The following is a 72,089-nucleotide window of genomic DNA, read 5'->3' as shown; positions in this document are numbered from 1 at the left end:
TATTCGTGGGTCCTACATTTTCCTATTTTGGATAGTGATAATTGGGTAAGTGGGTCAGGTTTGGTCCACGAACCACTTGTTCGACCCGTACGCTCCGGGGGAAAAAAAGAAGGTAATTGGCATAACTATAGAAGCCGGATATTGGGCAAAAAAATAAGGGGAAAATCACATAACAAATAATATATAAGTTATTTCTTATTAATAATATAGTTTTGATTTAAAGGAGATAGCCATGACAAATAGTTATTGAATTACGATTTTGAATTGAAAATGGGTTGATTTTAATATTCATGAATAGCTAGGTGATGTATATTAGTAATATATATGATGCAGAACTCATCAACAGACATATATAGTTGACACGATTTTTTATTTAGATATTTTAATTAATATTTATATCATTTAAACACCCAAAGTAACATCCAATTATTTCTTTTTGATATTTTCCGCTAATTTTCACCTCAAGTAGAAGCGTGGAGAACCTAAAAATATTTTATTTTTTTGTTCTTTTTATTTCCTCCTCCTCCTTTTTTATTCTTCTTTATACTTTTTCTCTTTCTTCCCGCTTAAAATTATGTAATTAACAATTCTTCCACCATTAGTATTTTGTTCGCTGGAAAAATAGAGATCATCACCATTTTCTGAGAATATGTAATTTTTTTTATATAAAATCAAAATTATAAAATGAATTTTAAGTTGTTAAAAAATCATTCGAAAAAAAAGGAAGGGGATATCACCCGCCCCTATTATTTTTCTTCTTCATTCTTTTTTACTATTCATCTCTCCACCGCACACCACCAATCAGTCTATACTATCATCATCGTCGTTGATGGCATTACAATTCTAATAATTATTGTTTCGGATCTGAAAATCACTATCATCTCCTCCTCCTTTTTATTTAATAAGTATTTTTATTTATTTATTGTTGAAAAAAAATATTATTCTATTCTATTTTCTAATAATTTATTTTAAAATTATTATTTTGCACACAAATACTTGTCCTCTTTCAATTAGTCATCATTCCATGTCACTCGCAAGTATAAGACACACACTTTCTAATTTTAGTTGACTATTAAAAAAGTATTTAATAATATAGATTTTAAGTTGTATATAGGTACAAGGATTAGTTAAGATGTCTAAGTAAAAAATTGTGTCAATTTTAAGTGTCTATGGATGAATTACGCCTACGCAATATAATATACATGTGCGTAGTGACGTTTTTCAAATTTGGATTTTTGAATTTAAAACAAACTCAAATTACCTTCGTTTTTTCTTAAATTGTCTATATAACTTTGTAAGAGTTTTTAACCAATTTCAACTACTCTCTACTTCATTCTTGGCACTCTCGAATGCCTTCGAATGAAGTAGTAGTTCATGAAAAAAAAAATCTTTGACTAAAGAACTTCTATTAAAAATAAATTTTTAATAATGGGGGATAGTGATACGGACAATTTGGCATACTCATTTTTCAATTAATCATAGAATTGGATGAAATCTCTTTAGGTCGTGGATCAATTCGATCACGCCCCGGGGTACCCTAGACGTGGCCGACATTAGAAGATCATTGTTGGTCTTCAAGCGAACCACTTAGTCCAATCACACATTCATTCAATCACAATCTATCAGTAGAAGACTCAACTCATTAAGAATACTACTCATAAATAAGGACAAATGTCAACTATCTATCCAATTAACAACTAGTAAGAACGAAACTAGTCAAAATGATACGAATCAACATCATCAACAACCTAGTCTATGAAGTCTTTATCAACAATCTAAGTGGTGCCAACGACAAGTTTATGACTACCACAAATCAAATAAAGAAAAGCTAACTTAAAGATGGAAAGATAAGTGCGGTATCCTCGAAAACAGTGAGGACTCACAAACTAGCTGAAAGCGAATAGATCCTCAACGATGCGCCTGTTGATGATTTCTAATACCTGTCTCTGCATCATGAAATAATGCAAGCCCAAATGGACGTCAGTACATAAAAGTACGAGTATGTAAAATAGCAGAAGGAAACATACATCAGGGTAGAATCAAATCAACTCAGAATCTCAAATCGGAAGGGTGAACAACTCAATCAAGATGTCCTAAGTCTAAACAAGAATAAGATTTAGACAAAGACCAATCATACACAATCCATTCCAATCCAATCCAAATTAAGTACTATCAAGACCTATATGGGGGTTTCTGTTATCCGACAATCATCACTTATGAGCCAGTACAGTACAACAAGTCGACGTTGTTTCCACATCCGTCCATTACCTTGCCAGGGTAAGAACAAATCAACAATCATGGATCCATAACCAATCAAGTCCTATCATGTCAGGATAATAATTTAGGAAACATACGAATCTAATGGTCCAATCCTCTCATACATTTGGCGACGTAGTTATTGGGTTCGAGTTATTACTTACTCTTACCCAATTCGGTGCTTGATACTCCTCCCAAGACTCAATACTCATAAGACAATCAATCCAAATCAAATCAAATAAATAAGTCTTTTTGGACTTTTTTCAACTCATTCGTTCTATCAAATCAGTCCTTTCAACCAATCAATTTCCTAATCATTTAGTTAAGAGAGATTTTAGACAATCATTTATGACAATATTCAAGACTATCAACTCGTCAACACTATCAATACTATTATCATGCTCACATTCCAATCACAATCATGCATTCACAGTTCAAGGGTCTAGACTAAATCCTTAATCATATTCATCCAATCATTAGTCAAATTATCATGAGAGTTTATGACGTAAATAGTCAAAATCATTTGTTCAAGAACAACTTTATAGAAAATATCAATTACGCAATATTATATGAAAATATGATAAGTTTATGGAAAATTCTCAAGAAACACAATCATGAGAACTCAATTCATTCACAAATCGACCTATCACAATCATGGGGCACATTAAAAAATAATATTCATGCTTTAGTTTGCCTTATATACCTAGTTAGAAGATCGGACAATCAATCTTGCAAGATATTGCTTCAATCTTTTGAACTCTAGTCTCTTCTCTACTCCTTCACCCTAACTCTTAAGTTAATTTAGCGTAAAAGACTTAGAAATACGTTTAGAAACTCTTTTAAGGTCGAAAATGACCTATATCAGTCGTGGGGTAAGCATAGGAGGGATGAAAAAAAGACCGAAATGCTCCTCCTTAAGAATAAAAATAGGTAGAAAGTTGGCCTATGGGGGACCAGGTACACGATGTAGACTGGTTCCTTATAGTGCAATTTTTTTTTAAAAAAAATTTTGATCGAATTCTAACCCCATAGAAAATAACTAGGACAAATTTAAGTCCAAGTCTGCAGCAGGTCAGCCACGCGGACGTGTCGCCCACTTCTCTATTTTTATCGCTTCACTCCGAAAATTTATCTTTTGATCCGGTTGGCCTAAAATTCAACCAAGACCATTTTTCCACACAATTTCTCACCCTAATCAATATTCCATCCTCGGATTGACCAAAAAAGTTAAGAAAAATGCATTGTGCGAGCATTCTTTAGTCTAGGAGTATTTTGATAATTTTATCCAGTGTAACATTATCTCCCACTTGAAATCATTAGTCCTCGAATAAAGAGCCATTAGAAATGGACTCAAGTCATGAATAACAATAGAGACTCAATCAAATCGACTAATTAATCTAATCAAATAATCTAGACAATCAATTATTCAAACTCATGATTAGACAAATCAGTTCAAGTCAAGAGTAGAGATATTACCTTCATCATTCTCATCATTAGGCACGAATAGATGCAGGTATTTAGCTTTCATATCATCCTCAGCTTCCCACGTGGCTTCTTCAATAAATTGATTTCTCCATAGAACTTTGACTAAGGCAAGATCTTTGGTTCTCAATTTGTAAACCTGATGATCAAGAATTTGAACCAAAATTTTTTCATAGGACAGACTATCTTTAACTCCAATACTATCAATGGGGACTACCAATGACGAGTCTCCCAAATACTTTTTCAACATCAAGATGTGAAATACCGGATGAATAACAGCTAACTCAGAAGGTAACTCCAACTCATAAGTGATACTTCCAATCCTCCTCACAATTTGGTGTGGACCAATGTATTAGGAACTAAGATTTTCCTTCTTCCCTAACCTCATGACACCCTTCATGGGTGACACTTTCAGGTACACCCAATCATTCACCTCAAATTCTAAGTCTCTTCTTCTCACATCAGTATATGATTTCTGGCGGCTTTGGGTTGTCTTCAGCCTCTCTCGAATAAACTTCACCTTCTCCATAGCTTGGTGAACAAGATCAAGCCCAATCAACTCACTTTCACCATTCAAATCATCCAATTGGTGATCTACATCTCCTCTCATACAAAGCTTCATAGGGATAAGATCAATCCCAATCAACTCACTTTCACCATTCAAATCATCCAATTGGTGATCTACATCTCCTCTCATATAAAGCTTCATAAGGAGCCATCTGAATACTTGCATGATAGCTGTTGTTGTATGCAAACTTAGTGAGAGGTATATGTTTATCCCAATTACCTTCGAAGTCAAGTACACATGCCCTCAACATATCCTTTAATGTCTGAATGGTGCGCTCTGCCTGGCCATCTGCTTGGGATGAAAGGTTGTACTAAAATTCACTTTTGAACCCAGTCCTTTCTGAAAAGATCTCCAAAATTGAGAGGTGAATTAGGCTCCTCTATCTGAGATAATAGAAAAGGGAACCCCATGCAATCTGACAATCTCCAGGATGTACAATCTTACGTAGACCTCTTCGATGTCAGTAGTCTTAACTGCCAAGAAGTGGGCTAATTTAGTCATTCTATCCACAATTACCCAAATTGAATCATGCTGTTTATGGGACCTCAACAAACCTATAATGAAATCCATATTGATCATCTCCCACTTCCACTCTGGAATATGTATATTCTGAGCTAACCCATATGACCTTTAATGCTTAACTTTAACCTGTTGATAATTTGGGCACTTGGAAACAACTCATCAATATCTCTCTTCATTCCACTCCACCAATAAACTTTTGTCAAGTTCTAGTACATCTTTGTAGAACCAGAATGAATAGAGTATCTAGAACTATGAGCTTCGACCATAATCTTTTCTCAGAAATCATCAATATTCGGAACACACAATCTATCATAGTACCTCAACAGACTATCTCCCCTTTTGGGGAAAACCATCACCTCCTTTTTATGGACAACTTCCTATAACTGAAGAAGGACAGGATCTTGATCTTGCCTCTCTTTCACTTTTTCCACAAGGGATGACGCAGACCCATTTTGAACATTAACTCCTCTTTTATTATTCTTCTCAAGTTAAGCTCCCAACCGAGCTATTCTATGCACTTTTTTAGCCAATGCTTTCTTTCCCTCCTCTTTATGGGCAGTGCTACCCATAGACAACCTGCTAAGAGCATCCCCACCAATATTAGCTTTACCTGGGTAGTTGTCATGACTCATTCCCGTAGGCCGCGACTGAGGTCCAACCAGGACCCCCGTGTATATAACTATCAACTATAACAACAAATATAAGACTCATACATTGGGACCCTAATGGGTCATACATTTTCACATACATGTAGCCGCTTTCATTTGTCTCCTGAGGAGTTACATTACTCAAAATATGAAAGAGCGTGCAAAACGACAAGGCTTTCATAGCGTAATAATGTTACAACACGCCGTATAGGCACAACTGGAACAACTTACAAATGACCCACATATATATGTCTACATACCTCTAAGAACAGCAACCATATCACATGGCGAAACAGGGCCCCCGTTGTACACCTAAATAAGCAAATATATACATCTAATACTAAGTACCAAGAACTCAGCTCCAGTACAATGGAGCTTCTTCCAAACTGGTTGAGCAGAATCCTAACCTGGTGGACTCCCAAAACCTATATTTGTACCTGTGGACATGAACACAGCCCCTCAAAGAAAGGGGGGTCAGTATGAATTATGTACTGAGTATGTAAAGTACAAAACATCATAAGGAAATTACAGTTACCATAGGGGTGCAGGGGACAAGTATAAAATTTAACAAAGTACTATACCTGCACCTTACAAAATAAAGTCATGTATATCATTATCATATACCGTATCCAGCCCGCTTGGGGAACTCGGTGTTACAAATACATCATTTTATCTTCGTAGACATATGCATAATATTAATGTTGTGGAACATACAGCCCGATCCATATATATAACAGGTTAGTGCCGAGAAGCGTTCGGCCAGATCCATATATATAACAGGTTAGTATCGAGGAACGTATGACCCGATCTATATACATATAATATTTTAGTGCCGAGGAACGTACGGCCCGATCCCTATACATATAATACGTTAGTACCGAAGAACATACGACCCGATCCCTATATATATAATACGTTAGTACCGAGGAACGTTCGGCCTGATCCCTATATAATATAATAATGCATATACATGTACGTAAACCTTGGTAATATATCAGACATCTCCCGAATATCATCATAAGATATGTCAAAGAGCCTCTAGGTATAAGAGCCTACACATCCAATTATCGTTCAGTATGTAGAAGGCTCGAGGGTCATAGTTCAACTACTTCAAGGCCCTTATCATTTAAAAGTGAGTACAAGTCATGAGTTATACCCGGAACCTATAAATGGAATCACCTCTAACTCATATCATATATCACTTCATATACCTTAAATTGTTTCAAAAGAAGGAAGGGATAGGTTTCACATGTACTACTTTTCATCATGTAGAAGACTTACAAGTCCATAACTCAACTATCGCAGGAGTTCTAATATCAAGAAGTGAATAAGATTGACTAACCATACTCGGGGTTCTATGAATGGAATTATCCCCATATTACATACACAATCCACTTAAGACTAAGACATGCCAAAAGAAGGGAAAGATAAGTTTTACATACTTATGCCAAAAACATGCTGAAAGAAGGAAACGTTAGCTTTACATACCTCTTATGGATTCTTCTTAATCGTGATTGTCTCGTCGTCCTCTGAATCTATTTAACACGAAATTAATATTGATATTAATAAATTTCAAACCTCCATCCCCTTAATCCAAAACTAATCATCCGTAGAAATTATTTCCTTATTTACTCTTCTTGACTAGTCTATTAGTTAGTTACGGAGTTAACGAAAATCGGGTAGCACCTCCCCTATAACTTGCCCTATCAACAATTCCATTTTACCCTCAAAACTTAGCAGACACAACAACCACAACAACCAGCAGCTATACAACACAGAAATACCACAATACGATGCAATATAAGTTCCAAACAATTCACCCAAAACTACAATACCAAAAGAGGGTTTTTAATCTTTATTTCGTAAAATATTTAGCTATACGAAACGGAGGGTCGTGTGGCTGCAACCAGAAGAACCCACACCCTATTTAGACCATACTCCATCCCTGCAACATACCACCACACACCTGCAGCCGCACACCACAAGCACAACACCTTGCTTCGACTATAATTTAACTATAGCGACTCTAATTTAGTTTGTTTCAATCGTCAAGCATCCTTATGAAATATTTATACTTTAAGCCATAACAAGGAATATAAACACTCCATAACCATCCCATAACCTCCAAATTTAAAGGAAAGACCTTACCTTACCCGAAATTGGCCAAAGCTTGCCAAAATTCTTCTCGGAAGTTCTCTAGTTGCGACTGAAATGTCGTGGTTGTTTGCTATCCATTTGGTGCTGATATAAACCATAAATTTACATCATTAACACCCTCATAAAATGTATAAACCCTTACCAAAATATGGGAGAAGAGAACCAAGCCATACCTTGCTAAAACTTACTAAAACTTATCTCGGAAGTTCTCTTAACATGCTGGAAATTAGCGGACTATTTGTATCTCTTCCTTGCTACCCCAAAATAAAATTTTTACGTTATTAAACACCTCTATATCACCGTAGGATACCCTAAATAATTAATTCACATAACGAAATTAGGAACCTTACCTTTTCTCTCTTGGTCGTTGCTCCTTTCTCTCTAGGTTTAGGGTTCCCTTTTCTTTGTTCTTGGCTAAAGTATTTTTGGATATGAAATGACTTTAAGAGTCATAAAATATGTATATATGGGCTGCCTTGGAGGTGACACATGGCATCCTCTAGGGGTGACACATGGCAGCCCCTAGGGTGCCACCTCAGCCCATGCGGAGATTCACACGCTACCATGTAGCAGTGGGGTCCACCCCCAGTAGGCAGGTGAGTCACCTCCTTTCTTGAGATACTTCCATGTGGCACTTCCTCTTGCTGCCACATGGCACTCTCTTATTCCTGTCATGTGTCTTCCTCTTCTCTCCCTCGTGGGTTCGTAATCTCGTCTTACCTTAAGAACCCGTATAATCCCAGCTACACAAGCTTAGTATATACTCAAGTAGCTTAAGTATGTAAAACTTCTAAGTTAATAGCTTATGTAGGTGAGTCGATTCCTACGACTCATTACTTGGCCTCCAACTCCTTCCGACTTCTCATGACCCTATTTCCAACCTTCCCTACTATGGGGTATCACATTCTCCCTTCCTTAGAGTTATTTGATAGAGTAGTAGATTATCCGTCTCACATGATAACTTTTAAGAATCTTAAGATACATTCCGGACTCTAGAGTGTGGGGTGCAACAGTGTAGAGAATGCTTATATCATAATTCTTGAGCAACTCTAGCCATCTCCTCTACCTCAGGTTGAGCTCTCTCCGATTGAAGACATATTGTAGGCTCTTGTGATCATTGAACATTTCAACATGTACTCCATAAAGATAGTGACACCAAATTTTAAGTTGGGTAATTACTCTTATATTTCTTGAGCTGACTAGAAGCATAAGCTGTCACTTTTCCTCTCTACATCAAGACACAACCCAAACCGACTCTAGATGCATCACAATAAATTAAAAAACCCTCTTTTCCATCAAGCAAAGTCATGACAAGTGCGGTGGTCAATTTGATTTTTAATTTCTAGAAACTCTCCTCACAAGCATCGGACCATTATAACTTAGCCTTTTTTGGGGTTAGCTTAGTCAATGGAGATTATATGGACGAGAATCCCTCTACAAATCTTTGGTAATAGCCGGCCAAACCCAAGAAGCCTCTTATATCCCTTGGGGATGTGGGTCTGGGCTAATTCTTCACTTTCTCAATCTTCTGGGTATCAACTCGAATACCATCTCTAGATATAATGTGGCTTAGAAAAGCCACTGATACAAGCCAAAATTCACATTTTGAGAACTTTGCATAGAACTCCTTATCTTTCAAAGTCTGGAGGACAACTCTAAGGTGATAGACATGCTCTTCCTTATTCTTGGAGTAGACCAGAATATCATCAATAAAGACAACCACAAACATATCAAGATATAGCTCGAACACCCAATTCATGAGATCCATAAGGGTTGCAGGTGCATTAGTTAACCTAAAGGACATGACCAAGAACTCAAAATAGCCTACCGGGTCCAAAAGGTTGCTTTCAGAATATCACTTTCTCTCACTTTCAGCGTATGGTAACCCGATCTAAGGTTTATCTTTAAAAAATAGGAGGCACCCTAAAGCTGGTCAAATAAATTATCTATCTTGGGGAGAGGATACTTGTTGTTTACTGTGACCTTATTCAGTTGTCTATAGTCAATGCACATTCTAAGGGATCCATTTTTCTTTCGCACGAATAAGACAGGAGCGCTCCAAGGTGAGACACTCGGCCTAATGAAGCCCTTATCTAACAAATCTTTCAATTGCTCTTTTAATTCTTTCAACTCAGTAGGAGCCATTCTATATGCGGAATAGAGATAGGTTGCGTATTAGGAAGGACATCAATCCCAAAGTCAATCTCTCTAATAGGAGGGATTCCAGGCAGATCCTCAAGAAATATTTTAGAAAACTCATTAACAATCGGAACTGACTTAAGAGATTGAGACTCAACACTATTATCTTTCACTCACATGATATAATAAATACACATTTTCGATATTAACATCCTTGCCCTAAGGTAGGAAATAAATTTACCCTTAGGCACAACAGGACTACCCTTCTATTCTAAGATAGACTTATTCGGGAATTTGGACTTAACAATCCGAGTCCTATAATCAACAGAGGCATAACAGGCATAAAGAAGTCCATGCTAACAATTACATCAAAATCAACCATATCCAACTCAATTAAGTCAACCATAGTATCCCTATGATAGATTAACATTGTACAATCTCTATAGACCCTCTCAGCTAAGATAGACTCACCAAAAGGAGTAGATACACTGAAAGGCTCAAGAAGACACAGAAATACTATCAAATCTACTAGACACATAAGGAGATACAAAGGATAAGGTGGCACTCGGATCCATCAAAACATAACAATCAAGAGTAAAGACACGAATCATAGCCATTACAACGTCTTGGGAGTTCTCTTAATCCTAGCGACTACTCATGGCATAGAGACGATTTGTACCTCTGATCATACCTAAAGTAGTACCCCTCTGATTACCTCTAGCCGGGGGTACTGTGGTAAAGGACTGGGCTCTATTGCCTCAGGTCGGACAATCTCTCTGAAAGTGACTCACTTGTCCACATTTATAACAATCATTTTTCCCCTCTCTACACTTTCCCAAGTGGAGCTTACCACACTTGTTACAATGCGGTTTTTCCTTCGAACCTTGAGCCACACTAGCCTACAATTGAGAACCCTGGACTTGGGAATTCTGGTGACCATTACCAGCTGATCATACCTATTATATGGTGCAGGTGCACTTGCCGTTGATGGAGTATAGTTGGAAGACCTCTTTTGAAAGAAGGACTTGTTGCCCTTACTCTGCCTTTGTTCATTCTCATGCCCAGCTGACTTTGCTATCTTGCTCAAGTACTCTTCCTTATCTTTCCTCTTATCATCCTCTACTTGATGAGCATACACCAATAACTTGGAAATATTCATGTTAGAAATCAGCAGTGATGCTTTGCACTCCTTCTTCACATGTTTGCCCAAGGCGGAGACAAACTTCTTCATCTTTGATCTCATATCAGGGATCATCTCTAGAGAATATCGGGATAATTGGATGAACTTCAAATTATACTCTTTCATTGTCAAAGCCTCTTATTTCAAATTTACGAACTCTTCCACGTTCACTTTTCTTAATTTTCTAGGAAAGAAGTGATTAGGGAAGGCTCCCTCGAACTTATCCCAAATGGCAGGCTCAGCATCCTCGCCCCTACCTTCTTCTCACTGATTGTACCAGAAATTAGCAATATCCTTGAGCTGATAGAAAACCAACTCTATCCCTTCAATCTCAGTAGCATACATAGCTTTCAGTATCTTCCACATCTCATCAATGAAATTCTGGGGGGTCCTCCTCAACCTTGGAACCCATGAAGATAGGTGGGTTCATCCTCAAGAAGTCTTGAATTCTCATCAAAGCTGATGGCTCTTGAGAGCTAGAGCTGGGAGCCAGTGAACTTTGGTTACCCCTCTAGCCAACTATCAATTGGGTGAGCATAGTGATGGCACCTCTAAACTCAGCTTCTGAAATAGGAGTTGGTTGAGTAGTAGGATTTTGCGGTGCCTCAGTAGACCTTGTGGGTCGACTCCTAGTACTCACTATAGATGGTGGGGGTATCTCATATTGTGGAACCTCAGTATTAGCGGCGTTCCTCTGACTGGCGGTGCATTTAGAAGGCATTATCTACAAACATATAACATATGAATTAGGAAGGAACTTTCATAGAGTTAAACTCTATCACACGAACTCAGAATATGAAGCAGTAAAATAATTTCTAACATCGTATAGCCTCCTGATTATAAGTGTGGTGCATGATACACCCATAAGCAAGACTCTACTAGAAACGGCTTCATAGACTCTCTACGACTCTTGAACACTGGGCTTTGATACCAAGTTTATCACGCCTTGGGGGTACCCTAGATGTGGATGACACTCAAAGACCATTGTTGGTCCTCAAGCGAACTACTTAGTCCAATCACATATTCATTCAATCATAGTCTATCAGGAAAGACTCAACTCATTAAGAATATTACTCATAAATAAGGCAAAAGGTCAACCATCTATCCAATCAACAACTAGTAAGAATGAAAATAATCAAAATTATACGAATCAATATCATCAACAATCTAGTCTATGAAGCCTCTATCAATAATATAAGTGGTGATAATGACAGGTTCATGGTTACCACAAATCAAATAAAGAAAAGCTAACTCAAAGTGGAAAAGATAACTGCGGCATCCTCCGGAAACAGGGAGGATTCACCAACTAGCTGAAAGTGAATAAATCTTCAATGATGCACCTATTAATGATCTCTAGTACTTGTCTCTGCACATGAAATGATGCAGTCCCAAATAGACGTCAGTACATGAATGTACGAGTATGTAAAAGAGCAGACGAAAATATGCATCAAGGTAGAATTAAATTAACTCAGAATCTCAAATCGGAAGGGTGAACAACTCAATCAAGATGTCCTAAGTCTAAACAAGAATAAGATTTAGACAAAGACCAAACACACACAATCCATTCCAATCCAATCTAATCCAAATCAAAGTACTATCAAGATCTATATGTAGTTTCTCTTATCCGACATCCATCACTTATGAGCCAGTGACAGTACAACAAGCCGACGTTGTTGCCATATCCGTCCATTACTTTGTCAGGATAAGAACGAATTAACAATTATGGATCCATAACCAATCAAGTCCTATCATGTCAGGACAATAATTTAGAAAACATAAGATTTTAACGTTTCAATCCTCTCCTACGTTTGGCGACTTAGTTATCGGGTTCGAGTTATTACTTACTCTTACCCAATTCGGTGCTCGATACTCCTCCCAAGACTCAATGCTCATAAGACAATATTTGTGTTGCTCACTATTTTATGCCCAAAATATAGCATATGAGATGTCTATTTGTTCATGTTTCATGATTATTATAGAATTAGGAAATCCTCTATTTACTATTCATTGAATAATAATTTTTTTTTGAGTTTTTTTTTGGATTGATTACGAATATGATCTCAGATTTATTTTCGGATGAGTGTCCTACGTCTTTTTCATACGAGTTCAAGGTTATTTTTGGAAGTTTGAAATTACTTTTTGAATCATTTAATATTATTTTTGACCATTTTTCTCATGGGTCTCAGCTAGCTACACTATGACAATGGAAATATACAAATTGTGATCCAATAGGAGACGTGCATCATATACATTATTTTTATTTGATATGTATTGAGTATGATATAAAAAAATGCTATGTGATTATGAAAATGCATCTATTGTTCTTGTCTTAATCTGGCTAAATTATGAGATGTTCAAACTACCTTATTTACATATTGTTGTTGACATTAGTTGCTAGTCTGTGTATGTGTAGTGAAAAGAGTACTAATTATGACAAGTAACGAGTAAAATAGTTAGGACCGATTTCAACACTACTTTGAATCGAGTTAGTCGACGATGTTGTTGGGTACATGTGAATCGTACTCATGCTTGTTTATTTTATGTACTTATTGTGAAGATCATGAACCTTGTTCTTTAGGCTGGTAATTGATTGTTGTCTATTGCTTTCCACCAAGATCTCCGAGGTAGTTGTGCTCTTGATTGATCCCCAGCCCTCTTGTGTCTCTTTCATTTTTTTCGTTTATGTCATTTTTTTACTCTTTCGAATATTGTTTTGAAACTCCAACAAGTAATGAACTTTCTTAATGGTAGTAATCAATATGTATATGTTCTTAGGGGAGGAATATTATTTGGAGCCATGAGTTGATTCAAAGATATATGAAAAATATGTATTACATAGACATATGATTAAAATTGATATGAAAAAAATTTATGATTTTGTAGAATGACAGTTCTTGGAACAAGTGATTAGTTATCGAAATTTTTCTGTTAAGTTTGTAAGTGGATCATGATCGGTGTGACCACTGTTTCTTATTTTGTAAACATTAATGGTTATCCTACCCCCCACCCCCTCCTACTACAAAGAAATTAATATAAAGGAAACCTACATCCCTCTTTTTTTTAATCTTACAATGAAGTATTTCTCATGAACTTTAAGAAGCTCAAACGGATCTCTGATTTCAATTTTCATCTTAAATGTCATTCTTGAGATCAATTAACTTTCATTATTTTTTTCATGTAATGTTATTCTTGACATTTTTCGGCCAACTTTCATGAAATTAAAATCACAATATTAATAACAATAACAATAATATATTTAATTTAATCTCACAAGTGGAATTTGAAAAGAATAGTGTACATATTCTTATCCTGCCTTGTGAAAGATGGAGAAGTTATTTTCGATAGATACTCGACTCAAGTAAAATATATAAAAAATCATGAATATAAAGTAAATTGCCTATATCCAAAATTCAAACCATGAGATTCGATATGTCAACATTAGACGACACATTTGATACTCTTAACTATGAATAAATGCTAGTTCTTAAATAATGATATGTGTCGTTAATGATTTTTCCATTGTTATAGACAGAAAATTTAACAACAAGAAAAAAGAAGTAAAATAAAGTTAAGGCTAAATTACACCACTGACGAGAGACCTAATGGACCGTCACATGTTCGACGGGTAGTCAAATCTAGCATCAGAGGCAATTAGAAGTATCGTCAAAAAGAGATATCTAACGGTCCACCTGATGGACCGTCACACTCGCGACAAACCGTCAAGCAGACTATTACTAAGGGCCTTCGCACTAAGTTACTGATATTAGCTGACGGTGAAGATGATGGACCTTCACACCTGTGACGGACTCGCACATGTTTTAGAGGGCTAACTTCTTAAATTTCAAATTTTCTGGGATTATAAATAGTATTTGCTAGGGTTTATTTTATTATTTTTGTTTTAGTGAAGAACAGTGCAAGTTTGAACGAAGTTTTTTTTCCTGAGTTTACTTGATTTTTGAAATCAAAATTTGTGTGATTGTCTTAACTTTTGTAAGTAAGTTCTTATTTAATGAATGCAATCGCATACTGTCACGACCCAACCCATCGAATTGTGCCAGCACCTACTCTAACACCTAAATAGGAGAATCATTTATCCCCTAAATGGAATTAACATGCAGAAGTTAAATAAAATACAATAATAAGCCAACAGAGTTATAAAAACAAAATAAAATACAATAATAAGCCAACAGAGTTATAAAAACAAAATAAAATACAATAATAAGCCAACAGAGTTATAAAAACACTTATATTAATTTACAAATTCAAATCTTATACAAAAATCATCTAACACATCAAAGATATTAGTCTAATACAGGTACAAGAGCTTTTACAGAGGCAGAGTATAAATAAAATAATGACATAACTCCAACCATAAGGAAGGGAAGGTAGAATCTGTTGGAGAATCACATTCATCTTCACCTAGGAAACGTCACTGACCCTACAACCAGACTATGCCAAGTGGCATAGCAAGAGTAGTATCAGTATAAACAATACATACTGATAGATATCATTAGTCAACCTGATACCCACCGCATAATATATAGGAAACAACAGAAAGAAACATAAACAATAAGGATGTTACACCACCGACAACTATTAAGTCACAAATATCTCCTCTCTCAAACCCTTGTGGTATGTCCCTCACCTATTAGTTACTAGTCCACTGCTAACTCCAACTTATGAACTCAAGATATGCCTGCTATAACCTAGGGAAGCCTCACAAACCACCAGACTATACGATATCACATTAATGTTAACCAGTTTCGCTAGTCAATAATGTTTTACTAAATATTCTACCAGATACTTTTTGTCAATTCAAGAACTAGTCCCCCCCTCCCCCACTTTCACACGTTCCGGCTAGTTCTAACTCTCACTTACTAAATACAATAACTACTACCTCCTAGTTGAACTCTAAATAGTCGAACCCAAACCTAACAACTCCACCTCTATACTTATGCTCGAACTCCATAGAATATCCTGGACACTACTATCTGGTCATACAAGGAGTTCATAGTGGTACCTAGATAAGTGTACACTACTCTTAATCCTCTACTTGAACCAATCACAGAATCGATGGGGTTATTTATATCTTACCCTTCAGCCTCTAAACAAGTAATCTCTCTATTCCACAGAATAATAGATATCAACTAGTCTTCTCATGGGACTATCAACATATACACTTGGTCCTCTTATGGGACCCAAACTCAAATAATCTGTGTGTCGAAATGCGACACTCGGTCCAATTATGTGTCGGAACGTGACATCCAATTCAAGGATGTATCGAAACATTAAAATCGATCCAATTATATGTTGGAACGTGACACTCAATCCCAACAAGCACAACCAATCTATAATCACAATTACAATAAGTAAACATGAATGGTCAAAATTACCCAACATATATTCTTTGCGCACAATCACATTCGAATGTCAGCTAATATAGTTTATTTCATACTTTTTCATCTCTTTACCAATATACATATGATTGAAGCAGTTATGAAGCACGTATAACACAATAAGGGAAGACGAGACCACCACCTTCCCCTAATTCATCAAACAGTGCTTTCTTACCCATGTCACATCAAAATTGATCACTAAAGATATTTATTTTTCTGCCCATACCCCGTGCCCTAGGGCCTAACCGTGAAACCTCCCGTTAATTTCCCTTATACTAAGAAATGGACACAAATTTAAACTACTCAGAGAAGATGGTGGGGACCGATTTGATATATTTTTTCTATGAATTTCTCTTTCCTAATTAATAACGGTTTGGATCGTTACACGTACTTTGTTTCAGTTATCACGAGGCTAAACTCCACAACCCAGAGTTGTGGAATCCATGACGATTTAACCTAAACAAAGGGTGTTTACAGAATAAAATATGTATTGTGATTGCATACCTTCTTAGTTATTTCATCTTGATGGATTGCTAATGGTTGTAAATATTTGAACCTGCCTTGGGTTTGACTTTTTTTTGAGTAAAAATGTGTAAAATCTTGAAAAAGAGCTAATAACGAGGATTTGAGATTAAAAAAAACTCATCTAATGATTGATGTTGTAACAAGATCAACCAATTCAAAGTAAACGTCATTGGTTTGAGGTTAACACTTTTAGTTTGAAAGAATAAAAATGACATGCATTGAGTGTGGTTGAGAAACAATTAAATGTAATATGAGATTGATAAGCTGGCATCTAGTACTGCAAGATCAAATTTCGTATTAACCCGAAATAAGTCATATGATCATGGTAAACACAATCCCGATTTCTCTCTTTATAAAGTTCCCAATCCAAATTAACATTGTTGAAGTTACAAGTTACTAAATGATACTATGAATCATTCAAATCCCCTCAAAGTAACAATAAATAATTGCATACGACTTAGTTCTCGCCTTATTTTTCATGGGATTCAATTCCAACCGCGTTGGGTTCTATATTTGACAATGATCGCATTATACTTTTTTATTAAAAGTGTAATTTAGGTATATCAAGATTAAAAGCTCCAACGCAATTGGAAGGTCCGTTTCTCATATACTTTTTCAAATAGAAAAATGTTAACTTAACATGTATAAAATATACATCACAAATTTATACTATATGACAAATAATATAGAGAAATCAACATTATGCACAAAATTGTTCATACTTAAAATTTGAATTATCCTTCTGTAAAGTGTTTGGCTCCATTTTTTCCCTAAACAATCCATTTTAGAAGCTAACTAATTTGAATTTCATTAGTGAGTGAAATAGATTTTTTTTTTTGCTAATAGTTAATTCAAGAGAAGGATATTCCCCCTGACAAAACAAGAAATCACACATCTGTTCCAAAATTTTCCGGCATGCGCTCTATATTCAATTAGATTGAATTTTTAAATTGAAAAATTACTAACTCATTATACTCCATAATTATATTTTATAGTGATATTTTTAAATAATTATAAAATATAACTATATTTTATGTTTTATAGCATATAATTGATACTCATATTTCTAAATTATAGGCACAATTTTTATACGTATGTGCATAGTGTGTATACGACATCAATGTATATACATTGACAATATATATATATATATATATATATATATATATATATATATATATATATATATATTATATAATATTCTAAAAAAATCTATTTTTTTAAAAAACTTTCTACTATTAAAGTTTTTTCTTTTGAATTTTATAGGTCGAACTTTGAATATATTAATTTTTTGGCGTCATGAAGTGTTTTACTTTAAAATAATATTTTAAGTGAAATGATTATAATTTTCGGTGAAGTTGTATTGACAAAATGATATTTTGATAAAAATTAGTGAAAGTTTATGATTTTCCAGGTAGAAGAATAATTTTAACAATTTTATTGTAATCATATCAAAGTTTAATGACCTTTATAAAATCAACCCAAAAGTATTTCTTCGCACAAATTATTATTTCCTTCTTTAGTGATATATCTATAAATATCTTGTCTCTAATATAGATAGTTCCTGAATATTTAATTTACATAAAAATATTACTATACTGACATTATACTATAAATTCAATTGTATTTCTCGATTATGCATATGAACAACATCTCTAATATCTTGGTACAAATAGTCTATATTTCTGTTATCTGGTAAATTTGTTTGTCATTGATCTCAAAGAGATAGAGAGAAAAAATTTGGGCGGAGAGGGAGGAGGGGTGGGGGGAGAAGGGGAGGATTGCGGTGTTTACCAACATATAAAGAAGAAAGGGGTAACTTTATATCCAGACGTCAATCGTAATCATGATACTGAATTATCAGTATAGATCAACAAGAAAACAATATACATCAATGTAGTTTCAAAATTATTATTATTAACTTTTTGTGTTTGCAAAATAAGCTATCTATAAGTATATAACAATGCTTTATCTCTATCTTTTATATATATTTATATATATTTTGTTAGAGGCGTTACCCAAGAGCTATCAACGCCATCTCCCTTCTCAAGAAGTTTCACATGGGCACCGCGGATATAGAGTTGAACCAATTCTTTATCGAGAGGAAAAAAAGGATAAGTTTTCTAAATTAATATTTGTTTTCCACATAACTCTGTAGAGAAGCCAAGAAAAAAGGATTACTACCTTATATAGAGATGATTGCGATGAGAGAGAATATGAGTAGGATTTTATTTATTTTTTGAGAAAGAAACAAGATAAACATATTATACAGTACTAGTTGAAGCATAACAATCAAATTACATCATTAGACTCAAAGTTGGTATTCCATAAAGGATAGAGAAGAAACTAAGAATTATGCATACAAAAAGGTAACACTCAAAAGATAAAAAAAGTTATTTCAAGAGTTCATGTAAAGGATTATCAAACTTTGTTGGTATTTTGACTAGCAGAGTGCTCAGAACAAGGCCATCTTCTACCACTTTCGTACGCTTACATCTTTTATAGGTTCGACAAACAACACTTGATGAGCCAGCAAGCTTTGTATCACCATTCTCGTCTTCATCTGGGTGGCTCTTCAATTTCTTTACAGTTTGACTATTTTCAACCAACAAACCCAGTGCAACATTAGCACCATCGCTCTTTCTTTTATCTTCACCAACCACTTCTGCCTCCTCGGCAAATCAACTAAAACCCCTAATTTCAAAATCTTTATAGCCAAAAAAAAAAGTAAGTTTTCATTACAAAAATCCCAATTTGCACAATAAGATGCTTCAAATTTCTCTATCAATCAACAAAACATAATCCATTTCACTTTTTTGGCACTAAATTAACCTTTATCAATCTTAAAAAAGTAAATTTCAAAATAGAATATCAACAAAACACTATCAATAGCAAAGAAACTAAAAAATCACATGTAATTTCGTGAGAAAAAAATTCAATAAAAACTTCTCACAATCAATACATCACTACTAAGGATAAATCTATTGTTATTTTTACGAATATAAGTATTTGACTCTAGCTGATGCTCTCAACATATTTATATTATAATTAACTAAGAATAAACCTATTGATATTTTTATCAAAAGGCTTATCAAAGTGTAATGTAAGTATTTGACTCTAGATTAAATGTTCTCAACATGTTTACATTATCATTAACTTGAGAAGAATTCAAGATAAAATATATTAAGGTTGTTTCATTTGTCTATAAATAAGCATTTGAATTCAAATTAAGTTTTTTTTTTGAATTACATCAAATTGTATTTCAGAATTTTTGTCCAAAATTTTTCTTTGAAGAATTTGATAGTGAATTAATTACAAATATAGTGTTATAACTGAGAATTTGGTGACCCTTAATATTTTTATTGTGATTAAAATCATATTTGAATTGTTAAATTAATGTTAGTGTATTAGTTTCTTTGAATCTTATATGATAATTTAACAAAAAATTTTTTTTTTTTTACGTAGATTCTGATTATATCTCATTTCATAATTATATAATAACAAAAGATCAGTGTAGTCTCACAAAATGAAGTCAGGACTTTCCTCCATAATAGTATATTATTTATTTGATGTTTTATGATGCTCCATCCATTCCAGATTAATTGTCATGTATACTAAAAATAGTTATCCCAAAATAGTTGTCAATTTAAACAATCAAGAGAGAATTAATTAATTTTTTTCCAACTTGCCCTAAGCATTAATTATTCTAGAATAAAGAAGCACGTAAATAGATAAAGATTAAAGAATTAATAAGGAGTATCTTAGTTAAATAACGTTCCTCATTAATATTTTCTTAAGGATTGTGTTAACCATAGCTAATATTGGCAAGCAATCATGGTTAAGAAGTTGTTAGAATCAGTTGGAAGTTAGTTATAATTTGTTAGATATAGTTAGAAAGTTGTTAGTGAATTGTTAGTGAGTTGTTAGTAGCTATTAATTAGTTACTGTGTATAACTGTACAAATACACAATACACTACCATGTACAAGAGGTAGTATATAAGGGTGCAATACCCCTTGGATGAAAGAATACATTTTTCAGTCTACTGATATTTTTCTCTTTCTACACTTTACTCTTCCTTTTTCTCTCTACACTCTTCTCTTATTTCCTTCATCTTCTCCGCTGCAATCTTTCTGTAACTCATCTCTTTTCTTTCTATTTCTTCTATTTTTTGCTCGTAAAGACTCCATTGATGGAGTCATCATGGTATCAGAGCCTGCAAGAACTGTAGGCCAGAAGAAGAACGCGTGAAGTTCTCGTTCAACCTAGAAGAGGCAGTCAACCAGCGATCCAGACTCTAAACCTTCAACAAAGATGTACACAGCTGAAGAAACCTCTGGATCTCTAGAAACTGGCAATATGAACCTGAACACACCTCATGCAACCACCATCCAGCTATGAAGCTCCAGTCATAGGTCACAACCATCCTCTATATCTCCACCCCAATGACACTCCAGGTAGCTCTCTAATCTCACTTCAACTTACTGGCTCCGAGAACTATGTAGTGTAGAGCAGATCTATGCGTATTGGCCTCCTAGGTAAGGGCAAAATTGGTTTTGTTGATGGAAAGTTCCCAAAAACTCAATTTGCACCTGAGATGTTTGACATCTAGGAAAGGTGTAACGCTATGGTACTATCTTGGATAATGAATGCTATCACACCGAGATTGTTGAGTAGTATTGTCTATGCTGGTAATGCACATAAGGTATGGAGTGATCTAAAGGAGAGATTCAACAAAATTAATGGAGCACATGTGTTCCAACTGCACAAGAAAATTCACAGTTTGACTCAAGGAACTATGACAGTTACTTAGTACTACACTCAACTTAGAGGACTGTGGAATGAGTTTGATTCCATCATGCCGTACCCAGGGTGCTCTTGTGCTGAATCAAAAAGGTTCCAAGAGCACTTTGAATATCAGAGACTGCTTGAATTTCTTATGTGACTCAATGAGTCATATTCAGCTGCTAGAGGTCAAATATTGATGCAGTCTCCAATTCCCAATTTAAACAAAGCATACTCTCTAATAGTAGATCATGAGAGCTAAAGAAATTTGGCAAGTACAAGTCGTGAAAATATGGTGTCTAGAATTGTAGAAAGTACTGCCCTATTCACTAAGAGAGGTGGAGGAGGCCCTATTCATAGTGGCAGCTTTGGTCATCATCCAGAGGGTGATGACAACTCAGGAAGAGGACACTATGATAACCAATACAAACCATCAAAATTCTAGAATCAGAAGTCATCACTTGTGTGTGAGGTGTGTGCTTACAGGGGGCACTCTAAGGAACAATGCTTTAAAGTAAAAGGCTATCCAGTTGGATGGAAGTCAAAGAAGAAAAGGGAATTCTCCAACTCCAACCCATATGCTAATCAAGCTGAGGTCACTAAACTTACAAGCTCACAGTCCAATGTTGATGCACCTACAACATTCTTTACACAAGATCAGTACTATCAGATCCTACAACTGCTAGCCAAGGAAGGTGAAAATGGAGGAGAACACTCAGCTAAGGCAGTTACTACAGGTAGTGCTTTATCTGCTTTAGTATCTAAATATGTAGATAAAAGTTGGATAATTGATACTTGTGCCACAAATCATATGACCTCCAAGACTGAGCTACTACATACTTGTCAAACAATACCACCTTCTGAGAGGAGACAAGTACTCTTACCCACTGGAAAGGTTGCATCAGTCTCACATATTGGAAGTACTCAAATCCTTGATAATCAACTTATTAGCAATGTTCTGTTTGTCCCTGACTTCAAATGCAATCTCTTTTCTATCTCACAACTCACCAAAGAACTCAACTGTATGGCAGCCTTCTTTCCTGACTTCTGTGTTTTTTAGGATCTCTTTAGTGGTCAGGTCAAGGGAATTGGTAAAGAGGATCAAGGACTCTACATTCTGAAGGAAGGTGATCTAAAGGCAGCAGTCAAGAATGTAGTCCCTACTCTCTCTACAAGGAGCAATGTTACCTCAATTTGTAGCTCTACTTCAGCCTCTCTATGGCATCTAAGACTAGGCCATATACCTGTAGATGTAATAAAAAATCTTCCAATATTGAAGTATTAAACAATGAACATCCTGCTTGTACTATTTGCCCACTTGTTAAGCAAACTAAACTTCTTTTTCCTATAAGTACTCATGTTTCAAATGCTATATTTGAGTTGGTTCATTGTGACATTTGGGGCCCCTACAGAGTACCTACTCATAATGGGAAGAAGTACTTTGTGACTGTGGTAGATGATTACTTCAGGTTTACATGGGTATTTCTTATAGCTTCTAAGGCAGATGCCATTGTGATATTAAAAGATTTTTTTACACAGGTCCACAACTTCTACTCCATAACTGTTAAAACTCTGAGAACTGATAATGGAAGTGAATTCTTCAGTGTTGCTTTTTAGATCATGCTGTCCACTCTGGGAATTCTACATCAGAGTACTTGTGTATACACACCTCAACAAAATGGTGTTGCGAGAGAAAGCACAGAACCATCTTGGAGATGGCCAGGGCACTCAGGTTCCAATCCTCTGTCCCTTTAAAATTCTGGGGTGAATGTGTCACCATTGCAGTCTATCTCCTTAACAGAGTCCCCTCTAAGTTACTCCAGTATAAGGCTCCATTTGAACTACTCCACTTACATCCCCCCTCTTTATCCCATATTAGAGTCTTTGGCTGTCTCTGCTATGCCTCTTGCCCCCATATTCCTGACAAATTTTCTCCAAGAGCTATCCCAGTGTTCTTATGGGCTACTCCTCTTCATAAAAGGGATATATGTTGTATGATTTGCACTCTAAGTCCTTCTTTGTTAATAGGTATGCTGTCTTGAAAGAAGACATTTTTCCCTTCAAGGATGTACAAGTCTCCTCTAATCCCATATTCCCAGTTCTCACACTCCTAAAGTCCCCTCCCCCTCCTACACAACTTACCCCAACTCCCATCCAACTCCCTACTTCTACTGCAGCACACCCTGACCCTGAACCATCTCTACCTCCCACTACCTCCCCTAATATATCTATGCCTCAACCTGCTCCTCTTCCACCCAGAAAATCCTCCAGACATAGTAGACCTCCCTCTTGACTTCAAGACTTCATCACCACCCCTGCAGGCAACTCCTGTTCTTTTTTATTGCTGATCACATCTCCTATGCTCATCTCTCTCTCTCTTAAAACTCTTGCCTAGCTGTCTACTGAGCTATCTCTGAGCCCACCTCATACAGAGCTGCCTCCCTTGACCCTCAATGGGTCCAAGCCATGCAGTTAGAGATTGATGCCTTGGAGGCTACTCATACATGGTCTTTGGTTGACTTGCCACCTAACAAGAAACCTATTGGCTGTAAGTGGGTTTACAAGATCCAATATAAATCAACAGGTGAGGTTGAAAGACTGAAAGCTAGACTAGTGGACAAAGGATTCAATCAGTAGGCTAGCCTAGACTATAGTGAAATCTTCAGCCCGGTTGCAAAGATGGTCACTGTGAGGGCAGTGGTAGCCCTTGCTACTTTTAGGGGATGGTTTATCTATTAGATGGATGTACATAATGCTTTTCTCAATGGGAACTTGGTAGAGGAATTGTACATGACTATCCCTGATGGGTTTGCTAGATAGGGGGAGTCCTCTACTAAGGTCTGCAAACTCCACAAATCTCTATATGGGCTCAAATAAGCCCCAGACAATGGAACTTGAAGCTGACTGAATCCTTGTTGAAGTTGGGCTTTCACCAAAGTCATCATGACTACTCCCTCTTCACCAGGCAAACTGACATGATATACTTGTGGTACTAGTCTATGTAGATGATCTACTAGTCACTGGGAGCAACACAGGGTTAGTAGAGGCCACAAAAAGAGATCTACAAAACCAATTCAAAATGAAAGACTTAGGTGAGCTGAAGTTCTTTCTAGGCATTGAATGTGCCAGATCCAATCAAGGAATTCATATGTCCCAGAGGAAATATGCTTTGAAACTGATTGCTGAATGTGGCTTAGGAGGAGCTAAACCTGCAGGAACACCATTAGAGCAGAATAAGAAGCTTACATCAGTGAAATATGATGAACTCATTCCATTTGAGAGTAGTGTTGATGATCACTTACTGCAGCAGCCTAAAAGATATCAAAGACTTGTGGGCAGACTCTTGTATCTCACCATGACCAGACCTGATATAGTCTTCCCAGTCCAGGTACTGTGCCAGTACATGCATAATCCCAAAGAATCACACATGAAGTCAACACTTAGAGTTGTCAGATACCTTAAGAAAGCTCCAGGTCTTGGACTGCTAATGCCATATGATAATACAAATACACTAACTGCCTACTGTGATTCAGACTGGGGAGCTTGTCTTGAAACAAGAAGATCAGTTACTGGATATCTGGTAAAGTTTGGTGGAGCACTGATCTCTTGGAAATGAAAGAAATAAGAGACAGTGTCCAGGAGCTCAACAGAAGCTGAGTTTAAAAGCATGGCCAACTGTGCAGCTGAGGTCACTTGGCTGGTAAGCTTATTCAAAGAACTAAGAGTTCCCATTGAGCTTCCCGTGAATATGATATGTGACAGCAAAGCAGCAATCCAAATTGCTGCAAATCCCATCTTCCATGAAAGGACCAAACATATTGATATAGACTGTCATTTTGTAAAAAAAAGGATATGTCAAGGAATGCTAAAAACCAGCTTCATTCATACCAAGGACCAACTAGCTGATATTCTCACAAAAAGCTTAGGCAAAACTCAGCATCAATAACTACTGAACTGTCTTGGAGTGCTGAATCTCTTCAAACCATGAGCTTGAGGAGGAGTGTTAACCATAGCTAATATTGACAAGCAATCATGGTTAAGAAGTTGTTAGAATCAGTTGGAAGTTAGTTATAATTTGTTAGATATAGTTAGAAAGTTGTTAGTGAATTGTTAGTGAGTTGTTAGTAGCTGTTAATTAGTTACTGTGTATAACTGTACAAATACACAATACACTACCATGTACAAGAGGTAGTATATAAAGGTGCAATACCCCTTGGATGAAAGAATACATTTTTCAGTCTACTGATATTTTTCTCTTTCTACACTTTACTCTTCCTTCTTCTCTCTACACTCTTCTCTTATTTCCTTCATCTTCTCCGCTGCAATCTTTCTGTAACTCATCTCTTTTCTTCCTCTTTCTTCTATATTTTGCTCGTAAAGACTCCATTGATGGAGTCATCAGATTGTACATAACCTTATCATGACAACTAAAATAAAAAGGAGGGAATAATATTAAACCTGAAATCTTGATTATGATTTTTGCAAATAGAGTTTATAAAGAATTAATATTATATTTTAATTTTAAGAATAATATCTAAATTGAGATTGAAAAATTAGATGGTTTGACAAAATTTCCAACTGGTACCGACATTAGCCGGTCCCTCCCAAATGCAGATAATAACCGTTACCGTCAAATTCCGATCAGCAGTGAAACTGCAGAGAAAAAAATTATTTTTTCTACTTAAACTACACAAAAAAATGGAAAAAGCCCTCTTTTCAAAATTTTAAAGTATGCTCTAGGATAAGTTCTAGTTCTCTCTCTTAAATTTTTCATTTTTATGATTATTTTTTGTATAATTTCTATGAATGCAGTCTTTGTAAGTTGATCAATTTGGTCAAGTTTTATTTTTTTTTGTTGAAATGTTGAAGTTCTTTTATGATTTTTGAGTTGTTTAGATTAAGGGGTTTTATTTTGTTGCCTGATTGAGGAGTTGGAATGTTTTTGATGGATCATGTTGAGATTTTTTTTTGGTTGTAGAATTTCAGTTTTCTTTGATGTAGAGATTTAGGAATTAAGGTTTTTGCTTGATTTATTGAGGAGGTAAAAATGGTTAATGATGTTGTAATTTTTTTTTGACATATTTTTTTTTTACCTTCTTTGCTTTTGATTATTTTTTTAAAAATATTACAGTTCTTTTATGATTTTTGAATTGTTTGAATTAAGAGGTTTGTTTGGTATGGATATTTGTGAAAGGCTTGTGATTTTGGTTGCCTGATTGATGAATTAGAATATTTTTTGATAGATCATTTTTTTGTTATTGTGGAATTTTATTTTTCTTTAATTTGATGTAGACATTTAGGAATTATAATTTTTTGCTTGATTTATTAAGAAGATAAAATGGTTAATGATACAAAAATGTAATCTTTTCTTGACATGCTTTTTTACTTTCTTTGCTATTGACTGTGTTTTGTTGAAATGTTGCAGTTTTTGTATGATTTTTGAGTTGTTTGGATTAAGGGGTTTGTTTAGTATGGATATCGTGAAATGCTTGTTGTTTTGTTGCCTAGTTGAGGAATTAGCTGTTTTTTGATAAACCACATTGAGATTATTTATTTTGTGGAGTTTTAGTTTTCTTTGATGTAAAGATTTAGGAATTAGATTTTTTTTGATTGATTTATTGAAGAGGTAGAAATGGATGATGATGTAAAAATGTATATCTTTTCGTTCACATGTTTTTTTAGTTTCTTTACTATTGATAGTGTTTTGTTGATATTCTATTTTGAAACCTTTTCAGGATAGATTTTTTTTTTAATTTTAGCGACCCTTAGGGGGGTTAGGGGCTGAGCAACAACCCCAAGCGTTACCATTAATATAAAAACACAAAAGTACAAGGAGGGGACATAAACATTATCTCCAATCCTATGATGGTTCATAAGTCGATCTCCCTACTAAGATTGATCAATCTATCCCCAATACTACAAAAGAAACTTAGAAACTAAGTACCTAATAGAGAGGACTCCTCTCCAATACAAAAAATCTAGGAAATGCATAAACAAGGTAGACTCTCTTTACAAAATAAAAAGTGAACCATTATACTAAACTAATCCTAATTCAAGACAGCTATAACTTAGAAAAGAATAGCTAAATTGAAAAGATTAATTAAAAACAAAAGGACATAAAAAATTCTACATCATAAGCAAAATTGAAAAATGATCGGGGTGGTTGCTTGGTTCTCTTAAGTCTTCTTCTTCCTAGATTTACCATTTTTATTTTCTCCAGTAGATAGTTTCCTCTAGCTGTTGTATCCCACCCTCACCTCAGGATGAGAGGACTTCTTTGAGCCCTAAGCTTTGTTCCCTTCGCAAGTAGTTGTTGCTGTATGTAAAAAAGTTAGGGGATATTAGTTTTGTAACTCCACTTACATAAGTAATCTGTAGTGCAATTGAGTATTGGCATTGAAAAAATTCTAACTAAAAGATGAGGTCTTGAAGCTCCTTTATATACTGCTGTAACTTTCAGAGAGTTTTACAAATGGATGTGAGCCATTTTTTGAGTAATTCAGAGTTAACCTCTAATAAGATCTTCTGATATTCATGCTATAAACACCAATTTACTCCATAGATGGCTGACAGGATTTGGTTATTAGTCCTCCATCCCAAAGGAATAGTGAATGTAAAAATAATGATACCTTGGTGGTCTCTTAGGATCCCCCTTCTCCAATTCTTTCCGGATTCCCTAATGCACCCCATTAGTGTTAGGTTTATAGATGCTAGCAGGTGGCTTTGTCCAGTTGACTATGACAATCCTTATTTCATGTTTGCACCTTCAATCATGATGATTAAGTCTCTCCAATTGGTAGGCCAGTTCAGGTAAGGAAAAACAACATTAAGAATGTGAACTGTCTCTTTGAAAATCAGAAACTTAACCTTTAAAACACTAGACTGATTTCCTCCATATTTTGTTGAACACCTATTCTTCCACAAGTTCCAACAAATAAAAATCGGAAGAGAGTGGAAAACAACCTTTTTGACCTCATTCTTAGGTTGCATACTCCACCATCTCATCAGTAAATTGCTCAAAGGGATGTGGCTATGTACAATGCCCATATGTTCAGAAAAAACCCTCCAAATGTTCAGAAAGATATGTGCAACATTATCCAGACCTGATCTGATACAACAAGAGCATGTAGCAGGTTCTAAACCAAAAGTAACAAATCTATCAATGGTAGAGCTGGGCATAATTTGGTTCAAATCGAAAAAACTGATTGAATAGAATTTTTTTTAATTTTGGTTTCGATTTTTCAGTTTGATCGGTCAGTTTTGATTTTAAATTTTAAAAATTTGATAATTTGATTCGATTTTTAATTTTTAATTATTTTATTTCGATTAAACCGAAAAATCGAATTAATTAATACACGAAATCTATACCAATAGTCCAATACTATACACAACAGGGCCCAATTCAAATAGTGGCCCAATTCCAATTTCCTTATCTGTAATCTAAAATATCCAAATTAATTCTCAATTCCCAAATTGAAATCCCTAAATTCTCAATTCCCAAATCGTCTCTCGACTCTCCGTCAGTCACTCAGTCCGTCTCCAATATCGTCTCTCAACTCCCTTCTCCTCGTCGCCATCTCAAGCTCCAACATCTCATTTTGCTTTAGAAGAAATCTTGATGTGCCGTTCTTGTAACAATCTGAAAGAGACTCAACTTTGACTAAAGAGAAGGTATGGTTTTTGTTGGTTATCTTCCATTTTGGGCTACAATGTGAAATCTCTTGCAGACTCAAGTTTGTGTTTTTCATCTAACTTTTCATTTTGTGTTCCTGTGTCTATTTCTTGATTTCTGTTGCTTCCTTTTTTTACAGTTCAAGTTATGCCTTGCCTCATCTTCCTCCTATTATTTATCTATTTATTTGTTGATTTCTAAGTTGCGGGCGAGTTATTCACTTATTCTGCTATGTATTATCTGTAAGGTTTCTCTATTATTTGTTAGTCATATTTGCTATGCCTTGGAGACAGTCTTTCGAAAAGTGTAACGTATTGTTGAGAAAATCATGCTTTTCAAATGTCTTGTTGACAAGAGAAGATATATCATTTCGAGGGCTAATGGAAAAATCTCACAAACTGAAAACCGAACCGAAATAAACCGAACCAAATCGAATTTATTTTAGTTTGGTTCGGATTAACATTTTCACCAAGCCGAAAAATTGAACCGTAAACCGAACGCCCAGCCCATTGGTAGGAAGTTTCTCTCTTAGAGCCCTCCATACAAGAAAGGAAATTTTATTGGGGATATGCTTATGCCAAGTAAAAGTGCTGATCACAGACTTGTTTTTCTTCAATCTGATGATCTCCCAAGCTGAAGAACAAGAGAAATTCCCATCATCAGTAGGCTTCCAAATTGTTGCATCCAGAACCCCTTCTTGGACGTGAAACCAAGTGCCTAGGATCTTTGGAACTAAAAGAGGAGGGGCATGTTGTCTCACCATAGTTCATTCCAATGACCATTCACTAAAAACTGAGAAACTTTAATGTTATTAGGTCTAACATTATAAGTTCTATAGTTTGCCAAGGCTCCTATTCCCAACCAATCATCCCACCAAAATTTCAACTCCCACTGTTAATTTGCCAAGTAATGTGAGCCTCCACAAGATATTTATTCCTCATCATGTATTTCCAGACAAGGGACTGACCAGTGTGCCATTTTTTGGCCACTAGATTTGCTCTTTGACAATATTTTGCTCTTAAGAACTTTCCCCACAGAGAGTTTTTGGTTTTGAAAATACACCATTGCTTATATTGGAGCTTTTTAGGATAGAGGTTAATTTATTGCCAGAAAAGTGAAATGGATTATGTTTTGTTGATTGATAGAGAAATTTGAAGCATCTTATGGTGCAAAGTGGAGTTTTGTAGTGGAACTTACTTTTCTTTTGCTATAAAGATTTTGGAATTAGGGTTTTGGTTGATTTGCCGAGGAGGCAGGCATGGTTGGTGAAGATAAAGGAAAGAGCGATGGTGCTAATGTTGCACTAGGCTTGTTGGCTGAAAATAATCAAACTGCAAAGAAATTGAAGGGCCACCCAGTTGAAGACGAGAATGGTGATACAAAGCTTGCTGGCTCATCAGGTGTTGTTTGTCGGACCTACAAGAGGCGGAGGCGTACGAAAGTGGTAGAAGATGGCCTTGTTCTGGGGCACTCTGCTGGTCAAAGTACTAACAAGGTCTGATAATCCTTACATGAACTCTTGAAATGACTTCTTTTTATCTTCTGTGTGTTACCTTTTTGATGCATACTGTCTTAGTCTCTTCTCTATCCTTCATGGAATAACAGTTTTGAATCTAATGATGTAATTTGATTGTTATGCCTCAGCTAGTACTGTATGATATGTTTATCTTGTTTCTTTCTCAAAAATAAAATAAAAATCCTACTCATGTTCTCTCTCTTTACAATCATCTCTATATGAGGTAGTAATTCTTTTTTCTTGGTTCGTCTCTAAACTTAGGTTGTCTACAACGTTACGTGGAAGGCCGATACTAATTTAGAAAATCTATCATTTTTCTCTTCTCGATAAAGAATTGGTTCTAATCTATATGAGGGGTGCCCATGTGAAACTTCTTGAGAAGGGAGATGGAGTTGGTGGCCCTTGGGTTACCTGCCTAACCAAAAAATAAGTTTTTAAAATATATAATAAGGTAGACCTAAAGAATTGTTATCCAGTGGCGGATAGCTTATTTTGCAAACATAAAAAAATTATTATTAATAATAATAATTTTGAAACTTCATTGATGTATATTGTCTCCTTGTTGCTCTATGCTGATAATTCAGCGTCATGGTTATGGTTGGCATCTTGACATAAAGTTACCCTCTCTTCCTCGCCTGTTAGTAAACACCGCAACCCTCCACCCCAATTTTTTTTCTCTATCTCTCTGAGATCAATGACATATAACAATGACGAACAGATTTACCAGATAACAGAAGTATAGACCATTTGTACCAAGATATTAGAGATGTCGTTCATATGCATAATCCAGAAATACAATTTCATACACCATTTATATTTTGAAAATAGACAGAATAGAATGTGTGTTTTATCTTCCAAGGTTGATTCTCCTGTCATCAAATGTACAAGTATTTTTTTCTTCTCTGCTTCTGGTCCTAGAACCAATATCAAGCTTGAAGTACGATAATACTATCATCTTATTAGCACCAACTTCTACCAAGTTCCCAGATGGAGATCCATTGCGACGGTCATCATATGATTAACTCCTAAGTAAAAAATTAAGCTCTGTATCTGCTATCTGTAATGTGCTGCGAGGAAGAAATTCCTAGTTGTCTCTGTTTTGTTTACACAAGAAACACCTCGTAACAATTTTTCTCCACAAATTACTTTATACATAAAGATTTTCAAGCCACTAGAGCACAAGTGAAGCCACCCTCAGTGACTTTTTGTGATTCCCAATGGGAGAAAGGATTCTACTCAATCACATAAATGCCAGTTTTAGATAGATCTAATAATTCGTGATTCCGTGCCCCTGCGTCTTCTTACATTCCTTTGTCCCCAACTCTTTTTTCTTGATAAATTAAATCCTAAACTCATTTTCATATCAAATAATTTGGATGCTGCCCAGGAAGACCCTTAGTTGCTTAGATTAAATTATGGGGGGTGGATGCAACATTATGTTACCGGGTTCATCTGAATCTAGTACTTTCAACGTGGAACCCAAATTTATGTGTAAAAATTCGCTGAAAGTGCAACAAATAGTAGATTTGTACCCATAAGTTACATATATAATGAGTTCAATACTAAGAACCTTAAAAGTTGAAACCTTTAAGCATAATTCTTAGACCCGCCTCTGATTAAGTAACTTGTCTTCTTTTCACTTCATTTAGATGATGCCACCTTCGACTATTGGGATTTGTGATTTTTTTATAAGGTAAGGTTTATTAAATATGTACCAAGATGGTACTAAAAGATACAAATGATCTGCAAGGGATGGCCAATTGGCCATGCAGTCAGTTACATCCTGCTTCCTAGCAAGTCAAGGAAGTCTATATATTAACTAGGATTACCCAGCATACACCTTTTACTCCAAAAATACAAGTTATGGAGGCATTTCTCTTCGATTCTACCGACATGGATTTTCTGGCCCTCAAAACATGCCCTGATCTTTCTTTTTTTGCATGCCTCACGTGTGTCTTTGGCATGTTTTTCTTGTAATTCTTTAGTTTTGCTTCCTTTGTGTTTTCATTTTTGTCCTATATTGAAGCTTTACTTTCTGTTCACGTTTTCTGCCATTTCGGCATGTAAAGATGTTCTTTATGGATATTATTTGATAAAATTTCAAAATGAAGTGTGAGTTATGCTGTCAAATAGAAATATGTACGGTACAGACTTTTATTTGAAAGAAATGTTGTAATAGGTAGAAAATGAACTGCGGTTTTTGGTGATGTGCCAGTTGGGTTAGCCATTAGCTGCTATGTACAAAATGAAATCTCCCTTGGAGAACTGCAAGAGCTATTTGGTTTCTAATGTTCCATCCTGCTTTCAAGTGATCAGCACTACATGAAGTATTAACAGCTTAGTGTTGTCCAAGGATAAAAGTACAGGAAGGGCAAAGATCTATTGACATTTCAAGTGCAAAGCTCAATTAAAGGAAGAAATTAGTTCAGAAGTGTGCAGAATTTAGGAAAGATGAAAGAATATACGACACAAGAAAATAATTCGATAATGTACAGCAACAATGATTTTGATAGAGAAATCAATATATTGTGATTAAGTGGATTTATGAAGTAAAAACCATGTTAATCAAGGTGGAAAAACATATCAAATTTTGGTTCAGATGCAAAGGTACAATTTCAAGTTTTCTTACTCTAAGTTTCTAATTTCCTATTATGAAGTATTCACCTAGTTTATTTTCTTTAACGATTATGTTATATATGTACTGCTCTATTTTAATGAGAGCCCATGAGCCTACGGAATTATCCTGATTCTTCAAAAATGCTATTTGTTGGATGGTTCTTGCTTAGGGTGCCTCATATCATCACTGCCTGTAATACGCCTTGCTTCAAGGCTTAAACCACACTCTTGACAATGTCACATTTACTCTTAGGTGATGCACTTCCAATTAAGAAATCTCGTCCTTTAAGTACTTATTGGTGGTTTTGTTTTTGTTTCTTCCTCTCTGTTTTTTCTTTGTCCATTTGCACTATACTTTTCTTGTTCTTTGATATACAACTAGTTTTCTTTTTGGTATACTCTTTGTCCATATGTCGTGTGGTAGGTTTTTACTTTTTGGTATACTTGTATATGGCCAATTTGGCCTTTTGATTAATATAATTGCTTACCTGATCAAGAAAACAACTGTTTTGCTTGATTTTATGCAGTCAATGAATGAACCACTAGTTACAGCTCTTAACAAAAGTTCTTGCACGCAAACTGATGAAGCTCATATGAAACCGCATGGTCTTCTAAGTGATTCCAGTGATTGGCTTGTCAGAAATTGGAAGGGTGCTGCTCTGAAGCAGATGTTTCAATCATTAGAGAGTGATGGTGGTTTGAAAGGATGTATTCAAGAGGTACTGGCATCACATTCAGAAGCCAGTTGTGCTGTTGAAGCTAAGGTATTTTTATTGCAAGTATCTGGATAACCTAATATGCAATATTAAACCACTATTTACTTGGTTGTTGACTGTTCTTTGATAGCTTGTTGCTTCTTTTTTTTTTTCAGGAATCGGAAAAATGTTGTGAAGATGGGAACCGAGAATCTCTGCCATCAGAGTCTGTATCTCAAGGACTCCAGAATGGAACAAATGAAGTGCCTAATGGATCAGTAGATGAGCCAAAAAGTCACACAGTGACAGAGCTCTGTCAGCGCATGTTTGTTGATATTGTCAAATCAGAAAAGTTTGCTCAGCTATGTCACGTGCTCTTTGAAAATTTTGAAGGAATGAAGGCTGACAAATTTTTTGATATCAGTCGTATTCACTCAAGGATGAAAGATGGATCTTATGAGGGCTCATCCCTCCTTTTTCACTCAGATATTCAACAGGTACTGTTTTATTTTCTTCTGTTTGCGCTTTGGATTCAGGAAAGCAGCCATGCTGTGCATTACTTGGACTTAGCTAACATCTAGCAAGAACATCTTAAGTTCCTGCATTATGATTTTGCTGTAATGTACTTAATCCATCTTTCATCCTCTCTGCTTGGTTTCTCATTTCTTGGATATGATAAAATGAATTCTCAGCCTGGGCGTAGCTTTAAGATACTTGTTATTGGCATTTATTCATTGTCTGCTTTAGCTTGTGCATGTGTTAAGTTTTATGAATCTTCACGTTGCATTTTGAAAACTGAGCGAATTTAACTGTTTTGACTTTTCGGAATGGTAGTGGTTGGGTAAGAATACTAAAATCTGGTACCTTCTATTCCAAACCTCATTGCAATTCTTCATGGTTTTTCCATGGTTAAGAATTCACGCGTCTCAATTCGTAGACACTCTTAAAGGATTGATACAATCTGTTATGGGTTCCATATGTTGTGCTGTTATGCTGCATTAACTTCATACGTTGAAGCATACAGCTAACATATCCAGGAATTTATTGCACATAGGAAACACACTTACTGAAACTTTTTATGAAGACTTAAAATTACAAATATATTAAAGAAATTCAACTGATCAAACAAGAACAACAACAACAACAACAAAACACACAAGCAATTCAAATCAAAATCAATAGTCCCTAGATCTGCTTCTATTCGTACTGACCTCATGGGAGACGAGCATTACGAAACTCAATGCAATTTGTTATATTGATAAAACTGTGATAAATATAAATGAACTGTCAATTTACGTGTGGGCACACTCCTATTGGAGAAATTTTATAATGGGTGAGACACAAGTATGACTAGTTGTGTGAGGGATTTTCAATAAAAGGATGAGTGTAAGGTGGGACCAATTATGACGGGAAATAATATGGGACCCATTATCTCTTCTTTCCACTTTCTTCTCCTAATTCCCCAAATTCATTTCTCAGTGAATTGCCTGCTACTTGAAACACAGCTCATTAAAATAAAAGAAGTGTCCGAAGTCGTTGGTAATGCAGCTTGTTACAACAAGAGGCATCCCCAATGGGGATAGAAGAAACTTTTCCTTTTATGGTATAGCATGCCTTGTATGTATTTTTGGTGGTAGAACATACCTTTCTCAGAGATATTGAAAGCAAAATATTTGCAATTGTAAGATTCCTAGTACAACAACAACAACAACAACAACAACATACCCAGTGAAATCCCACAAGTGGGGTTTGGGGAGGTAGGGTGTATGCATACCTTACCACTACCTAGAGAGGCTGTTTCCGAAAGACCTTCGGCTCAAAAGTCATAGTTCCAAGTTTGAGAGAAAATGTAAGATTCCTAGTAGTCTTCTTTTATTGTTTTTTTTTTTTGAAACTACTCATTTGTATTCTTAAGCATTAAGGGCTATGCAGACCACCTCCAAAAAGTTTACAGTAAAAGAGTGAAAAGATACTTACAAAGATCCTATAAAATCCACTAGTTGGATTTCCTCTTCTATATTCTGTTCTTTACACCAAAAACCTAGAGAAGTAATAACTTTCCACTTAATCTTCTGTATAGAGCACTCTTCTCCTTTAAAGGTCCTCTGGTTCCTCTCCTTCCAGATGTTCCACCAGATGCAAGCTGGGACGGTCTTCCACCATCTTTTCTGGCTCTTGCTTCCTCCTCTCCTGATCCTCACAAGGAATGCTCCTCTTGGGCAAATCTCCAAAGCCATTTCGTGAGCAAACTCTTATTTTGCAACTTCAGGTTCCTCACTCCCAATCCTCCAAATTTCTTACTTTGCTGGACTGTGATCCATTTCACCAAAGTTAAAACTCTTCTCAATCTTGTTTCCTTGCCACAAGAAGTTCCTCCTCAGAGCGTCCAATATTTTCACCACCTTGTCAGGGATGGAAAATAAGGACATCACATAGGTTGGCAAAGAGTCTAGGACTGCATTTATCAATACAACTCTACCACCCAAAGAGAGGTACTGTGATTTCCAGAGAGCTAGTTTCTTCTCTGTTTTCTCTATTATTCCATCCCATATATACATTGCTTTGTGTTTGGCACCCAGTGGCATTCCCAAATAGATTGTGGGCATCTCCTCAATCTTGAACTTCAAAATATCTGCCAGTATCTGAATTGTACCTTTTTAACTGGAAAAATGTTGCCTTTTCTCCCGTTAATCTTCAAACCAGAGCAAGCTTCAAAGATTACTAAGATTACCTTTAGATAGCAAATTTTTTGTTGTTTAGCTTCACAGAAAACTACTGTGTCGTCAGCGTATAATAGATGAGTCACCTCCAATGTTTCGTTGTTTCTGTTCTTAATGGTGAAACCCCTTATCCAGTTATTTGTTGCAGCCTTCCTCATCAGATTGTCCAGTCCCTCCATAGCTATAATGAACAGAAAAGGGGATAGGGGATCCCCTTGTCTAAGGCCTCTTTCAGCTGGAAAAAAACCTGCAGGTTCTTCATTTATCAGAATGGAGAACCTGGTAGTTTTTATACAGAATGCTACCCATTTAAGCCACCTGTTCCCATTTGCCTGAGTGTATTCAACAAGAAATCCCAATTAAGGTGATCAAAGGTCTTTTCTATCTCTAGCTTGCACTTAACTCCCGGAACTTCTCCTCTAATCCTAGTGTCGATGCACTCACTAGCAATTAGAGCAGCATCCATTATTTGCCTCCTTTTGATGAAAGCCATCTGATGGTTGTTTATAACCCTGTTGATTACTTCCTTTAGTCTCTCAGCCAACCCCATTGCTATGATTTTATAGACCCCAGAGATAAGGCTTCTGGGTCTGAAATCTCTTAGATCATTTGCCCCTACCCTCTTAGGGATCAAAGCTATAAAAGTGGCATTGAAGCTCTTCGCAAACTTCTGGTGCGAGTGGAATCTATGGAGTGTCTGCATCAGTTCCCTCTTTATTGTTACCCTCTTAGTCTTCCTTTATTGTTACTGAATAAAAACCATAATATCAGAAAAGAAGAAAAAAAATTCTACCAATTTGAACCAATAATTCTTCAAGATGTTCCTCATTTGCAACCTTCTTTTCACTTCCGCTAAATACCCATTTTCAGTTTCCGAAGTTTTTAATAATACCATCATTTGTTTTACTCTCCCAATTCTTTTTCCATTTTCACTACCTATATTATCAATTCCTTGCAGATGCTTGTGTTTTTCTAATTTTTTGATAATTCATTACCCAAATCAAAATAAAGAGAGGAAGGGAGAAAATATGGATGATAGAGTTGTGGATGAACAGTGGCATCCCCATTTCTGATTTTGAAATCGGGGCTGGGGTTGTATTGGGATTTGGGGACTGTTCTGATGAAGAGTGAGAAAAGATAGAGTAGGAGGAGGATTGGTGGTGGGGATTTGGGGGGAGGGGGTTCAGGAGTAAGAGATGTGGAGAGGGGATAGATTCGCAAGGGTGAGGAGAGGAGGGGGGAGTGAGAGAGAAATTGATATTGAAATTAGGGGTTCCACAATTTACACTAGTCATGAAATGTGAATCTCATACAACTGATAATACTTGTGTCTCACAGAAAATAAAATTTCTCCTCCTGTCGAAACATACAGGTAAGTTCTTGACTAGAGAAGGTTACACAGTTCTTTAAATCTAGGAAACTAAGCTGTCTTAATGCTGCCAAACTAACAGGGGAAGTATTCGGTGTGTTCTCCCCCATCTTAATTTAGTTACCTGTTTTGAGTGTCTACGTAGTTATCTTTTAAGTTAGATTATTGTATGCCATCAGAAACTGGGCTGTAGATGAATGGGGAGTTACAGATGGTCCGAAGATTACACAGCTGAGAGACAGTCAAGTTTTATTCCGATTTGCACGTGAGAAGCAGGCTGTTGAAACTTTTCATAGAGGAAAGAGGTGGTTTGGTGATTGGATGGGCTTTTTTAAAGTGGCTTTTAAGCATAAGTCATTAATGGGGTGTTTGGATGGGCTTTTTTAAAGTGGCATATAAGCTAAAAGTTAAAAGCCATAGGTTGGGGACACCCAACTTTTGGCATTTTTTATCTTTTTCTCACTTTTCAACCTAAAAAAAAGTGCTTAAAAGCACTTTTTACGTTGCCCAAACACTTCCAAAACTAAAAAAGAGCTGAAAAGCCAAAACCAATTAAAATAAGTCAACAATCCAAACACCCACTAAGTTGGGAATCCCAACTTGACTTTTGTCTTTTTTTTTGGTAGTAGTTGTTATTTTGGCTTAAAATCAAGTGCTTAAAAACACTTCTTTTACCTTATCCAAACACTACACAAGAGCTTAAAAGCTTTTTTTTTTTGGGGGGGGGGGGGGGGGCTTAAAAGCACTTAAAATAAGCCAATCCAAAGGGACTCTTATTTCAAATAATTTCAAAAGATTGGTATAAAGGAGATCCTGTCTAAAGTAAGATGCTCTTGTAATACATACATACAAATAAAATGGATGCGCTTGTGATAGATGTGGACTGGGGAAGAAATCCTCCAGCAAATTGATTACCTAAAAATCACCCATTCAATGCTTTGTGAAATTCTTCGTTGGTGAAGATATGTTACTGTTGGGATGACCCTGCTAAAATTAGATTGTTGGATTCATTGTTTGTATTGTTGGACTGGTACCTCTATATTGGGGCCCCTTCTTTTTTGTTGATAAGGTCAAGTTTTATTAATAAAGTACCAAGACGGCGCAGAAAATTGCTAAAACTGACATCTAGTAGTCCCTCCTAGCAAGCTTAAGAATCCTTGTACTGATCCAGGCTATCTACCCTACTGTTATGATGCCAGAATATATATTGGGGCCTGACAGTTCGACAGGGTATATAATGGTCAACCTTTTTCTTAATGACATATTTGCTCTGATATATTGGTAGCTTTGCGATCTTGTTGGAAAGGATGTATCACTTTTAATTGACAGAGTGCGAAAACTATATTAGTGGATTCGTGATTTGTGTTGGCACATCAGTACCGATATATTTGGGGGTATGTGATATTCTTAGTTGGTAGGACGTATCCCTTTGGATTTACCGTGCTAAATATAAAATTTAGTTTCTGAGGATATAACACTGATGATATATAGGGAGCTATATCAAATTCTTGGTTGGCGATGATAAACTTAATTAGTAATTCATTGTGTCAACATCCACAATGATATATTCAGAGCTGTGGCAAATTCTTAGGAAGAGAGAGGGTGTGTCACCATGGGGGCAGGACTAGTATAATGGATTTTATAGTTTCTGATGATTTAACTGTACTGATATATCTTGAGCTATGACGTTCATAAGTCTTAATGAATTTGGTAAGGCACTACAAAAAACTGAGGTTTTTTGCTACTTTCTTTTTTATCTTAAAGTAAGAGAGTTAATATAGGGGACCATGAGAACATGATTCTTTATCTGAAGCAACACATTGATGATGAAGCATTTCTTAATAGTTGATAATGTAATTACGCAATGGATGGTTTGAACGACTAACGTGGGACTTGAATTTGCATGGATTGTCCTATTTTTATTTGCTGGAGATAGTCATCTCTCCTAACTCATGTATCTTCATCCTGAATTATTTGCAGATGTGGACAAAGCTTCGTGAAGTTGGCAGTGAAATGATTTCTCTTTCAAGGAGTCTGTCAGAAATATCTAGGGGTTGTTTCCGAGCTCAGGTATGTGGTTTCTTGCTAATACTTGGTTCATTGAGCTGCTTCTGTCTTTTGCACACAATGCTGGTAAAACTGACTATGATTTTAACCTGTTACGTCTTTAGGTGAGCGGTTCAGTGCATGAAAACGCTGAAGATGCAAAAGAGGAGGCAAGTCTTCTTTTCTGTCATGCTTTTGTGTTTCCTTTTTTAGTGGTAGACTGTTCTTCAAGTCATTTTGGTTGTTCTCTAGTTAGCTGCTTGGAGGAGAAACAACTTTATGAAAATTGTTGGCCCAGAAATTTCAAATCCTTCACTGTTCTTGGAGCATAAAATTTCTCATTCTATGTAATATCTCCCAAATCTGGAAATTTGGTTGTGGCAACTGGCAAGTGCACGTCAGTGAGGATATATAGGTACCTGCCATAACTAGTGCTTACTGGACCTGAGGGTATGACCTACGGTCAGTGAGGTGCCTTGGAGACCAAGGTTCAAATCCCAGAAGCACCAAAATTACATTAGGTGATTTCTTTCCATGCATGTAAGCCTTGGTGCTGAGTGTACCTGTGCTAGTTTAAGGTAGTACCCAATGGAATAGTTAAGGTCTGTGCAACTGGCTTGAACACCACCATTATAAAAAGCTCGCCGTATACTTATTTTGCTGTTGGTTTCAAACCTTGATGTCCACATCATTGGAATTATTCTCTTAGTTTTAATATGAAAGTATAAGTAAAAAATTCTTGCTTTTGGCTGGACTCAGTGCTGCAATTTGATATCTATTCTATGAAACCCACAAAGTAAAAATCACAAAAAATCTAGGAGTTGCCTTGGCATTGTATTTTATTTCTTTCTACAACTTGAAACTGACAGATATATGAGAGTATTAGAATTCAAGTTTACTATATTTTCTTTTCTTTTTGATGTTGACAGTTAGTTGCTAAAATGGAACAAGCAGAGACCTATGGTGTAGGTAAAAGATGTGCTTGCCGATGTTGTGGGGAGAAAGCGGATGGCAGGGATAGTTTAGCTTGTGATTCATGTGAGGAGATTTACCATGTTTCTTGTGTTGATGAGCCTGTTAAAGAGATTCCTGAAAGAAGTTGGTATTGTGCCAAATGTACTGCCAAAGGAATGGAATCTCCCCATGACAACTGTGTAGTATGCAAAAGACTCACCATGTCTAGTTCAGTGATAATTGAAGATGAGGTTGAAGACCTTACATCTGAAGATATGCTTCTGGAGTTGGAGGATAGCACAAATGGTTTAGTGGATGGTGAACTTAAACTATGTGAAGGAGTTGAGGATATGCCCTGTTGTAACATATGTAGAACCGAGGTGAGTAATGACAATGTTAGAATATGTGGTCATTCCTTCTGCCCTCACAAATTTTACCATGAGAGGTGCTTGACCAGAAAGCAGTTGGATGCTCATGGCTCCTGCTGGTATTGCCCCTCGTGTCTGTGTAGAGCATGCCTGAAAGATTGTGATGATGACAAAATCGTACTTTGTGATGGCTGTGATCACGCTTATCATATTTTCTGCATGCAGCCACCACACACTTCAATTCCTATAGGGAAATGGTTTTGCAGAAAATGTGATGCGCAGATACAGCATATACACAAAGCTAAAAAGACATTTGAGACTTCACAAAATGAAGTGAAGAAGAGAAAAGAACAACGTGGAGAATTAGGTGTACCACAAGGTAAGGATGAGGAAGCTTTAAATGAATCTGGAGGTATGGAAATGCTTCTAGATGCTGTTAAAACTCTTGAACTACCAGGATGATTTAGCTGTTTTAGGATCAAAAGACTGTTTGGACTCAATCATTGCATGAATTATGGTAGCTCTGTATATGTGAGATGTGATTCAAGTCCAGTGGACAGTGAGTGGTACATGACCTGTTTACTGGTGGTTTGTGGCCTGTAAGAAAGATACTAGTGGTGAACTCTCAGATTTTGGTAGCGTACAATTTCTTGTCTAACTGATAGTCCTAACAAGCCATGCCTGTAGTGTTTCAGATTGTATTTTCTAAGTACATATTGCTTCTTGGGGTTATCAGCAACTGATTTTCCATGTGTTGTAAAATGAGGGAAGAGCATATGGACTAACCGACTTTCTGAATATCAAACGGAATTACTCTATCCTGATTTGTTGTTTATGCCATTTGTTTAACAGGGCGGTTGCGGGGCAAATCCGTGTAAACCTGTGAAGACTTCAACCCCACTCCCCCCTCCTCCTGCATAGACAAATTTGTTGTTTTTAACCTGTCCTCGCCTTGCATAATTTGCTGTTTTTTTAATAAAATGAGAACAAGAAATTCCAAATTGAAGTTTTTTTTTTCCAACTGTGTAATAGAGTGGCAGGTAAATTTCCATGCATACTTTTCCTTACTCATGCATGTGGAATGATGTTATGTGTATAGTTCTAATTTGTTGTGTGAATATATTTTTTTGAGATTGAGAAAGAAAGAGATTAGTTTTAGGTCCATCAAGAATGAAGTGAAGAATGGTAAGATTGAGTTTTTGATGTCGTAAAACGTCTTTATACAAAGTTAACAATCTGTGTATATTTTTGCACTTTATTTGGTCAAATTCTGAGAGTAAATTTCTGCTCTCTTCTCTGTACTATACACTTAATCAATTCTTTTACATGCGATTACCATTGTAAAACAAAATCTTTCACTGGCTAGCATCTTTCAGATGTACTTTTTGGATGTAAAAAACGTCATTCACTTATTTGCCAGCAGAACCTGTAGATATTACTAATCTGAATTATCAAATTAGCAGTGTCATAAAGTAACTCTTTAAGTTAGAGGCCATAGAGGATCATCTATATTACAAGTAGACATTTCAGTGTCCGGGAATCATGTCTTATCATTGTCAACACTTCTTGCTACTCTCTCTCCTCCTCACTGATATGCACACTTACAACTCTTTCTTTCTATTGCTGCACCGGCAATTTGAGAAACTGTGACTGAGAAGTCAAATGTGGCAGAAGATATTCCCTAGCTCAAGATTTTCAGGCTTATCGGAACAAAGCATCATCTGTAATAAGATTACCCCTATGTTTTCAAACCTTCAAGCACTCTCAGTTTTGTCCACTACAGCAAAGCGGTTTTGGTTCATGCTCAAACCTGATGTCTGTAACTGTTTTCTCCTCTGAATATGATGCAAGGCAGCTTGTCGATCATTGCGTGCCTCAGCAGAATCTGGCTGCAAAACAAGTCCCATTTACTTGCGTGCATAACTGGTCTACTAAACACACGCAAGAATCATATACAGAGGCAGTCAATCTGACAAGCTTAGCACAATATTCTACTGAACATTTCAAAACTAGGATGTAATAAAAGCAAGATCAATAGAGTTTGGCAATTGCTTAGATTTCAAAAGATAGTTCGTTCTCTGGATACAAAGGTAATATTGACCTTGGGCCTTGGGGTATTACATAAAAAGCAGAGAATATCCATTTACTCAAGAAGGAAATATATCAATGAAAAAAGGATCCATAGAGGAAACAGGCGTGAGAATTTGTAATAAATTTAATCTATACCTTGATGGCTAGTGCTCTGTCTAAGCTTTCGATAGCACTATCAGGCTCACCATAATTCAGCTGTGCTCTACCAAGGGTGACCCACGCCTGCAACAACAGAAGAATTAGCAATAAGCACTGGAGTAAAGTACTGTCCATTCTAAAGAGTTGAATTTGACTGTTGCCTAAGAATCAGAAGCTTGCAGTCAACTGCTTTTTAGTCTAAGCTTTCATTTTCCAAAGCTGTAAATACTTCACAAAAAGAAAAGGAATAGAAAAGAGCCTGTGCCTTTTCCTTGATCATTCCATAGAGCTCTAAGCTTAACTATGTATGCAGGTATGACCAGGAAACTCAAAGTGCAAAGCTACTTCTATCGTGAGCTAGCTAGTCAGTATATCAACAATTACTAATCTTACACTCTGAAACCAGTAATTTATTACCATGTGAAGACAAAGAATTATTAAATTTGCATAGTCTAGGGAATAGATGCAGGAAGAGGTAGAACAGAAAGGATGTAACGTGCACATTGAGTGAACAATTAAAGGCTGAAAGTCAGAGGACTTGTATATGAAAACTAGCCCATGAAACTTATAGATAGTTGAAGTTTGACAAATTAGTTTTGGAAGTATTGAAACTGAACAGATTACAGAAAAATTCTTAAGGATCCCCCGTGATATTAAGCAAGGATGGCGTGGGTTCCCAATTATTGCAGTGCATTAAGAGTTGCATTTACATCCCTAAAGCAGGTATATTAACAACAGCTGAAACAATAGCAAAACTGAATGATAACAGTTTCACACACCTCACCCCAGCTTGGCTCCAACTCAGTTGCACCTGCTCAAACAGGAAGCAGGTTACATGAGTGTTATGAAATATATCATCTAAAGTTATTTTATACACAAAAACAGATGACTTAAAGAGGGCATTAGTGACCATGAAAGTAGGCTAAAATCCAACTTAGATATCTCTATGCCAGATATAGATTTACAACGGGAAGAATGTGGAAAATAAAAATCTTCTAATGCTAAGGAAAAGATAAATAAAAAATAAACTTAGTCTTACTCTAGGTTTCCACATTTGGCTGGTAACAAGATCATATTTGAAATGATATATTTGTCAGATTTGTCCATAACCTTTAAGATGAGCCAAAAGTAAGCACTAAGAAGCTTCAGAGCTTAAAAGTAGGTGCACAACCTTTCATGAGATATAACATTGAAAATAAATCCAAGTAAAATATATTTGTTAATTGACATCGTCCAGCATAATTTGCTCAGCAAATGAGGAGAATTCATTCGAATTAATGCGAGTGTCAAAACATACGAGTAGCAGCTTTTACAGCATTCCATGTTTCTCCAAGTTCAAGTAAAATTTGAGCCTTCTGTTCATGCAGAATGGCACGATCTGGCATCAAAAGTAGAGCAGATTCCCACTTCCCAAGTGCTTCACGATATTTCCCTTCCTTCAAAAAAAAAAAAGAAATGAAGAGAGACTTAATCCCAGCTGCTGGAAATGATATCAACAGTCAATGAAGTGTTTGAAATCACTTATACAAAAAAATATTCCTCAAGGACCAAAGGCGTATTCAGGATTTCGAGAGGATGGGTGCACTATTACGAAAGATGGATCTAAAATATAAATTTGATCGGTTTGACATTTAGGTTCTTATCATTAAAATCGGTTAAAATTTTAAAATTATAGGTCCAAAACTAATTCTTATCTATTTCAAATAGTATTTTTTTTATATATGTAGTTATATTCCATGCCGAAGGTATTGAAATCAGTTGAACCCATTGATTGTATGTTATATCATATAGTACTATTAGTTTTAATATACACATTTGGTTTAATTATATACAAATTATATAGTGCTAAAAAAATTAGTAATTTCCAATGTGATAGACTTGAAAATTTTGAAAGATTAAAGCAAAATATATAAAAAAATATCAGTTAAAACGCAAAAATTGTTACCAATAACCACTTAGAGAGGTTTTACCTAATTTTAGAAAGAAAAATAAAACAAGATAGGTATAAGATTCAAAAATTTAACCTCTTTTAGAGAGGTGCACCCAATTTTACATTATATGATACTGAGTGTGAGTTCACATATCTATATTTAAATATATTTTAAAAAGTATAACACTACTATATATGATCTCGAGAGGGGAGCATGGGTTCACGTGAACCCGGTGACCCCCCTCTGCATATGCCCCTGTCAAGGACTCAATGAGGTTTGAATGACCAAATGTGGTAAGAGTCTCACACCCTTATCCAGAGGTGAAAAGATCCTTGCAACATGGATGTTGAGGTTTCCAAGACAGGTCATGTGTGCATAGCCTCACTCTCTGAACCGCAACCAGGCTATCTACAAGAGAACTTCTGACATCCAACTCACCTCAACATATACCTTTTTTTTTAAACTGGTAATGTTGTATTCCTCAGCATTTAGGATATATTGGAGACCTCCAAAAATGGTTCTCACCTCAACATATACTTCCTTACCAATGTGTTGATTCTCACCTTTAATTGTTAATGTAACTTTTGGTACTAAAAATCTGTACATAGCCTTAACTTTTTATTCTATGCGGAAGCTATTTGTAAGGCTTCCTTTCGACACCATAAAATAAACTAAGCACTGTGTAGCCTCAGCTCTCAGTGTTAATGCAAAATGTAGTACAACCTACCTTTATACAAGCAACTGTATTAAGTTTTACTTTCTGCAGTAGATTTACCATTGTGCTTAGTGTTGCCTTAATGTATCATGCAAAATATATTCATATTGAGGTCATTTCACACTCAACTTACCATCGCGCTAAAGTTCATCTTTAAGATAAAAGTGTTAGTGAAACACTGCTTATCCCCCATTCCTCCTCAAAAAATGTGTTAGTTAACATGACAAGCAGCTGTGCATATTCTTACTTTCTACAATACAAAGAGGCTAGTTTCAAGAATCAACTCGTCAATTCAGTTCACCCTCCTACACTAAACTTACTGCAGTGCAAACTGCAGAACAACCGTTTGGCAAATAGCCTTCCTTTTCCACATAGCAAGACAACTATTTGAAAGACTGAACTTTTGACCTCAACTCCATGATACAATTAATTTCTAAGGGGTTGTTCAGTCCGCAAACAAGTTACACCCAGGATTATAATGTGGGGATTATATAATATATATATTCTTTTCTTTGTAGATGTTTGATTCATTGGATTAAAAATGAGATATAAGGAGGACAGCATATACCAAGTGCTTGATTTTACATTAGATAAACTTCAATTCACAATTTTAAATCTGGCCTTCTTAAAAGACTTTGGAAATAACATTTTTGTCATTTAAATAGTTTATCCCGGACATCTAATCCTTGGATTGTTATCGCGCATTGAATGTCAATTTTAAAAAAATACTAAAATTGTGGTATAACTAATCTGAGAATTGCTTATACCAAAAGCAAAAATTCAATCAAACAGGAGATTAAATAATCCTGCAATGAGTGCATTCTATATATATTTTTTATCCCATGAACCAAAATACCAAATGATTCCTAGATATTTTTTTTTGGGTGCAATATGGTTTAGGTAATGGGATATACAAATCTGGAGTCAGGGCATGCCCCAGTCCTCAACGAAGAGTTACCCTGGGTTGATAAAATGCCCAACAAAATGAATTGTTGGCAGCAGGAAACGATATAGGACTTTCACACGAAACATACGATCCTTACCTGTAAACCATCATTTGTAAATCTTGATTATTGTTACATGTGACAACTTCACATGATCAAATACAAGATGCTCAATTTACCTCAGAGACATAAACTGCTATGTTAAAATATTTATTCTTACTTACAATGACTCTTTCCTACTAAGAGCTTACAGAAGCAAAAATTAATATGTTGAGATCTTCTTCATCCAAAAAGAAGAGGAAAAAAAGACAAACATATAGAAGAAAACAAGCTATCCAGTTAAATATGTACATCCAATACATGTCTATCAATAGAACAACTACTTTAATTAAGCTCAGATGAAATAAAAACCTCCTAATACTAACAACACACCCAGCCTGCCTTATTCTAGAGTTCCTAAGAAGATATAGAGTTATTACTGATGTGAAGTAAGAAGGGGAAAAAGGAAGAAGAAAAGAGAGAGAGAAAGAGAAAGTGACGAAGAGATAGAGAGAGATAGAGAGACTAGATGGGAAGAAGGGAACCAAAAGGGGGGACGACAATGCACCCAAGGTTGTCACTAAGCAGCTCGAGGAGCCAATGAAGACCATGGTACATGAGGATTCAATGAAACTGAGGCAAAAAGTTAAAGAGATTCCTTTCCATTTGCTTAAACCTCGGTAAACGGCATTATTATGTATGGATGTATGGATCAATCGAACACTTAACATTGGTCCAGACACCACGTTTATCTCAGACTAACCGGCATACCAATTTAATTCTTAAATATTCAAGTATGTCCAACAAAGTAAATCAAGGCTAAATAGGGGTGATAAACAACTTAAAATCCCTATCACTAACATAAGATAATTTTTTACTTTATTTCCAACTAATAAATCTAGATAATTTTTTTTTATATCAAGTGATTACCATACCATCCAGCTGCAATTTGCTAAAACTAATCACAATCTATTTTTCACAAACAACAATTGTAAATTATAAGGCAGTGAATAACCTCATACAGATTAAAAAAAAAGAAGCAAAATTAGATAAAATACAGAAAAAAGAAAAGAAACCCATGTGAGGAAATACCTCAGCAAGCTTATTTCCTTGTTGTTGAAAGGACTCAACAAGCTTGATTGCATCATCATCATCATCTCCATTAACATGAGAAATCTCTTCGTTTTTAGCAAGTTTTTCCTTGGGAAACGTGGAATCGTCGAAAGGGAGGTCTTGGAATTGGGAAATAGGTCTCTTGTTAGGTTTCTTTTTGCTCTGATTCTTCCATGTCATCTTCATCTTCTCTACTCTTACCTTTTCCTCTGTTTCTCTCTTTGGGTTGCCAAGCTCAATCAAAAGGTTAATTTCCATACAACTTTTGTCCTTGTAACAAAAAAAAGTGTTTGCTTTTTAAATTTTGAGATAATTAGTCTGTTTGGATCTATTTATTTTTAAGCATAAGTTAAAAAAAAAAATTGGAAAAAAAGGTAAGTGCAAGTCAATTTTTTTTTTTAATTTATAAACTGCTTAAAATAAATTTATTCAAATAAACTTAACTATTTATTGAAGCTTATTTTAAGCACAAAATAACTTAGATTGACCAGTCAAACAATCAAAAAAAGTCGAAAACAACTTATAAGCAGTTTATAAGCCAATTCAAACGGCCTCAATATTACTTTGATACTTTTTTATCCGTCCTAATATATGAGATAATATTATTTCATTATATATTATTTAAATATCTTAAATTATTAATTATGATACCTAAATCTACAATTAAAATTAAATTATCTTACTCGGAAAATTAGAATTTGCCACATAAGCTGTGACAATTTTTTTTTGTTTGGGTCAAATTAAAGGAATGGAATTTTTAATATTTATCATATTAAAGGTGTGAAATTTTAATCATTATTAGGTAAACTTATAAAGATATTTTTCTTATCATTTAAAGTAACAATTTTACCAATTATAACTATAAAGTAGTAATTTTTTGGGAAACTTTAAAAATAACAAAGATTTGAAATGTGATTATTCTCCTTAATTACAATTTGCTTAATTATGTTTCATAACTATAATTTCAGTTGTTATATCAATTTTCGTTTGTATATTTCGCTGCATTATACAAATTGAGCTTTCCTGTTTGTATATCTCGCTGCATTATATAAATTGGATTTTCAAAAATATTATATATATTTACTTCTAGATTTACTTTAGAGATTGTATATGTTTACTTCTAGATTTACTTTAGAGATTTACATATTCGCTTCCATATTTGTATATAAACTCCTAGATTTGTATAATAACAAATTTTATTTAACTGTAGAAATTATACCCTTATCGCATAATATAGGAGTAATGTTTGCCATGTAATTTTCCCTAATTTTTTAGCCATTATAGTATAAAATTATCACGATGGGTAGATTTTATCATTTTTATTGGTAATTTTTAGTAACTTTATATATAGTAGTGATAAAGTTTGAAATTATTTTAATGTGATAAAAACTAAAAAGTAATTTGTACATGACTTTGTTGCAGTGGGTAAAGTTTACTAACTTTAATGTTAAAGAAGTTAAAAGTTTGATATTTCATAAAGTAACTGAATATTAGATATACGAACAAAAATATTTATTTTTTATTCGATGTCTGATATCTATATTGGAGTCCGATTAAATTAGAATTTAAATCCATATTAAGAGATAAAATGCTTTTTAATAAAAACAATTACATACTCAAGAGACTCGAATCCGAGACCTTTGATTGATGATGAACTCATCTATCAATTTGGACTTCATAGTGAAGAAAAGAGGTGGAGGAAGAGAAGTAGATGATAAACTTTTCAGTTGAGAGTAGTAGTTTTTGATAGAGTGGAGCCAATATATTTTTTTTAAACAGAAAAGGAGAAGGGGAAGGGGGTGTTTTTATTTTTACTTTTATTTTTTCGCCTTTACTTAATTTTTCCTGATTTATATGTATATTTTTAATGAAAATTATCAATTCATGCTCTTAATATGCGTGTGCATCAAACATTTTTTCAATTCAATATTAATGTCACATGAGTTCTATCAATGGTCAGAAATACTAAAAAGGTAAAGGTTTTATTGAGTGTAAGTGTTTAATTGGTAAAGTCGTGAGAAGAAAAGTTCAATTAACAATTCGAGTCAAATATAAAGATCTCTTATATTGTTCCATTTAATAAAATTGAAAATAAAATAGTAAAATGATAATAATAATAATAATAATAATAATAATAATAATAATAATAATAATCCAAAACAGTTTTAAATCATTTTTAGAGTGTTTGAATAAATAAAAAAGTACTTATAAACACTTATCTTTAAGCTAAAATGATAAAATTAATCAAAAATTATTCGTTAAAAATTCTAACTTTTGACTTATAAATTAAAAGTCAATCCAAACAGGCTCGAACAATATAATCCACAAATTTTACAATGAATTCCCTTGCCTACACAAAAAAAGACAACCAAAATATGAGAACATGGTAAACGAATTGAACCCAACAACATTTAAACAGAATTGGCCCACACGCTTATAGCATTAATAAAATCTTTTATGTATTATTTTTTGGGAAAGTTATGCTAATAAATAAATATATACTAGTTAATTAGCTAACATAGCTACAGTTTGAATTAATTTTGGCTCGCGGTAAACATCTAACTGTAATTACAATTTGAGTTTTGCGTATTTCGCGCGATTACTACAAACGTTGTGTGCGAATCAAATTGTATAGCAAAATATACAAATATTACAAATCGTATAACGAATTATACAAACGTTGTGTATGAATTGTATAGTAAAATATACAAACGTTATACAAAAACTGTGAATTGTATAACTACTTATACAAACGTATACAAATGCTGCACGAATTATACAAACGCTGCTATAACTATAGTTATGAATTGTAATTAGTAAACTATAGCTATGAAGCATAATTAAAATATTTTTGAATGGCTATATGCGAAAATTCTCCTTATCTTTTAATGCCATCAATACACATTTTAAAACACATTAAGCTGAATATTTGAGCACAAGATATTTTTTCATGTAACTATTATGGTAGGGACATTTTTCCTTTATGAAAACTACTCCTTCCATCCCATGTAAATTTGTGAGACAATGCATATATATTAAGAAAAATATTTAAGGACATAATTTAAATCATACTTTCTACTGTAATCCTTTGTAAAATCATAAATATAACTTTGAAAGTAGTGTGATTATCTCTTAAAAAATATAAAACTTTAATAAATGAAAGGACAAATATAAAAAAAGTTTCAAACATTTATATTGAATTTTAAACAATAAAAAATTTCTCAAAAATTCGCTTTAACATAAAATGAAGGGAATACTATCTACAAATCTTATCAGACAAATTAAATAGGAGTCAAACCTAATTAATCCACACCCACACAAACCCACAAAACCCACTCCTCCTCCAACACACACACACCCCATGCGATAATATAATTTGCTCAAACTTTTTTTCCTTTTGGAATTATTAGCTTTATTAATTTGTAGTACTTTTTTTGTAATTTTGAATTTGCAAATTTTGTTGTAAATATTTGAAAAGTCTTTACTCAAATTCATAATCAAAATCAAATATGTTGATCCTTGTACTAACTCTGAACCCATTCACATAAATTGATGTAGACAAATTACTAAATAAAAGTTACTCAGTTTTTAGCAACTAATTAGATTTTAATTAAAAATCAATAGTTTCATGGGGATTGACGCATCTATACGAACTTACACTTTTTAATAACACAACACTTGAGATATAAATAAATACGAATTCCAAACACACACACACACACAAACACACTACACAAACGTATTCCATATGCACGTAAATGTTCTCAAAATCGTACATGAGCTAACTTAGAAATTGAACAAGAAGTTACATGAAAACATTCAGAAAAATACCATAAACAAAGGCCTTAAAACTCCTATAAATACCTCAACATATGAACTCCTCAAAGCATCACAAGCTAAAGCAACAAACCAATAATACATTACACTTCCTCATATTCATATATAATTAATTCTAAGAGAAGAGAAATGGAGAATAATGGAAAGGGAAAAGAAAGCAAACCAAAGAATGGCAGTGTGTTTCCAAAGAAAGACAAGAAGTCAGTGAAGGCAATGGCTGTTGAAAAGATAGGCAAAGCTGTGGTGTCCACTTTCAAGAATGATAAGAAAAAGATTAACCCCTGTGATGGCACCTCTTAGTCCCCTTACTATAATGAACTTGCTTTTATGATTGTGCTTATATTATATATTGAATAAAATATTTATGTAATTCATATGTATTTAGAGGGTTTAACTTATATACATCGCTAGTATTGTAAAAAATGTTTACACTATTTGCTGATTCTTTATAATATTGTTGATATATATATAAGTTAAAATAATTAATAAACTGTGGTGTCGTATTTTTTTTCTTCTTCTATGAGAGTGATATTTCCTTTATTAATTAACCTTCAGGGATTTTGTAAGTTGTAACACAAGTCTTCGTTTTCGTTTGTTAATTTTCCTCTTCAATAGTGTTATTCCGTTGTTAATTCCTAAATTTAATCTAAAGTGAAGTAATTTGAATTTTGAGGAATTTTAGTAACTTAATTGGTTGGTTATCTAAACTTTCACCTTGTTGGTGAGAATTCGATTTCCCTCCTTATAGTCCCTCCCTCATTTCCATTTTCATTTCCCTTCTCCTATCCTCTAATATATTTTTTTTATAAAAAGAAATAAGTACTCGAATTTTCATTATGATAAGAGGTGAAAATTTAGATTTACCAAGATAAAATTATATAAACCACGGACATGATCTGCTTCGATAAAAATAATTTAAAATTATCTTACAAAAATCAAGAGACAAAGTCAGGTTATTTAATTAATTAAATATCTTTTTTTGAAAAAACAAAACAAAAAAACAAATAGAATTCATTTATTTTTATAGTCTATCCATCTTAATTTATGTGATATAATTTGATTGAGCATAAAATTTAATTAAAAAATATGGAATGATTTTTCAATGTTCCTAAATTATCCTTAAAATAAATAAATTATTATTTCAATTCTCGACGAAAATGATACTGCTTCTGTATTTTGGGCATAATTTTTTATAAAATAGTACAAATTAGGTGATTCGAATTTTTGAATAACTCCAACGACATTACCTACAACTTTCATGAGACCATATCTTAATATTCGGAGGATACGTAGGTCAAATAAATTAATTTTGCAAGACAAGGTGCTGCGATGAAATGGTGTGTTTGTAGAAGAAAATTCATATCTCATGGTAGGATGTTCCAAATTAGTTGATTCTTAAACGAAATGAAAGTATACTTCTAGATCTACAATTCATATGAAGACACCAAATCCTAATTAGGAAGTTATCTTATTCAAACATAGCTCCAAAAAAGGTATTCCTTTAAAAAAAAGGTTCATTTCACCAACCATGGAAAGATCTAGAACAATTTGACATCACCAATGACATCAATAGTCCTCCATTTGACATCATCCATGAGATCACAATCCTCCATTGAATTTTCAAGATCATCCTTTGTAATTATTTTTATGGATTGTTAGGTTCCTCCTCCACATCTATAGATACCCACATTATTTTCTCATTTTATTCATCAACCTTTATCAAGCAACTCTTCTCTCTATACACTTCTTTACTCATTCTCAAATATAGTTTTAGTTTTTAGTAGTGTAGAAATACTATTCCGATGATTTTTATACTTTGGATAGTACACAAAACGCTCCGGCGGTGAGAAAAGGCTAGGAGTTCAAGAGTGGTCATTGAGTTCTTCAATTCAGAGTAAAGCTTCGAATTCCGGGTATGTAAAGCTATTCATAGCATTAGATTGAGTTCGTCCATGCGCCCAATAATTAAATTCATCATAATTGAGTTATAGTTGAGTTTTATCCTAATTCTTGAATTCTAAATGAGCTAATTCTTCTTCTATTGAGTTAGATATATTTATGCATTGAGATTATTATTATTTTTTATCTCTCATATTGTTGAAATTATTGTTCGTGGCTACTTTCCCATGAACCCTAATTGATTTGATGTTCATGAAAATACAGGTGTTAGAGATCCTCAACAGGCGCATCGTTGAAGATCATTGCTTTCCAGCTATTTGGCGAGTCCTTCTTGTATTCGGAGTAACTCTTTATCCTTTTATTATTCTTGAGTATTATGTTTCTTTTGAGGTATCCATGGACATGTCATTGGCACCGTCTGATAGTGTTAGAGGCTTCATAGACAGAGTTTGATGATGTAATTGTAGTAGTTCTCCTTTGAAACTACTTATTCTAAGGATTATTTCTTTCATTTGATGTTGATGATGACGAGCCCACATAAGTATTCTTATTTTCACTTAAGTCTTCCGCTGATGAACGAATGAGTGATGAGACCAAGTGGTTCTCTCGGAGGCTAGAGATGGTTTCTGAGTGCCGGCCACGCCTAGGGTACCTTCTCGAGGCGTGACAGTCAATTTCTTGAAACCGACCCAAGTTAAATTGACGTTGTCCAATACATCGATAGAACATCAATTTTTTCGACATAAGTGAGGTTGTTTGTCGGTTTTGGACTTGTTTTAGTATGCGGGTCAACTCTTGTATCAAGATCAAGGTTGGGTCTCAAATCGAGTTATAATGTTGGGATTGGGAGTCGTATTCGAGGACGGGGTCAATATCGGAGTTGGGTCTCGAGATAGAATTGGGAGTTGGATCCCGAGTTGGGGTCAGGTGATGAGGCTGAACGGGAGTTATGTAAATCTTTTTTCTTACTTTATGCATGAAATTATTTTTCTTAAATTAGAGAAAAATAAGTCCATCAAAAATATTTTTAAAATTTTTTAAATCCAACCAAACATACAAAAATTAAAAAATCTTTAATTTCATACCAAACACACCTGTTCTCTCAATCTTACATGACCTAATTACTTAGAAATTCAACCAGAAATTACATGAATAATTTGTTAATTCTAGAATGTATTCTATGTATTAAGCATAAGGTTTTCAGTATATGGTGAATTAAGTGCTCTCAACAGTGGATTTATTTAGACCACGTTGTCATAGATTTAGACTTTAACTAAGATCTTCGTGCGGCACTTGAAAACTTACTCACGAATTTTTCACAATCTTGCAAGCTCAAGTAAGCCTTTAAGACTAGATCGCTAAAGGAACGCTAGATTGTAAGAAACACAAGAGAACTTTTATGAAAAAGGCTTTTGTATTGCTTTTGGAAGAATGCTTGATTGATTGATGATTTCCTACAAATAAATGCCCCCTTTATTTATATTACTCCTAAGTGATCTAAGTGTAAATAAAATTTACTATAGAAGTCCTTACATATTTACAAAGAGGTATCTACTCTAGAACTCTCGACACATTGTAGAGAATTTCAAGTCTTTCAAATTCTCTAAATCTAGAGTCTTTCGCTAACTTCTCCAAAAATCTAAATTCTTTCACCTTTTCAAATCAAGTGGCGAGTTCATAACATAGGCTACCCCTTCCCCTCATCAATTCCAACGATCATGAATGTTATCACATCACCACCAGCAACGGTAACATCTCCACCCAAGCAGCCATTGAAATCGATAGTTCCGCCAACAATAACTCCACTATCCCATCAACCCCTCTCACTCTCGATTCTGAAGGAGAAAAGGGATCCAAATACTCTAACTCAAGAGGAATCGGACAGTGAAGAAGAAAAAAATCAATCCTCACCCAATAGCTCAATCATCCCCAGTCATCACTAACAATGCATATTCCAAAGTTTCGACCAATTTCGGTAAACCCAAAGGAGCCAAGGACAACCTTCGGAACATGCCAAAAATATACAACTCCCGATAGAGGAGAAAGCCAAGTAATCTATTGAACTCGTAATCTCCAAACCCTCCTTTGCTGCAGCGGTTGGAGCCAAGCTCAATGAAACAACCAAAAACATAACCCCGGTAGAGATTAAACATGGAACCCACCTAGGTAAGCCGGCTGTTTATTTTACCGCTCATGATTACTTTGTTAATCTGGCGAGTGAGTGTAAATTAACGATTGTTGGGAAGTTTGTCAAAGGTAGACCTAGTATGGAGGAAATTCGAAAAGTTTTTGCGACAAGGTACGGTTTAAAAGATTCTGTGAAGGTCGCGTACTTCAACAGTAAACACGTCTACTTGGATTTTGCAAATGAAGTGGATTACCATCATATTCTGTTTAAGAATTTTGTTCCTAAAATGGAGTCCAGACTTTAAACCGCAAGAAGAAACGACTACTGTGCCAATATGGATATTAATACATGAACTCCCATGTATTAAACTCTGTGGGAACAGCTGTAGCACCGGATATGGCCACTTATTCCAAATCTAGGGGGAATGTGGCAAATATCAAAGTAGAAATACATCTTCTCAAACCTCAACTAGACAAAATATGGTTGTGATTCACTAGACTTGATGGAACCGAGGATGGTATGTGGCTTAAGATAGAATATGAAGGCAAGCCTGATTATTGTATGTATTGCAAGTTGCAAGGACACTTGGAAACTTCTTGTAGAAACAAGGCCCGAGATGAAAGGATTAAGGCTCAACAACAACAAGAGAAACTGGAGAAACATGCTCAAGAACACAACAAGGATACTGAAGATGGCTTCATTTCTGTGAACAGAAAAGGGAAAAACAATACCAATAGGAATATGATGAGAGAACAAGGAAAAACTCATTCTGACCATAACAATATCAAGGTCAATGATGATACTATGAAGCAGGATTTTACAACGGAGATTATAAATAAGAGAGAATATACAGAAGAAAGACAAACTGGTGGTGAGCAGAAAATAGCGGGCAGAGATAAAGGTAAGAACGATCAAAAGACTACCAGACAATCAGTTGAAGCCACACAAAAGCAAATCGCCAAAGGACAGCAACAACAACAACAACCCAGTAAAATCCAACATGGGGTCTGAGGAGAGTAAAATGTACGCAGACCTTACTCCTACCAAGGTAGGACGACTGTTTCCTGGAGACCCTCGGCCCAGTAAAAGCATAAATGCATAAAAAATGTTAGATTAAAATAGAAAATTAAAAGCTTTATGAGAAAAACAACAAACAAACAACGAATAGATAACAAATAAATACAAATAAATAAATACAAATAACAAATAACGATTAAATAAATAAATGAAAGCGTTACAGGTAAAATTGAGTAACAAAAGCATAGAAAGTAATAAATAATAACAGAAATAACAGAAATCAGAAGTCAAAGCGCAAGAGATCGTAATGCACTACTACGCCAAAGGACAGCAATCTACAAGAAATAGTATGGATAATAGAGAAATTGAGCAGCACAAACAGGAAAGTACAGGGGCCTCTAATAGAACAAACATCGTGAGTAACATCCACCAGGAAATCCAACATAAGATCATGGAGAAAACAAAAAAGAGAAACAATTGGCATAATGCTGAACACACAAATCAGTCAAAGTCTATTCTCCGAGAAGAAGGGATCAACAAAGCGGACAAATACAAAGACCACAATATTAACAACAAAAATCAAGAGAAAGGTACCAAGCAAATGACCAAAAGACAAGAAAAACAACAAAAAAAGAGTAAAGAACAAAGCATGAAGGATAGGCAAAAAGAACACATCGACAATGAATCTGAAAGTGAACCGGAATCTTCACAGAAGGATAGTCAGGAAGGTCAACAACAAAACAACACCAAGGAGGCAGATGGAAGAAAAGAACATAAAGTTGATACCTTTGGCATAGAATACTCTGAAGAGGAAGATTCTAACTATGATTCTGCTACTGCTTCCGATGATAATGAATCTGACCAGTACCAATCAGACAACGATAGTGATGAAATTGTTGAGACTACATCTGAGGGCCCTATTAGTCATTCTCAAAATGATGACATATCCAAGGCACTTGGAGATATCGCTGAAAAAATAAATCTCTCCCCTAGAGGAGGAGCCTCAACCAAGGGTGGAAGAACCTCTTCTAGAGGTAGAGGAAGCAAAACCAACTCTGAAAATCAGAACAAGCCAAATAAGAGCAAAGACACAACAACACCAAAAGCTAAATGATTAGTGCTCTATCATGGAATATTAGAGGCATCAACTCCGGAGGTGCCTTTGGCCGATTGAAACAACTCAAAAGACAATACAATTTACCTTTCATTGCTATTCAGGAACCGTTTGTTAAGGGCAACAAAATTGGCAAGTATAGAAGGGTTCTTAGAACTCAGTTTGCGTTTGCCAATTGCTAATAAAAATTGGATCTTTTGTGATGATTTCCTTGATTGGAGTATCATTTCGGACACTGAGCAGCAAGTCACCTTCATTGTCAAGAACAATGAGGATTGTATTAGTATTACCATTGTTTATGATAAATGTGATGTCAACTTAAGAATGGTTCTATGAGATGATATTAGAAACATGGCTACCAACTGTAATAATCCTTGGATGGTCATTAGAGATTTTAACTGCATCTTGGATTCTTGGATTCTAAGGAAAAGAAAGGAGGAAATGTTTATAATTCTTCAGAGGGCATCCCTATTCTCAAATGTATGCAGGACTGTGGTATGATGGACATGGGCTATAGACTATAGTGGTTTTAAATATACTTGGTGCAATGGATGGGCTCCAAGACACATAATTTGGAAAAGGCTTGATAGGGGGCTGGCAAACCATCAATGGGTTCAAAGATTTAATAACACCTCTATTAGCCATTTGGTTAGAACAGGTCAGATAATGCCCCTCTTCTTGTCTCTATTGCTTCCACCACTAATGTTACTGCTAAGTATTTTAGGTTTCTTATCCTTTGGGTCGAGGAGCAGGACTTTCAAGAAGTGGTCAAAACAGCGTGGACAATTCCAGTGGATGGATCACCTATGTGGAGATTCCATCTTAAGCTCAAAAACACTTGTAAACAGTTATCTTGGTGGTTCAAAAACTGCTTGGGAGATATCTTCAATAACACTAAGGAGAAGGACAAAATTGTTGCGGATATGGAAGAAAAATGTCAATTGGACAACAAAGAGATTAATAGGATGAATCTCAGTGAAGCAAATGTGAGATTAGTCAGACAATACAAGATAGAAGAGTCATTCTAGAGACAAAAAGCTGGCATCAAATGGCATAAAGAAGGTGATCTGAATACCAAATTTTTTCACTCGATTATGGCGTCCAAGAGAATAAGGCTGATTTTGAAAAAGGGTTCAACATGATAGAGGACAGTGGTTGGAAGGAGACGAAGCTATTGCTAAAGAGGCTATCTCTTTTTTCGAAAAGCAATTTACTCAAGATAACGATCACAAGGACTTTTCTATTCTCAGATGCCTTCCTAAAGTAGTTGAAGATGTTTACAATCATGAACTTTGTAAAAATCCTTCTATTCAAGAAGTTAAGCAACTGGTTTTTAGAGGCTACTCCTAAGTTGGATACTAAATTCATTATTTGGCAGAAGCCACATACAAACATGTTCAAGCTAAATACAGATGGCTGCTGTAAAGGTAATCCTGGTGAAGCTGCAGGTGGAGGTATTCTAAGGGACCACAATGGCAACATGAAAGTGGCTTTTTATTCATATTACGGGATCTCGACTAACAACAATGCCGAGGCCAACGCCTTACTTAAAGGGTTACAATGGTGTGAGGCAAACCACCTTGACAATGTAATCATAGAGACTGATTCCATGATTCTAGTCAACTGGATCAAAGGCACATGCAAAGGAATTTGGACTATGAGAAAGGAATTGGAGCAGATCGTCAACCTCCTGGAAAAAGGGAACTTCTAGGTGAAGCATTGCTATAGGGAGGCTAATTGTGTCGCGGATATTATAGCTAATTTAGGAGCAAAGGAAAAGAAAGAATTTTTCTTCAATAATGCTAATATGTTGCCAACACAAGTTAAAGCTGCTGTGAGGATTGACCAAGATCAACTCCCTAATCTCAGAGTTAGAATCAAGAGGAAGCAATTTAACTTTAATAACCATCTTTTAACCTTTTTTTTCTGTAGCCTTTTAGCTATGTACATGTACCAAAAAAGGTCTTTTGCTACTTACTTTCAGCACACAGTTATTCTCAGTCAAAATGCTAATGGCTATAGGGCATAAGTTGTACGAGGAGGACCTATTTATCCTATGCTCTCCTCATAGAGGCAAGGATAAGACGACTCCTAATTGTATATCTCTCATCATATTTGATATATACAGGTTGGGGTCTGGTGGTTTTTTTTTAAAAAAAGCACAAGGTTTTCAAGCAAATGTATAGACATGAAAAATTGAAGTTGAAATCAACAATTTGAGTGCTTATCCCCGAATTTGTGAACCATTACATCTTATATACTTACATATCAATTACTTTGTGCCATCAATATATCTTTTAAAACACATCTAGCTAATTATTTCTGTTCTAAGATACTTTTTCATGTAAGACGCTTCCTTTACAAAAAAACTATGATTTATAAATTTTAACGAGGTGAGATGGTAATGAAGATAGTGAAAATTACATGGAAAAGTAAAATCAATTTTCTCTCTGATTGGCTAAGTATATTTTGAAAATAAACTATTATCCTAGAAATGTATAATAATTTCGTCGTCATGAGCTGAAAATTATTAAATACACAGTAAAAAACAATTAAAATAGAAGTCATCCTAATTAATCTACAAACCCACACAAACCTATTACTCCTCCAACACACAGACACCTATTAGTTTTCAGTAATTTAAATTATCTTGAAAATTAAATTCCTAATTTACTGGCTCATGATCCACACGTACATATGACTTCATTTATTAAAATGAACAATCCGAGACCACACTGTCACGACCTAAAAATCGAGGTCATGATGACACACATCCTAAAACCCAAACTGATGTGTAAGCCTAAAAATAAAATTCATACGAGAGTCCCAAAGGGAAAGTCATGCCATGATTTAAGTGAAAAGAAAGACAATGAAGAAATTATCCCAAAACCTGGTGTCATAAGTATAAAGAACATCTAATACAAAGTTTGAATCTGAAGATACCTGAATAATACAAAAGACTGAGAAATAAAGATAGACTAGTGACGATCCGAATTCCGGGACCTCACCACTAATCTCAGAATACACAATACGCTAGAATATCAGCTGCCACGTGAGGTACCCTGACTAATATCTGCATAAAAAAGGGACATAGAAGTAGAGGTGAGTACAATTCACATGTACTCAGTAGGTTTTAGTCGTCTGAGTATAAGGAATTAATCAAACCTATGAAATAAACTAAGGAACGCTTCCACCTGCATATAGAAAACTCCCACTTCGGCATCGGTGCCGTCAGTTTATATATATATATATATATATATATATATATATATATATATATATATATATATATAATAGCGCGAGTAAAGTAAACCCATAATAACAACTCATAATCATAATTAACCAGATAATTTAAGCAGTACAAATATCAATGCAATGTAATGCAATATGATGATGCAATAATGTGGTGGTACAGTGGAATCAATACTGTCGCACAACCTGTCGTATACACCTGCCGAGCTGTGCTACCAAGCAGGACCCATGGGGGTCTCGCAGACCATATACCTCAATCATAATATCTTATTATCCTTGCCACCTCCTTATGGTCAAGGGATCACAATGCATCCACTACCCTGCCGTAAAACTGCCTCGGTTAGGGACTCAAGATACAAAGGTTTAAAGGTGTTTCATTTTCTTTCTCAAAAAGAATTTTCATATTTCTCAACTTTCCATATTTCATGATATGATGAATGAGGATGAATGCATCAAAATACATATGGCATAGAAGTAATATTCAACTCAGATGTGGTAGAAGGTTCAAAGTTCTCAAAACTTACCTACACGTGATATTCACCCTCAATAAATAGTAATAGAAAGGAAATACTTTCATTTAAATATTCACCCCTTTCTCAACAATATTTCAATACTCAAGTATTCTCAAAACCCCCAACTCAACCTCTCAGGCGAGCATCACAAGTCCAATAATATACTCAATCCTCTCTCTTAGGCAAATCACGAATCACATGCTCTTAAAGCAAATAAGATAACAAATAAGGCCCCCACACTGGCTATGTAATACAAATAAACCCCCACATGACAATACATTAATAAATAAGCCCCCACACGGGCATCACAATATATATAACATTCTCAACTCATACTACTACCCCATTCCAAAGTCTATAACATATGAATGACTAATTACCCCATCTCAATCTCAAAGAAGGATAGCCAAACCTACCTCAATTGCCGAAATTGCACTCGAACACCTCCACCAAACAAGAAGCTCTTAAATTCAACTCCCATAATGATAACCCACTATCAACAATGAAATATATACATCATAAGGAGTCCAATGATATCCATATTGATTTTTTTTATGGGAACAGACCCTACACGAGGCTCCCACCTCTCGTGCACAGTCAGGCGTTGAGCATCACCCCTAAGCCTTAACATAAAATAAAACAGAAAAATACAAGGAGAGGGACATAAACCTTACCTCCGATCCTATGTTGGTTCATAAGTCGGCTAACCTATTAAGGTCGGCTAACTCATCCCCATAGCAAAAGGAGCTATCTATAACTAGAAAGCAGTAAACCTATGAGAGGACTCCTCCCGATACAAGTCGACTAAGAAAGCATAAATGAGGGAGACTCTCCTCTTCCATGAGAAGACAAGAAAGTAACCTACACTAGTCCTATTAAACTATGCTACGTACCATACATAGCTAAATTGAGGAAGAACAAGTATATGAACCTTCTATCTCGCATGAGGTGAAGAAGCTCTTTTCATATTTGCCCTTTTTCGTCTTGTCATACCAAGTAAGTCCAAGGGAAGTATGCAACAGCATCGCAATCATGATTATTAGCTAAGGAGGATGAAACGAGAGGAAGTATATAGATCTATAATAACCAGCAATGTTGGAGTTGTTGTTGAGGAAACTAGTAACTGAAGAGCAGCAAATTGTAACTTGTAGGTGATGCAGCCATGGCATGAGCAGTTGCTTGGGTGTTTTTCCTTGCACTTTGCATGATTCCAGATCAATACCCACAAACAAACCAACAAGGAGCTCAAAGTAACTTGGAGCTGCTGTAAGAAGGCCCCTACATGAATGGTTGCTGTCTCCCTTTATTTGATTCTTTGTGGACCTGCACAAGAAAGTAGCCAAGGAAGCAAACCAGTGTGTGGGGGTTCTGTAGTGCCCATTGGAGGGCTCCTCAATTGCAAGTAGATGGAAGTTGAAGATTATTGGTGTTAGATTGTTGTAGTTGTATGGTTGCTGCTGTACGTTCTGAATTCCAAGGTGCTGTGGTTGGTTGCAACCCCTCTTATTGATAGTTGCTGCACTGCACAGCTGTGAAGCTGTTGTTGCTTCAAAAAATTCAGCTTCAGCACTCTGCAGCATGGTATCTGCAACTGCAGCTTCATGGATTTTGCATGTTCTGATGTTCCAACAGCCTGCATACACAGATAAACAAACACACAAACAAGAGCAATGGCCTCCCATAATGATTGATGGGTGTTGCTGCTGCCAGGAGGTTTAACAGATGGTGCCTTAGATATTGGAGGGTTCTTGTATGCCTGCACAGAATCCAGGAGGGCTATTGCAGGTGTTGTAGCATGGTAGCTGTTGGCTGCATCTACAAGTGCAACTATTCACTTTGTAATCCCTGCATCTGCAAAGAAAAACAACCCTGTTGCCACTGCTGTTGCTGCAGTTGTAGCCCATCTGTTGCAGGTGTGTCTTGATGTTACTTTATGTACTAGTGAGTGGTTGTATGCTGAAGTACTTGTTCTTGGGGATTGTAGTTGTGTATTGTACCTGCACAAGTAAAAGAACAAGAAGAAAAGTACCTCCAATACTCCTGCACAACAAACACTGTGCTGTGGTTCTGCAGGTCCATTGTGGACTTGTAGTTTATCCTTGTATGCTACATGTTGTTGGAGTTTTTGTGTGTTGTGGCTTGTAAACATATCACCAACTGTAACATGCTTTAATGTATCTCCAGATACCTGCAAATGCATAGACACAAGCCAACAAGACCAAAAACAAATAGACACCAACCTCCTCATTATGCTTACGTCGGCTAACTTTTTCAAGGTCGCTCGACTAATGTTTCCAATTATCCATTTGAGGTGGAACTTCTTGGGCCTTGTAGTTACTATATTTTCTGTGTTCTTACAACATTTGGAGGCCTTTTAGACAAGCTGGAAGCTCCAAGTAGTGAATTGCTCCATTTGAAGACTTAAGTCGGCTAACTTTTTCAAGGTCGCTCGACTAACGTCTCCAATTATCCGTTTGGGATGAAACTTCTTGGGATTTGTAATTACAGTATTTTCTATGTTCTTGCAACATTTGGAGGCCTGTTTGACAAGCTGTAAGCTCCAAGTTATGGAGTGCTCTATTTGAAGACTTAAGTCGGCTAACTTTTTCAAGGTCACTCGCCTAACGTCTCCAATTGTCCGTTTGTTATGAAACTTCTTGGGCCTTATCCCGATAGTATTTTCTGTAATCTTGCAAAGTTTGGAGGCCTTTTGATATGTCATGATGCATTTGTTGATTTGCTGCTGCTGTGGCTCAGTTACATTCACTGTTGCTCCTATAATGTAGCATATGCAAGTGATGTTGCTGAGATGCTGCAGGTCTATGGTAGGTTGTTGGTCCAAGAATTCCAATCCCAGCTGCTGAAACTCCAATACCAGGCTAAAAGCTTCATGATACCTGCACCAGATAAACAAACAAAAGGAAAAATCCCTTTGTTGATTCCTGTGCTGTATCTCTACAGCATTCTTGCAGCTCCAAAGCCATCTCCAAGTTATCCATTGGTTCATTTTGCAGCTGCTATGCCAAGAAGAAAACCTCACCTAGCTTGCAGTTGTTTGTTCCCATTTTCCAAATCTGCTGGTACCTACACAATCAAGAATGAAAAGAAAAAAGAAACTATCTACTCTAATCCTTACCTCTAGGGGTAGGTTGATTGCTCTAGGAAGGCAATAAACAAGGGAGACTCTCCCCTTTACAAAACTCCTAACTATGAATTTATACATAGGGAGTTCTGTACTACTATTAATGGTATACAATTCAAGGAGGTTGTTTGATCCTCTTCAGTTTTGTCCTCCTAAAATTTGGCATCCCCATTTTGTCTAGGATGTAGTATCCTCTTATTTCCTTAGGAAGCTGTTGAGCACTATAGAATTGAACTATGCTATCTACACTGTGGCTATGCTTGGAAAGTGTATCTGCAACAAAGTTAGCTTCCCTATAGATGTGCTTGTATTGAAAGAAATCCAGCATTATGATCAGCTCCTGCAGGTCTGTGATGTAATTCCTGATAGTCCAGGGTGGTGTAATCTCTTATTTTAGCCATTTCATAAGTAATTCAGAGTCAACCTCCAGTAGGACCCTACTGTAGCCATGTTGAATGCACCAAGTGATGCCCAGAAGTGCAGCCTGTACCTCAGCTTGGTTGTTAAAACCAACTCCAAGTGGTACAGCAAATGCATAAAGGAGGTTTCCTTTGTGGTCTCTTAGGATGCCCCCAGCTCCAATTTTCCCACGATTATTCAAATCACTTCCATTAGTGTTAAATTTAACCACATTGTAAGTTGGTTTGTGACAACTAACTTGGGTGATTTTCAGCTTCTGACTGCAGCTTTCCACCACAATTATTAGCTCCTTCCAGTCACTTGGCCAGCTAAGGTAAGGGAAAGATGTGAAGATCAGCATGTAAAGTTCTTTGATAACTGAGAACTTCACTCTAGTACTGCTTGACTTTTTTCCTCCATATTTGCTAGCACATCTGTTCTTCCATAGGTTCCAACAGATGAATATGGGGGTAGCTTGCATTAAAAGTTTATGGACTTCATTATTTGGTTTAACCAACCACCATTTCATCAGAGTGCTCCTCATGGGGCTGCTGCTGTGATGTATACCCCAACAATCAGAGAAATAATTCCATATATGTCTAGCCATGTGTCCTGAGATGAATATATGATCTATATTATCCCATCCTGACCTGTAGCAACAAGAGCACTGAACAGGTGCATGACCAAATTTCTCAATACTTTCATTAGTGGGCAACTTGCTTCTGAGAGTTCTCCAAACTAGAAAGGATATCTTAAATGGTATATTCTTATGCCATACATAAGTGTCAGTCATGGTTTTGTTCCTTTTTGGCCTGATCTTGTTCCAAGCTGAAGCACAAGTGAAGTTTCCATCTGAGGTCAGCTTCCAGTAGGCTGTATCTGGGATGTTAGGTTGATACTTGAAGGAAAAACTAAGAATCTTCTGTATCAGATGCTATGGTGCATGTTGCCTCACCTTCTCTTCATCCCATTCTCCATTCTTCAGGAACTTGGAGACAGTGGTATTGTTAAGTCTAGGTAGACTGTCTTTGTGATAAGCTAGGGGGCCAATTCCTAGCCAATCATCCCACCAAAAACTGCAAGAGCCTGAGTTAAGGTGCCACTGTATATGAGGCTCAATCTCAGCTTTGTTTGTCATCATGTGTTTCCACATAATTGATTGACCAGTGTCCCATTTCTTGATTACTGGATTTTCCCTTTGGCAATACTTGGCCCTCAGAAATCTCCCCCATAGAGTCTTCTTAAACCTGAAAATCCACCATTGTTTATATTGCATTGCTAGGCAGACATCTTTCAGATTTTTCATGCCAACACCGCCTTCATCTATTGGGTAGCTGAGGGTCTCCCATGATGCCCAATGGTATTTTCTTTTTTCTTTGTCCCATCCCCAAAAGAAGTCTGCTATTAGGGACTTTATTTGTTTGAGTGTAGTGGAAGTTGGAATCACAGCAGATAAGAGATGAATTGGGAGGGACTGCAACACATACTTCACAAGAGCAGCTCTCTCCCCATAACTGAGAATTTTGGTATGCCATCCTCTAATTCTGGATGTTACTTTGGACACCATACTAGTAAAGTATATGATCCTTTGACCTCCAATATATAAGGGGCAACCCATGTAAGTAATAGGGCTATGAGTTATTTTGAAACCAGTGGTAGAAGTGACCCTTTCAGTGATCTCAGGATCAGGATTCAAAGGGATCATGCACTGACTCTTTTGTGTGTTAATAAGCTGGCCTGAAGTCTGCTTATTGTCACGACCCAAGCCTAGGGCCTAGACGTGACATAGCGAATGAGGAACCCGAAAGTACCTCAAACAAGCCTCTTAGCATTCTTTTAGCCTTTCATAGGTAATGATGATAAATAGACAAGCGGAAATCATAATAATAAATATTCAACTTACATATGTCCAACAATACCTCTAACTATTAGATTTAATGGGGCTAAGACAAGTTCCTAGCTCACCCTCAATCATAATAGAAGAAATGCCATAATAAAATATCTTATCATATCATAAGCTAGAAAGACAAAAGAGTATTGTTCCCGGAACATGGGAACTCACCAAAAGTAGTCTTCGATGGAATATCAACTAGCCACGTGGAGGAGAACGAGGAGGAGCACCGATCCCTACATGGTGATATCATGTAGGCAAAAGAGTATGCGTTAGTACTTTGAATGTACTAAGTATGTAAGGATGCATGAACATTGAGAAAATATTATAACATTTATGTAATATGGAACATAATGTAATACATGCATAATAAATCATATGGATATCCTTTAAAACATTCATTTTGTGGGAAGCTAACCATAACCGACATTTAAGACCATGAGAGCTATTACATGGAATCCAACATAACCCCCTACGTTGGCCGGGGAGACTACTTGCCAGGTAGAACTCCGTCAACTTCATTCATTTCTTTAACTTTAACTTTAAGGGCTATTTATGGATCCATTAGCCTAAGCCTACAAGGGCTCCTATGTTGGCACATAGTTAATGAGGCAAAGGGTTGCTACTAGGATTCCCTTACCGAATCCCACCTCAATGCCTCATTCGGTGCTAAGTCAATCCCACGGAGTAGTTTAATACTTCAAAATATTCATAGCATATAATTTGAGAATTCAAACATCATATTCGGTAGAATAGCTCATTAAAACATTTGATAATTCAAATATGCAAGAATTGTCCTTATTGCATAAAGAATCCATCATTCATATCATTTCATCATTCTTTCATTTCATCATTCTTTCATTTCATAAGACTCCCTTTTTGATCATGGATATTGCTTTCATAAACATTTATTTGGAGTCAAAGCTTTCAAGTCAAACTTTATTAAAAACATAGTAAAACTAGGTGGGTTCAAATCACTTCAACTTGCAAATATGTATGTAAATAAATATACATAAATACTTTGAAATCCATTAATTAAAAATCATGCTTTAAACAACCCACCATGAATTTCAAGAACCTTTAAATAGATAAATAAAATAATTACTTGTAAACCATCAATTCATACATATAAAATTATGTTGTATCAAAATAGACCAATAATCATTAGTTTAACCATGATTCATACTATTAAATAAAATTAAGAAGTAACATAAGAAAATATTACTTGAAATCAAGATATTTAATTAAAAGAGCTTTTGGACTACATGGGTGGAAGAACCCATGGATAAACACACACATAACTTAGAGTAGAGCTTAAAGAAAATAAATATAATTTATCATATAATCAAAATAATTTAGGCATGAGAGTGGAAGGAATACTCTCATTGAAGCCTTACATACCTGGAAACCGAAGCTTTAGTTGGTACCGGAAGACTTAATGAACACTCTTGAGTCCTAGCTTCTCTCCTTGCTGGAACGTTTTGTGTACTACCCGGAATATATGAATCACCGGAATAGTATTTCTTCACTACTAAGAACTAAAACTATATTTGAGAATGTGTATAGAGAGAAGATTTGCTTGAGAAAGCTTGATGAATAAAATGAGGAAATAAGGTGGGTATTTATAGGTGGGAAAGATGACCTAACAATAAATAAAATAATTATAAATAAAAATCTGAAAATTTAGTGGAATATATTGATGTCATGGATGATGTTAAATGGAGGACAATTTATGTCATGAGTGATGTCAAATGTATCTAGATCTTTCTATGGTAGGTGAAATGAGTTATCTTTGACAGAATACTCTTTTTGGAAGCTGCGTTTGAATAAGATAAATTCCTTATTAGGATTTGGTGTCTTCATAAGAATTGTAGATATGGAAGTCTAGTTTCATATCGTTCAAGAATCAACCAATTTGGATAAACCTACAGTGAGATATGATTTTTCTTCTATAAACACTCATTTCCGTAACAGCATCCTACCTTACAAAGATTAATTTATTTGACCTACTTAACCTCCGAATCTTAAGATATGGTCTTCATAAAAGTTGTAGGTAATGATCTTGTGGTTACTCAGAAATTTGAATCACTCAATTTGGATATTTCTATGAAAGGTTATGACCAAAATACAGAGGCTGTATCATGTTTAGGCAAAAATTGAAACATCGTATACAACGTTTTTAGGGGATATTACATTATCTCCCCCTTGGGAACATTCGTCCTCGAATGAGAAAAGACTTAGCTTGAGTAGAGTAGAGTATTAACAAACAACCTATCATTAATGCAACAGTGTAATTTAAAATATCGTTTAAAAAAAATATTTCATAATTTTGCAAGCATGTGACAAGAAAAGTTGAGATGTAAGGATTTCAAGTAATTGAGCAAGGACAACTTAATACCTTAGGTTTGGGTAGAGGGGAAAAGATGAGGGTATCTCTTAATCATATCCGCTTCCGCTTCCCATGTTGCACTTTCTATTTGTTGATTCCTCCAAAGGACTTTAACAGATGCAATTTCTTTGTTCCTCAATCTCTTAACTTGCCGATCCAAAATTTCCACAGGAACTTCTTCATAGGTCAAGTTTTCTTCAATATTCACTACTGCCATAGGTACAATGGAACTAGAATCACCCACATGTTTTTTCAACATAGACACGTGAAACACCGGATGAACCATGGCCATTTCCAATGGTAATTCCAACTCATATGCAACCTTACCAACACGTCTCACAATTCTATAAGGCCCTACATATCTAGGGCTCAATTTCCCTTTCTTACCAAATCGAACCACACCTTTCATGGGTGAAACCTTCAGATACACCCAATCATCCACATTAAACTCAAGATCCCTTCTTCTAGTGTCAGAATAGGACTTTTGACGACTTTGAGCCGTCTTCAACCTTTCTCTAATGATCTTCACCTTCTCTAAAGCATCAAGTACCAAATCGGGGCCCAACAAGGTCATCTCACCTACTTCGAACCAACCTACCGGTGATCTACATCGTCTCCCATACAAAGCCTCAAACGGTGCCATCTCAATACTTGAGTGGTAACTATTATTATAGGCAAACTCGATGAGAGGTAGATGATCATCCCAATTCCCTTTAAACTCCAACACACAAGCCCTTAACATATCCTCTAGTGTTTGAATCGTCCTTTCGGCTTGCCCATCCGTTTGAGGATGGAATGCTGTGCTCAACTTTACCTTAGTACCGAGGCCTTTTTGAAATGATCTCCAGAAGTGAGAAGTGAATTGGGTACCACGATCCGAAATAATGGATAATGGCACACCATGCAACCTCACCAACTCCCGAATATACAACTTGGCATAGTCTTCGGCACTATAGGAAGTTTTAACCGGTAAGAAGTGAGCTGACTTAGTCATTCTATCAATAATTACCCAAATCGAGTCATGACGTTTCCGAGTATGAGGCAAACCCACTACAAAATCCATATTCACATTTTCCCATTTCCAAGTTGGGATTTCAATGTCTTGGGCTAGGCCACCCGGTCTTTGATGTTCGGCCTTCACTTGTTGACAATTTGTACATTCGGACACAAACCTTGCTATGTCCTTCTTCATGCCACCCCACCAATACAACTCCTTTAAGTCTCGGTATATTTTTGTTGAACCAGGATGAATGGAGTATCTAGAATTATGAGCCTCCATCAAGATCAAACTCCTTAGGCCATCAACATCTGGAACACATATCCGACCTTGGTAGTATAGAACCCCATCTCCCCCTTGGGAAAAGACTTCTATCTTCTTTTCCTTTACCAACTTCTTTAACTCGATAAACTTTGGGTCAAGATCTTGCTTTGATTTAACATCCACCACCAAAGAGGATTCAGAACTATTTTGAACAACCATACCCCCATCATTAGTACTACCCAACTTCACCCCTAATCTAGCCAATCGGTAAACATCTTTCACCAACTCCCTCTTCCTTTCATCCACATGGGCCACACTCCCCATAGATATTCTACTAAGTGCATCAACAACCACATTGGCTTTACCCAGATGATAGTGCACACTCATGTCATAGTCCTTAAGGAGTTCTAGCCACCTCCTTTGCCTTAGATTAAGGTCCTTTTGGGTAAACACATATTGAAGACTCTTATGATCAGTATATACATCCACATGCACCCCATAGAGGTAATGCCTCCAAATCTTCAAAGCAAAAACAACAGCCGCCAATTCAAGGTCATGGGTAGGGTAGTTGCGCTCATGCACCTTTAATTGCCTAGAAGCATAGGCTATTACCTTGCCTTTTTGCATTAAGACACAACCTAAACCAATCTTTGAAGCATCACAAT

The 72,089-nt window shown here is 35.6% G+C and overlaps 3 protein-coding genes across 4 annotated transcripts; 2 read left to right on the top strand and 1 right to left on the bottom strand.

Annotated features, from left to right (window-relative positions):
• Window positions 1–29,109: 29,109 nt before the first annotated feature.
• On the top strand, window positions 29,110–42,430 carry LOC129902115 (PHD finger protein EHD3). The gene is made up of 7 exons (XM_055977161.1): window positions 29,110–29,327; window positions 30,544–30,823; window positions 33,988–34,224; window positions 34,332–34,652; window positions 40,225–40,314; window positions 40,416–40,460; window positions 41,220–42,430. The coding sequence occupies exons 2-7, from the start codon at window positions 30,587–30,589 to the stop codon at window positions 42,072–42,074; spliced, it is 1,785 nt and encodes a 594-aa protein (XP_055833136.1). The 5' UTR covers window positions 29,110–29,327; window positions 30,544–30,586; the 3' UTR covers window positions 42,075–42,430.
• A 626-nt stretch (window positions 42,431–43,056) lies between these two features.
• On the bottom strand, window positions 43,057–48,882 carry LOC129902116 (uncharacterized). 2 transcript variants are annotated; one of them, XM_055977162.1, is made up of 5 exons: window positions 48,563–48,882; window positions 45,139–45,277; window positions 44,621–44,652; window positions 43,839–43,925; window positions 43,057–43,501 (listed from the first exon to the last, which is right to left on the bottom strand). In XM_055977162.1, the coding sequence occupies exons 1-5, from the start codon at window positions 48,839–48,841 to the stop codon at window positions 43,367–43,369; spliced, it is 672 nt and encodes a 223-aa protein (XP_055833137.1). In that variant the 5' UTR covers window positions 48,842–48,882; the 3' UTR covers window positions 43,057–43,366. The 2 variants fall into 2 exon arrangements, with proteins under 2 accessions (XP_055833137.1, XP_055833138.1); XM_055977163.1 differs by having other exon boundaries at window positions 43,057–43,497.
• An 8,889-nt stretch (window positions 48,883–57,771) lies between these two features.
• On the top strand, window positions 57,772–58,578 carry LOC129903562 (uncharacterized). The gene has a single exon (XM_055979113.1). The coding sequence runs from the start codon at window positions 57,772–57,774 to the stop codon at window positions 58,576–58,578; it is 807 nt and encodes a 268-aa protein (XP_055835088.1).
• The last annotated feature ends 13,511 nt before the right edge of the window (window positions 58,579–72,089 follow it).

Source organism: Solanum dulcamara, chromosome 9, assembly GCF_947179165.1.
Source record: "Solanum dulcamara chromosome 9, daSolDulc1.2, whole genome shotgun sequence".
NCBI lineage: Eukaryota > Viridiplantae > Streptophyta > Magnoliopsida > Solanales > Solanaceae > Solanum > Solanum dulcamara.
This window is presented reverse-complemented; position numbering and strand designations above follow the sequence as displayed.

Bases quoted from the DNA above. Each gene is read 5' to 3' on its own strand.
- LOC129902115 (XM_055977161.1), top strand. From the start codon at position 30,587: ATGGTTGGTGAAGATAAAGGAAAGAGCGATGGTGCTAATGTTGCACTA. The intron at 34,225-34,331 runs GTATTTTTATTG...TTTTTTTTTCAG, and splicing joins GTTGTGCTGTTGAAGCTAAG to GAATCGGAAAAATGTTGTGA. The intron at 40,461-41,219 runs GCAAGTCTTCTT...TGATGTTGACAG, and splicing joins CTGAAGATGCAAAAGAGGAG to TTAGTTGCTAAAATGGAACA.
- LOC129902116 (XM_055977162.1), bottom strand. From the start codon at position 48,841: ATGGAAATTAACCTTTTGATTGAGCTTGGCAACCCAAAGAGAGAAACA. The intron at 45,278-48,562 runs GTATTTCCTCAC...TTTTTTTTGAAG, and splicing joins AAGGAAATAAGCTTGCTGAG to GAAGGGAAATATCGTGAAGC. The intron at 43,926-44,620 runs GTGTGTGAAACT...CTGTTGTTGCAG, and splicing joins TGGAGCCAAGCTGGGGTGAG to GCGTGGGTCACCCTTGGTAG.
- LOC129903562 (XM_055979113.1), top strand. From the start codon at position 57,772: ATGCACTACTACGCCAAAGGACAGCAATCTACAAGAAATAGTATGGAT.